The sequence below is a fragment of the Syzygium oleosum genome, unplaced genomic scaffold (assembly GCF_021117445.2).
Source record: "Syzygium oleosum isolate NSW1041296 unplaced genomic scaffold, Sole_v2.1 Sole_v2.18, whole genome shotgun sequence".
Lineage (NCBI taxonomy): Eukaryota > Viridiplantae > Streptophyta > Magnoliopsida > Myrtales > Myrtaceae > Syzygium > Syzygium oleosum.
Genome location: NW_026607502.1, coordinates 2,890,829 through 2,960,438, shown reverse-complemented (window position 1 = coordinate 2,960,438; position 69,610 = coordinate 2,890,829). Strand labels below are relative to the sequence as shown.

Below are 69,610 nucleotides of genomic sequence, written 5' to 3'. Positions count from 1 at the left end.
ACATAAATACGCGTCTTATGCACGTCGTTATCAGGTAAGTGAGATATCACCGCGGATTAGGCATTTCATCTAGGAACTGGCCAGATATCTCAGTCTGCAATTGTTTATAGGTTGACCCAAGATTGTTATTGCCTCTGTTCCAGTGAAAACAACATTTCGATTTGATTGATACAACGTCGGCTTCGTGTATCCATCGTACCTTCTTACGTTATTGAGCAATATTTTGCGATCAATCTTATGTAAGATCGAGGCACTCTTGTCTCCTTTCCTCTACCTTTCTTAGTCCGAGTCTCTGCCTCGTGAACGCATCTCTTTGATTGACAATCATAGGGATTTGTTTAAAGGGTCCATAGTCCTAAACATCTGACAATAGCTTCTTTCATCATTGAAAAATAAGTATACGAATTGCCAAATTTCACGATGATGATCTGCAAAATGCACTTAGAACTAGAATCAATATCATCAGAATTCAAACATTGAAGTTCTTTTCTAGTAAACCTTAAATGTTAGAATTTTCAGTATTCATTTAAAAAAACAGTCTTTCATGGTCGTCACCGCATTTAAACATAAAATATTTTCATTATCTAATGGCTCAAAATTTTGAATTACTTGATAATTTGTTCGTGATTTCTACATGGGTGGACTTTCATTAGCTTCATTTTCAGATTTGTGTACTGCATTAAGATGACGAAGAACGTCCCTAAAATATTAATACCAAATCCCAGTCGAGTGTGAGCCATGACGTTACATTGCCCAGTTGACTTTTGCTTGTCTGCAATTCTTCAGTTCTGGTGCATGCTCCATATTTACCTAACTTGTTTGTTTCACATGAGTCACACGAATAGTGACTAATATCTAATTACGAAAAAACGAAAAATATCTTACCGATCTAAATAAAATGGATAATGTCACTAGTAGCCCCTCTACTTTTGACGTATTTATTATTTTTGTCAAAATCGTCATTGAACTTTCTAAATAGCGCCGCTATTAGGCATCCAGATAAATTTGGCAGCCGGGGTGCTGAGTTGATAGTAGGAAAGCTAGGTGGCAATGTGAGAAGATACGTCGCATTTTTATTGAGAGAAGGACATTAGAAGTGTCAAAAGTTGTGTACGACGCTCACTTTAGTGTCAAAAGTTTTTGTCGACTTACTTAAGTGCAAAATCAGAGAAACAACGATAACTTAAGTGCTAATGACGAGAAATTTTAGCCAAATTGATTACATGGCATTTATAAATAAAAATTTTAAGTGACATGTTTTTTTAAAAACCGAGTCCACGTGGATGTGCGAAATGATGTCGCTCAATCCAACATGGCTGGGTAATGAAAAAAGCGACGCCGAATGCCGTCCATGGCAAAAGCGTCGGATCTCTTCCTGTCACTTGCTCGTTGTCGCTTGCTCGTCGTCGCACGCCCGCCCTCGCTCGTCGTTCGCTCGTTGTCGCTTGCTCATTGCCGCCGCCGCTTGCTTGTCGTCCATGGTCAAAAGGTGCGTTTCTCTCTTTATGTTGCTCAATTGGAGGGAAAAATTAGGGTTCATAAGGGGAAATTTAGGGTTCGTAACAGAAAATTAGGGCTTGTGTGGAGAAAAATTGGGGTTGTGAGTCGTTGCTGAGGCTCTTGCCCTCCATTTGCAAGATTGAGCAATTAATTTTGGGGGCAAACCGAAATAGGGTGTGAATTTCAATTCAATGGCCGGTTAGGGTTGAAATTGGGGTTCTTTTTCAATTTGGCGATTTAAGGTTCTTATATGGGGAAAGCTACTATACGATGTTGTTTATGGTTATAGATGCTGACTTGACCCTCTGGCGAGCCACATCTGCTTAAAAAATTAATAAAAAAAGGCCATATTGGACTTACGACCAAACAGATTGGAGTTGGCACTGAAAAGATTATTTTTCAAAAAATTTGGCACTTAAGTAATCCAAAAGAAACTTTTGACACTAAAATGAGCACTATATACAACTTTTGACATCTCTAGTGTCCTTCTCCCCATTTTTATTGCTACATTATTGCTAATGGAGTCATAAAATAAAAAGAACTAAAAGAGTTTGTGTACTATAAAAATAAACTAATAAAAATTAAAAGGCCCTTGCAATCCAAGTCGGTTTTTGTTTTAATTATAAAAAGGGATCCAGGTCGGAAAGTTTTAACCCACGTCAAGCCCATTTTAGCAAAATCCGTCATTTGAAACAATGCAAAGATCAACGGTAGCACCTTTTATAAAGTACAAGGATCATTTTGAGTTTGAAAGAAAGTAAAAGGACGATTTTGAATTTCCGGCAAAAATAGAGGAACCGTTGGCGATATTGGAAGGAACGAAAACTAGCATTCTAATTTTTAAATTATGGAGGCAATCAACGCGAATCTTAGAGCCGCCTTTGTCATCTTGCACCAATGTCTTCGTATGGTTGTATCATTTAAGAGTTTTGAATCACTAAAATATAAAAAATAGACATTGTTTACATACTCCTCCTTTGGTCTCTCTCTCTCTATATATTTCATTCTCCAACCAATAGATTCCACTTTGAAATTATGATTTTTCTCATGAGGGATCCGCCTTGATTCAATTCGATCTTCAAGTCACTTGTCAACCTTACCCTAGTCCCACGACACTAACTAATGTCTTCTTGTCACTTTTCAATTGGTCTTATATACATACTTTACACTCATTCAATAATTTATACGAAAATCGATATAGATCGCCCATTGTTTCTTTTTTTTTTTTCCTTTTTTTTCCGTTTTCGACCAACTAATTTCTTGCGGATGTCACTCAGTAGAGATCATAGTTGATGCTTAAGTACGCATGAGATGCTATTTGCTAGTAAATACAATTGTGATTTGAGCCCACGTTGATATTATAATAGCTCTCCTAAATAAAATACGTTCGGCCTGCAACATAGCCTAGGACAAGGGATTGCGTCATGGAGTTCAAGACATTGACCTTGTACTGATTTTACTAACACATAATTTCATCGACCATGCAAGGATGGAACGTGCATGGTCGCGTAGGGAGTGCACAATAATTAATCGAGATTCATTCTTTAATTAATTTTTTGGAAATTGCCTCTTGTCCTTGTGCGTTGAAAGTTATCAACAACTCTGCACAGGGGAAACTTCCGCGACCTCAGCATAATCATGCACCGAGGTTTTATAATTTTCTAAGACGGGTAATTGATCATGTTAGGTTTGGACATATTTTTTTTAGTAGCAAGAGGCGAAATGTGATTTGGATGCTCTCGCGTTTCAATTAGGTGCTTAATTGAAGTAAAAAGGAGCAGAGGAAAGAAGAAAAGGTTGTTGTACTTAAGGTGATATACATGCATTTCATCTGTCGAACCGTCGTTGCATACTTATTTTCTGGTTTTGGAGTCAGACGTAAATGAATGAGCATATGTAGTGACACAAAAGAATCCCGCATAAAAAGTGAGGAGTGGAGCAGTTAAATAAGTACAATCGGCTCATAAGGCATTTGGTTTGAATTTCTAAGTGAAGGAAGATTCGACCAGATATGTTGATCGATTTGGATTCAAGCTCTCTCTTCCCCAACGGGACTAGACATTGTCGATATTGAGAGAGAGTGCAAGCTACGTCCCACACAAGCTCAAAGCATCTCCTGTTAATCAAAGGCAATCAACAGCTCAAGCTATGCAGACTTTCTATCTACTGCAGAGACTTCTCACATCACCAGGAAGCAGCCCGAGAGCACTCCTTAAGCGATGAAGCAAAGCAAACTCTCATAGAGAACAAAATAGAAGCAGTGACTCTAGCAACTTGAGGATGTGAACTGAAAATGAGTAATGCTATGGGTGGTTCCTAAATTTTTCTTCAAGATTCAATGTAGTCCCAGCAACATTTTTTGTTTATTTAATCCTTGAACTTTTAAAATTCTGCTCAATGCAGTCCTTCCACTGAGTGCATCAGCACATCATGTGCGTTTTTTCCGACGTGGACAGCCACATTAACGTTTATAGTACCAAAATAATGATGTGAACTGTCACGTCGTTTTATTTTCCTTTGTTTTTTTCTCTCTTTAGGCGAATGGGTGCGTGTGTGTGTGACACGTGGAAACCACGTGTAAGTCATGTGGACTCTAGTACGACAATTCTAATATCAAGTTAATAGAAATTACGGTCGCATCTGACGGTGTTAGAACTTTAATGGAAGGACTGCTTTGAACAAAGAAAAAAACTTTAGAGATCATATTTAACATTGAAAACAAGTTAAGAGATTACACCCGTTCTCCCAATCGAAAAGTCTTTAGGCTCTCTACTTATAATTTACAGAAATGTCTGTTTAATATGAACAAAGTTAAATACATTACTCCATACCTGTTACTAGCATGAGTTCTGTTCAGGTCCATCTTTGGTACAAAAGATAAAGCTGAGATTCGTAATTTGCACTACACTTGCTTGACAAAGCTCTACCATCCTTCAAGGACGTGACATATTCATGCCTGTTATTCTCTTAAAAAAGAGTGATAAGAATATCTCGTTCAGAAATTTTCGAGTGAGACCCCAGCTATTGATTGTGTGAAATTTACATTTAGGGTTCACGTAGACCTTATATGATCAATGATTAGGATTGATCCAATTCATTCGGACACAAGTTTCGAGACGAGGTTAACAAGTATTATAACTCATGTAAGTATTACGGATGCAATCGCTGACTTTTATCTGCATGCATGAAAGTGGAAATGTCAGACGAGTTTGAAAACCGAAGTTAGACGAGATGAAACCCTCAGAAACTCAGAGGAAGAGAAGAATCGGCAACTGTCGGCATTTTACATGGTCAAAGCTAAGAAGAAGATGATAGTGTCGTGGATCATGTGTTCATAATGGCCCCCACGAACCATTCACCATTGTCCCAAGTTCAGGTGTCCACCTCCCAACAACTCCTTATCCAAAGATCTTGCCCCAGTAGCACTCTTAATTTGCTTTGTCTGATTGATGCATCATAAAGTTTCGGAATTACGGTTTTGAGATCGCATATGCTTTGGGACCGAATTACATGATATATATTTTTCCTTTTTGGTAACAGTATAATTTCATCTCGTATAGCTCAAACAAAAGCCCAAAGCAATGGCACTGTGTAATCTCGAAAAAAATGTAGCAATGGCCATTTGTCCGTTGCAGATTTCAAATCATAAGAAAATCCTACGCAAGGGTCGATGGCGTGAAAATCCGGCTACTTGGAAGCTCATCAAATATCTTAAGCCGCATGAACCGGTTAAATTCAGGGTTTGGCTAGTGTATTTCGGTCTCGCCTAGAGTAGTTTACATATAATTTATGAGATTTGAACTAGTGACCTCCAGTTCCGAACTGAAAATCCCCGAACGCTTCAACCAACTTCACCAACCGTGAAGCCCACATAGCATGTTATAAAAATTTGCTTTACGTTTGGTGCATAGACGTGCTTTTATCTAAAAAGTCTGAGATGTTATTGTTTTCGATTTTTCTTTTTTGGCCAATCTGCAACGCAATAGTGGATAATTGAGTAAACATGAAACTCTTAAGAACAACGAAAGCCACAGCAAAAAATACACTCGTCTATCTATCTATCTATCACTCGCGGAGCATTGAAAAATGTTTTACAAGCGAGGTGAATCCTCCATGGATCGAATTTGATAGAGCTGCATATTGCCTTTCTCTAGGAAAAGCACCAAAATTCCTGAACAAAAAGGAAGTTAAATGCGTCAAATAAATCGACATTTTACATTTGAATTCGCGGGCCAAAGAAGACTATATTTAAATCAACTAGGCCGATTAAGTGTACTCTTCACGTCTTATGAGAAGGCCTTACGAAAGAGAGCAATGCTAGACTTGCTCAGGAAAGAAAAGTCCGGCTGAAAATTATACCGTAAAACAAGCTTCGTTTCGTTTGTGGCGTTCTTCATCCATTTTTTTTTTTTTTGGTAACCCAGGGAACCCCCGCACGGCCGACAGCCGGGGAATAAACCCTGGGGGCGACACGTGCTAGCCACCACACACGTGCCACCGGTTAAGTCACCCTGCAGCGCCCGGGATTCGAACACTCAACCTTTTGCGAGAGGAAGAGTGCGCGCTCCAGCAGCGCCACCCAGGCGGGTGGTGTTCTTCATCCATTATGCTCCCTGCTTTCTCAAGAATTTCGTGATCGGTGATTATCTTCCCAGGTGAGCTGAAGAACGCATTTCTCTTAATCGGAGGAGACCACAACGCGCTTTGCTCATAATTGAAGCCGGGGAGCTCAGAGTCGTCGGAAAATTTGCGAAGAAGCTGATCGGATATAGACTTTGAGATCAATTGGATTCTGGGCACTGTAGGCAACGAAGGGTATGATGAGATTTGAGGGAGAGACATCAGGACCAGGATGTTACAGGAGTTATTATTAGTCAAGACATAATCTAGAGGGTTTTGAGGAAATTAAGGTAATGAGTCTTAAAGTCTTGAGAAATATAAAAGGGAGGTATCATGCAGACGTGCGTGGCTGTATCTGACAATTGTCAGGAGAGAGATCGTGGGGAGCAGTACATAGGATTTTGATCCATCTTACCCTATCCTTTCCTATAAGCTCCAGAAATGCGGACGATCAAATGCATATGTTTAAGGAAGGGCCGGGGAGCTGTGGATCTGCAAATGGTTCCTGATCAGAAGCATGCAACTTAGTCACCACTTTGCAATCTTTCATATTGGCGCGCTTCAACAGATGATAGCATATTGAGATTGTCTAAGATAGTCACCACCATGCAACTTACCCTTCTCCACAAATCTGGAGGTATTGGAAGTTTGTTGCGTCCGGGTAAGCTTGTGTATAGAAGAATCTATAAAAAAATAATCCACTGCAAATAGATTTTTGCCATCGTAGTCGGTTATAATACTCTATAAATAGAGCTAATCGGTAGAGCGTGTGCAGAACAAACCAGATAGCTATATTACCTGTCAAGCTTATGGACTCTTGGAAAACAAATTCACTCGGACGAACTTTTTTCCTGTGGCAAACCCGAATAATGGGTCTAATAGAGAGTCAACAGATGATCGGCTTTCAGAATGGTGAAACTCACATGCCAATGCAAATAAGGTTGCAGCATTGGTCTTGGAAAGAACCGATCGAATCGAATCGAACTGATCCGAACAAAAAGCTTATGATCTTTTCGGGTCGGGTTTTCTTTTGATTTGGGTAGTAAGTAAAATAACGGGCTGACGGTTTGATTTGGTTTCGGATAACAGCTCTGAACCAACCTGAAACATGCGAACTTGTCTCGTATTGAGCGGCCTTTCTTGCAAAATTGCCAATCCATATGCAGTTTTGGCCCAAAACCTTTGGGGCATCTACTGAATTCCTTTTCCTGTACGCAGAAAGCATTTAGATACTAGGATGCGTATGTTTCGCAGAAAACGTACCATTTTTGAAAAATACTTTTCAGGAAAATGAGTTCATTTTTCGGTATTTGGCTAAAACCTAAAAAAACTTGGAAAGTATTTTCAGCTGTATGATGACGAAAATCTGATGGTGAAAATTATAAAAGAAATTATATTTTTAAAATTATTTCCAATCACCGGCCTCGGAAAGAAAAGAAAAAGAAAAAAAAAGAAAGAAAAGATATTAGCAAATTCACGATGAGCGATTTTGGAAAATGATTTCACCTTTTTAGATTAAGGAATTTACTTTCCTAATTTTATACATGAATGTTTTCCTTGACCGGAAAGTGTTTTTAGTTGACTTAGGGTGCGCATGAATACCATTCTGTGCCCGGGAATTATTTCTGAACAGAAATGATTTTTTTTGATTCTGTGCCCGGAAACAATTTCTGAGTATTTCCTTACCAAAAAAAACAATTTCTGAGTATTTACCACCCGCCTGGGTGGCGCTGCTGGAGCGCGCATTCTTCCTCCCGCAAAAGGTTGAGTGTTCGAATCCCGGGTGCCGCAGGGTGACTTAACCGGTGCACGTGTGTGGTGGCTAGCACGTGTCGCCCCCAGGGTTTACCTCCCGGCTGTCGGCCGTGCGGGGGTTCCTTGGGTCACAAAAAAAAAAAATAATAATTTCTGAGTATTTGAAGGCGTTTGATAAACTGTCCAAAATTTCTATTCCTAGAGTAGAAAAGAACAGAAATGCATTTGGTAACTACACAAAATTTTTGTTCTCAAATAATGATGCCGAAGCGCGATAGAAATTAGGCTAAACAGAAGAATCGAAACGATAACGAGGAACAAACTGTTCTCTCAATCGATTAACAATCGATAAGTTTTCAAAACATCCAAAAACTACTGCCTCTCAAAACCCTAAAAACGAGTTTATAAAGGGTGTTAACCCTAATAACCAAAAAAAAAAATTACTAAAAAAATTAAAAAAAACTATTTAAACGACCCCGAATCGCGAAAATCCATCGTTAATCATAGCCTAAGGCTATGTGTATTGATTAGCACGCCGTTTCGCTTCAGCCGACCAAATTTGAACTCAATCCGACATCGTTGACTTCAAGCCCGCCGGTTCGTCCAATCGCATAACGGGTCCGCCAGTCCCCTAAGTGCATCATCCTCCCCTCGCTAGAGAAAGATTCGTCCTCGAATCAGCCGTCTTCATTGTCATCAATCTCTTCGGGGTCTTCTTCCTCTTCGGTGTAGTAAGGTGACAAATCTGCTACATTAAAAGTTCCAGAAACATTGTGCTCACCCAAGAACCCAGGTGGCAACTCTTCCGTACGACATCGCAAACTCCTCAAGCAAGGGCGTAACTTGGGTAGGAATTTCGGGACTGTCAGAATTCCGCTCCATCACCACAATGGCAAAAAGCTCAGGCGCGTTCACTGGCACTTCTTGAAATTTTGATTTGGAAAGCAGATTACTTTTCCCTTCTTTTCTCAAATCTGAAGGACCTAGGGTAATGGTTCGGCCATCCTTCTTGAAGGTATAAGTATTTCTGAAACCATCATACTGTGTCTTTCTGTCAAACTGCCACGGCCTCCCCAATAAAATATGGCAAGCATCCATTGGAACTACATCACACCACACCTCATCGATGTAATTTTTTCCAATCGAAAATTGCACAAGACACCTTTTGCTCACTTTCACCTCGTTCCCTTTTTTAAGCCATGACAGCTTGTATGGTTGAGGATGATCTTCTATTTTTAACCCCAACTTTTCCACCATAGTCGTGGACACCACATTCTCGCAACTCCCACCATCTATTATCATGCTGCATACTTTTCCTCTACTAGTGCACTTAGTATGAAAAATATTATGTCTAAGCCATGATTCATCATCCGCTACAGCAACATTTAATATTCTTCTAACGACTAGGGACTCACCAGAATCAGCATAGATAATCTCTTCCTATTCCGCATCCGCATCCTCTTCTTCGCCTTCAGATTTATCATAAACTGGGCCTTCATAAAACACTGGATTATCAACAAGCGTTACAATCTGTCGGTTCAGACAATCAGCAGCAAAATGCCCGAATCCCTGACACTTGAAACACCGCTTGGCATGCGGTTCCTCCCGCTAGTTCCAAGCACTACTCGCCCTCGTTGGATGCGGGTTTAGAACTCACATCCTTAACGTGACCGGTGTCGAATTTATCATGGAGATGTTGCCGCTTTTCCTTAGGGATTCTTTATCGACCACTTGGGCTACTTGCCGACCACTTAGAATTACTGCTCTTTCTTTTAAACTGCCCCTCTACCTTTAGGGCTAGTCTGCACACATCCTCATATGTCCAATACTGCTGTAATTGGACAACATCAGAGATCTCATATAGCAGCCCTGCCAGATATCGTGCTATCGTCTGCTCGTCTTCCTCCGCCACATCACAACGCATCCGCAAGCGATCAAATTCTTCTGTAAATTCCTCAACTGTTTTATCACCTTGCTTGACGTTATAATACTCGATAAACGCCTCTTGCCTATAATGGGTAGGCAAAAAAAATTTCTGCAATAACTTTTTCATCTTATCCCAGCGGTTTACTTTTGATTTCCCCTCTCTAGCACGCTGCCTTTTCACATGTTCCCACCATATCGAGGCATGTTTTCGTAGCCTAATAGCCACTAATTTAACTTTCTACTCTTCAGTCAAATCCTTAAGATCAAAAATCCGTTCTATCGTATGCAACCAATCAATAAACTCATCAGGATGAGCCTTACCATTAAACTCGGGAATCTCGATCTTCGTTCCGAAATTTTGAGAAGAGCGCTGATTTTCAGGTCGTACTACTCGATTCCGCCCCTGGTTCAGAACCTCGAAAGGGTTTACATCCTCCTCTTCATCATCGGATGGATCCTCAGATTCTGCTTCTTCTACGGATTGAACGCCCAACCTCGCCTCCGCAAGTTGTCGCTCCAAATCCTGGATTCGTCTTCTCTGTTCTTCAATTTCTACGTCTCGCAGTTCTCTTAGACGCGGTTGGTCGTCTGCTTCAGGAACGCCTCCACGCCCTCGGCCACCACGAGTCTGCCGTCCACGGCTGCAATTCTGTTCAGCCATTGATTCAAGCAACCTGTGCTCTGATACCAATTGATGCCGAAGCGCGATAGAAATTAGGTTAAACAGAAGAATCGAAACGATAACGAGGAGCAAACTGTTCTCTCAATCGATTAACAATCGATAAGTTTTTAAAACATCCAAAAACTACTGCCTCTCAAAACCCTAAAAACGAGTTTATAAAGAGCGTTAACCCTAATGACAAAAAAAAACACAAAAAATACAAAAATACCCTTAATTCGAAAATTACTAAAATAATCAAAAAAACTATTTAAACGACCCCGAATCGTGAAAATCCATCGTTTCGCTTCAGCCGACCAAATTTGAGCTCAATCCGACATCGTTGACTTCAAGCCCGCTGGTTCGTCCAATCGCATAACGGGTCCGCCAGTCCCCTAAGTGCATCATCAATAATATTTTAATAATATTTTGAATTGTTAATTTTTTTTTTCTTTCTACCATTTTCTTCTTTGGCCATGGCCGGTGGCCGGCGACCGGCCACACCCCCGGGCGAGGGCGTCACGGCCCTCGCCGGCCGCGGCGGAGCGGCGGCCTCGCCGGCATCGGGCGAGGCCGAGCCTCGCCGTTGCGACCCGGGGCGAGGTCGACCTCGCCCGATCTGGGCGAGGCCGAGCCTCGCCGTCTCTAGGCGAGGGCGCCTCGCCGGCCCTGGGCTGTGGCCGGTCGCCGGCGGCCAGCCCAGCCCAGGAAGAACAACACAAAAATAAGAAAAGAAAAAAAGAAAAAGAAGAAAAAAAAATGATTCTCAAAATTGTGCCGAGAAAAAAAAAGCAACTTTTTTTTACTTCTTGTTTCTCTTCTAAAACTGTTTCTCGGCACAAATTTTTGCAAAAATGTGCCCGGGAACAAAAAGTTTACCAAACGCATTTCTGTTCCCAAACTATTTCTGGGAACAAAAGAACAGAAATTTTCACTGTTTGGCACGTTACCAAACGGGCCCTTACTATTTTTGGCGAACCAAACGGGGGAAAGTCCGGAAAATGTATTCCCTGAAAACACTTTCTCTCGAACAAATGCTCCCTAACTTCTATTGAAACTTTCTGGTTTACTTCTCTCTTAAGTCAAAAGACCCTGTCCTCTCTCTCTCTCTCTCTCTCTCTCTCTCTCTCTCTCTCTCTCTCTCTCTCTCTCTCTCTCTCTCTCTCTCTCTCTCTCTCCGATGAGACTTCCATCTAATGCTGTCGTCGTTGACGGAGAGTCCTTGTCATTTGACGACGTCAACGCGACTTACACCTAATCCAACATCTCGCGGTCGAGATCGAATGAGGATTGCTTCTTCGCCGACATAATCGATCATACTCTAGAGAAGGAAATCATTGAAAAAACACCAGAGCGAAGGTTTACTTTACATCTGAGCTCTTAATTTTGCTATCCGATGGTCCTTGCTTTTATGATTGACATAGTTGAAACTAGGATTTAGGATTTGTGCGAGTACTCGGACTTTGTTTGGACTCGATGCTAGAGAGTGCCGTAAAGGATTTAGTTTTTACAGTTGTGGAATAATCAGTTTGAATTTCACATTCGATCAGTCTTGGTCCAGTTGAGTTCATTTCCCGCCAAGGTACAGATTTCCATTATAATAAATACCTCATTTAGCAGAAAAAATGGATAAAGCAAGCGGACCTGAAACTTTTTTACTTTGTTTCGGGCTCAGGTTCTATGTGGGTCGGTGTCCCGAATAGGGTCGCACAAAACGCTTACCCTTCATGTCCATATCGAATCGAGTATCAGTGGAGACTCGAACCGGCCCGATAGGCCAACTCCAGAAGTTTTAGCATGGCAGCGTTCAGATAGATTGCTATGAGGTGGTGATGCACTTAGGGGACCGGCGGACCCGTTATGCGACTGGACGAACCGGCGGGCTTGAAGTCAACGATGTCGGATTGAGCTCAAATTTGGTTGGCTGAAGCGAAACGGCATGCTGATCAATACTCGTAGCTTTTAGCTACGACTAACGATGGATTTTCGCGATTCGGGATCGTTTAGATGGGTTTTTCTATTTTTTTAGTATTTTTTATGGGTTAATTTAGTAAAGGGCAGTTTCGTAATTTTACGTTTTGATGTTTACTAATCCTAGTAGGGTTAGGTTTGAGGATATATAAACTTGTTTTAGGGTTTCGTTTTATCAGACTTTGGATATTTTGATTGTTAATCAATTGAGAGAACGGTTTGTTCCTCGTTATCTTTCGATTCTTCTATTTAGCCTAATTTCTATCGCGCTTCGGCATCAATTGGTATCAAAGCACAGGTTGCTTGAATCAATGGCTGAACAGAATCGCGGTCGTGGACGGCGGGCTCGTGGTGGCCGGGGGCGTGGAGGCGTTCCTGAAGCAGACGATCAACCGCGTCTAAGAGATCTGCGAGACGTAGAAATTGAAGAACAGAGAAGACGAATCCAGGATTTGGAGCGATAACTTGCGGAGGTGAGGTTGGGTGTTCAATCCGAAGAAGAAGCAGAATCTGAGGATCCATCCGATGATGAAGAGGAGGACGTAAATCCTTTCGGGGTTATGAACTAGGGGCGGAATCGAGGAGTACGACCTGGAAATCAACGCTCTTCTCAAAATTTCGGGATGAAGATCGAGATTCCCAAATTTAATGGTAAGGCTCATCTTAATGAGTTTATTGATTGGTTACATATAGTAGAGAGGATCTTTGATATTAAGGATCTGACTGAAGAGCAGAAAGTTAAATTAGTGGCTATTAGGCTACGAAAACATGCCTCGATATGGTGAGAGCATGTGAAAAGGCAGGGTGCTAGAGAGGGGAAATCAAAAGTAAACCGTTGAGAGAAGATGAAAAAGTTATTGCAGAAATTTTTTTTGCCTACCCATTATAGGCAAGAGGCGTTTATCGAGTATCATAACGTCAAGCAAGGTGATAAAACAGTTGAGGAATTTACAAAAGAATTTGATCGCTTGCAGATGCGTTGTGATGTGACAGAGGAAGACGAGCAGACGATTGCATGATATCTAGCAGGGCTGCGATATGAGATCTCTGATGTTGTCCAATTACAGCAGTATTGGACATATGAGGATGTGTGCGACTAGCCCTAAAGGTGGAGGGGCAGCTTTAAAAGAAAGAGCAAGAATTCTAAGTGGTCAGCAAAAGCTCCAAGTGGTCGATAAAGAATCCCAAGGAAAAGCAGAACATCCGCAGTATCGACACCGGTCACAGTTAAGGATGTGAGTTCTAAACCTGCATCCAACGAGGGGCAGAGTAGTGCTGGAACTAGCAGGGGAGGAACTGCAGCCAAGCGGTGTTTCAAGTGTCAAGGATTCGGGCATTTTGCTGCTGATTGTCCGAACTGACAGATTGTGATGCTTGTTGATAATCCAGTTTTTTATGAAGGCCCAGTTTATGATGAATCGTGGCTTAGACATAATATTTTTCATACTAAGTGTACTAGTAGAGGAAAAGTATGCAGCATGATAATAGATGGTGGGAGTTGCGAGAATGTGGTGTCCACGACTAAGGTGGAAAAGTTGGGGTTGAAAACAGAAGATCATCATCAACCATACAAGCTGTCGTGGCTTAGAAAAAGGGAACGAGGTGAAGGTGAGCAAAAGGTGTCTTGTGCAATTTTCGATTGGAAAAAATTGCATCGATGAGGTGTGGTGTGATGTAGTCCCAATGGATGCTTGCCATATTTTATTGGGGAGGCCGTGGCAGTTTGACAGAAAGACACAGCATGATAGTTTCAGAAATACTTATACCTTCAAGAAGGATGGCCGAACCATTACCCTAGGTCCTTCAGATTTGAGAAAAGAAGGGAAAAGTAATCTGCTTTCCAAATCAAAATTTCAAGAAGTGCCAGTGAACGCGCCTGAGCTTTTTGCCATTGTGGTGATGGAGCGGAATTCTGACAGTCCCGAAATTCCTACCCAAGTTCTGCCCTTGCTTGAGGAGTTTGCTGATGTCGTACCGGAAGAGTTGCCACCTGGGTTGCCGGGTGAGCACAATGTTTCTGGAACTTTTAATGTAGCAGATTTGTCACCTTACTACACTGAAGAGGAAGAAGACCCTGAAGAGATTGATGACAATGAAGACGAAGCAGATTCGAGGACGAATCTTTCTCTAGCAGGGGAGGATGATGCACTTAGGCGACCGGCGGACCCGTTATGCGACTGGACGAACTGGCGGGCTTGAAGTCAACGATGTCGGATTGAGCTCAAATTTGGTCGGCTGAAGCGAAACGGCGTGCTGATCAATACACGATTAACGATGGATTTTCGTGATTCGGGGTCGTTTAGATGGGTTTTTCTATTTTTTTAGTATTTTTTATGGGTTAATTTAGTAAAGGGCAGTTTCGTAATTTTACGTTTTGATGTTTACTAATCCTAGTAGGGTTAGGTTTGAGGATATATAAACTTGTTTTAGGGTTTTGTTTTATCAGACTTTGGATATTTTGATTGTTAATCAATTGAGAGAACAATTTAGTAGGGTTAGGTTTGAGGATATATAAACTTGTTTTAGGGTTTCGTTTTATCAGACTTTGGATATTTTGATTGTCAATCAATTGAGAGAACAGTTTGTTCATCGTTATCTTTCGATTCTTCTGTTTAACCTAATTTCTATCGCGCTTCGGTATCAATTGGACTTCCATTTTTGCATGATCAATTGCTGGAGTTCTGCTATTGTCAATTACACCGACTCCCTTGTGATGATAGCTAAAGGACTGCAACATAACTTGAAGTGTTGGTCTTTCATCCAAGACTCTTGAAACTTAGAGAGAGAAGCGACTGCATTGTCTGTCAAATTATGTCTCCAGTTTGAGCTCATATTTATAATTTGACCAGGTAGAAGTCTTGCCCGTATTTTGGATGTCTTCTGACTTGGACATAACTCCAGATAAATTCAGTGGAGTCCAAAATCTAATGAGGTCGGATCTTGGATTCAGGAAAAAAAAAAGGGAAGAAAATCTTGGTTCCTAGTTTGAACCGGCATGTCACATAAGAACATATAAGATAGGAACTCTGCTCGATTATCACATATTATAGCAAACAAGAATAGTGGTAGGTTTTCTCTCTGTAAGTTTTGTTGATGAGTTTATTGTGAGAGATTGTGAAATTACTGGATCTGTTTTTGGGTGCAATTTAAGGTTAGGAAACACTTGACTGATGGATATAAACTATGTAATTCTCGATATTCATTTTGGATTTTCTTGCGGTTGACTCTCCCTGTGAAATAGGTACCGACTCTCAAACTGAACGATGTAGATCTCTAGTGTTCTTTACTACTCCTCATTGATTTTTCTGTTAATTTCTACTTCTCGGGTTAGATATAAATTGCAAAGTCCCTTAGCTTTCTGCGTTATTTTTATAACACAGGTTGCAATTCCCAAATTCACAAACAGAGAGAGGGAGGGATCACTTCAAAAGGAGGAAGAACATACTTTCCACTTATTGTTGCGTTAAATAATTGTATTCCATAAAGAGTCGTTGGCACTTGCATAAAGATAGAGTTCTCATAGATGGAGTTCCTAAATCAGTGGATTCACTCTAAGGAGTTCTCAATGTCTATCACAAAGCGGTACTTCACGTCATTCTTTTGAAGCCTCTCAAGAGCTTCATTTGCGTACTGAATAGGAACTACTTCAATCTCTGGATGTATTTCATGTTCGGCGCAAAACTCGAGCATCTCCTGTGTTCGCTTCGTACCACCGACTCTGCTTCCGGAGATACTCCTCATTCCTGAACAAGATACATGTAATTTGAGAACGCAAAGAAAGTCATTGGTCCTAATCTGCCAGAAGAGGAAATGAATTCTAAGATCTGTCGAGAGAATATTTACCCATGAGAAGACTCAGTGGACTCAGTTTCAATTCCTCGCCCGGAAAGCCCAACAAAGCCAAAACTCCTCCTGTCTTGAGCAATGACATGTACAGATCCAACGGGTGCTCTCCTGATGCAGTGTCGATTATGAAGTCTAGAGATTTCGACAGAGCCTGTAGAAGAAACCGCAGAATCAGATCTATTTACGTCACCCGCCAATTGAGAAACCTCAAGATTTCAAGTGGGTTCTTATCACTGGACTCTTACGCTCATTTGTTCTGTGTCGGATGAGAGCACGAACTTGTCTGCTTTCAACAGATTCAAGGCATCATCTTTCTTGGAAATGTTTGTGCTGAAAACAGTGACATTCAATCCAAAAGCCTTGGCGAACTTCACAGCCATGTGACCGAGCCCACCAAGTCCAATCACTCCTAATGATTTTCCAGGCTGATTCATCTGGTGGCGGATCATTGGAGTGTAGACTGTAATGCCGGCACACAACAAGGGTGCTGCTTGAGCTAATGGATACTTGTCAGGTATCTTGTAGCAAAACCTATAATTCAACATTTTGTTACGAAGTGCAAAAAGTACACAATGTGAATGGATTTTGCATTGGTAGTGAAGATATGAAGACAGAAGATTGAGGATACTAGTAAATTGGTAAATCGGCACCATAAGTAGTCATGGAATTGTCGTCGAATGAGATTAGGGTAATCTTATGTATATTTAGTGATGTGTCTGACAATAATCGGGTGGATCTTTAAACAGAGGTTGGTAATTACACACCTCTCGTGAACAACTATGAACTGGGAGTATCCTCCCTTGCTAGTGCTGCCATCTTCACAAGTGCCACCGAATGTAGATACAACGCCTTTCGAACAATGCATTTCTAGTCCACCATGACAGTTCTCGCAATCTCTGCACGAGTCGACATAAGGTCCGACGCCCACATGGTCTCCGATCTTGAACTTCCCAACGTTACCACCCACTTCCGTCACGATCCCCACGATCTCATGCCTGAACATGCATAGCTCGTATGAGCATCACACCCTTGAAAAGAAATTCTCCACAAGCGACCCTCATCATCGTTGAAAGTATTAAGTCAGTGACGCAGTGGTAGTTACAAGCACTGGATCGACGGTGATGAACGGCGCATGTGGAGAATTTTTTCTTGGCCGGCAGTGTCCTTCAGAATAATCCCAAAGAAAGACAAAATATTTGAAGAAATAGACCATACAGCAATTACATTAGCAGCAAAGGTACATACCCTGGGACCAAGGGATATCCGGAGTGCTCTAATTTGTTGCGAGTGAACAACACATCCGCATAGCAAATGCCACAATGAGTAATTTTCAACGAGACGTCCTCGCTTCCAACTGCTCTGTCACGAGAATAATACGATAAACTCTATTCGTTATACAGCCAAAACAACTTATGAGTCAAGGCCACGAATTTATGCAGTGAGATCAGCGACTCCAATACGCAATTGGCTAGTTTACCTGCGATCGAACTCGTAAGGAGAGAGAAATCCGGAGTCGTCTCTTGCCGCCCATCCGTGGCAGTTCTTTCCCGTCGCTGTGCCGGAACTCATTTTCTGTGCTCTTTCCCTTTGAAGAGTTAATAGCACAGATGTGTGACCATCTGTTGTGTTCCGTGTAATATATACATCCCGGGTTCTTGGACTGTGCTCATAAACGTCATCGCATACAAGTTCTATGAAATAAACGAAGCCTTAAATAGTAACTATTAGTTCTCATAACGTTAGAAGTGTTATGAGATTATCATTTTATATTTTGGATTAGTCAAACCTAAGCTTATACGCAGATGGTTGTATTCTTTATTTTTCCAGCGTCACCCCATACGTCTTATCCTTCAAGAGAGAAACATACACGAAGTAGACACGACAAGAAAAGTCCACACAACCATCTGCGTATAAGCTTAGGTTTGACTAATCCAAAATATAAAATGATAATCTCATAACACTTCTAAACGTTACATAGAAAGAACTAATAGTTACTATTTAAGGCTTCGTTTATTTCATAGAAAATAAATGATTTGAAAAAATATTTTTCAGAAAATAATCACTTATATCGCTTGAAATAATTGATCAATGAAAAATATTTTCAATATCGATAACAATTTATGTCTAAACATTTTCGTGGACAATGAAAATATTTTCGTTCGTTCATTTTTGTAAGCGATATAAGCAATTATATTTATAAAAATATTTTTCAAATCATTTATTTTTCGTGAAACAAACGCGCTCTAACGCCATGTGTGTAATGTCATATTTCATCTTCTTTTGGACATTTTACAACAACCCTTAAATTCCACAAGACACCTTTTTAATCAGCGCAAAGGCTCATTGAAAATAAATGACAATGATTTGTGCAAAGAAAATAAGGAAAAGGTATGCTGGAAATTGCTAATGTCATGGATGGAATGCAATTGAATTCTAAATCTTTTAATTCGCATAATCAAGTCCTAAATGTTTTTCAATATCATCCTAAAGTGAATTGATTGATCATTTTGACAAGAGGCACCGTTTTACAAATATTGTTTTACAAATGTTAATACTAAAGTTTCTTTGATTTGCTATCAAGGAATAGAAGATTCATCCGTAAAAACTATCATACGACTGCCCAATGCCAGAATCAGATAAATTTACAGCACCATCAAAGAACATGGTCCATGTATCTTCCTCCACAGATAAAATGCGATCATTTGGGGAATTATCATTGTCAAACGCCTCTATAGGAGCTTCAGCCAACATGTTTGCAATGGCACGGCTTTTGATTGACTTTTGTGGTGTAGTCTGTATATCACACTCTAAAATTGGGATTTGCCATTTTGCCAACTTTCCTACCAAAGCCGGCTGATCAAGTAGATACTTAATGGGGTCATTTTTAGTCACTAGAAATGTTTGGTCGCACAACATATACTAGTGCAAGAACGTCCATGCGTTTTTTCTTTCCCTTCATGCGGCTACGGCTTCTTCACTTTACTGTGCGGCTCTATGGAAAAGGGATTTACGCATTGTTCGGCTACAAGAAAAGGAAACTCAAAAAAATACAAAACCTTTGCTTTTATTTTGGGTTCGCCCTTTTTCCACTCCCACTATGACTAAAAAACTCATTATCACAATGTTTTAACAATATCAACCTTTATGGGTCCTACTTTTTTGAAGCTGCTTTTCGTCTCTCTTTTTTTGCTATGCCACTTTTCTTCTTCTCATTTATTTCTCTTTGTTCTCTCTTTCTAAAACACCCCTCTCATGCCAATAATAGACAAGTTTTTGACACCCCAACATTCGTCACTGGCACAAAAAAGAAAACGTCTGTCACCTACACAAGCAACTCACGGAGTTGAAGCCCAAATTTGCAAAAACTTCCTTCTCAACTAACTAGTCCTCTTCCACCTACATTTCTTCAACTCAAATCTTATAACTGTAAGTAAAAAAATTATGTTATATTTCTTTACTCTTCACCCCCATTCCATCCCTCTTGCTCTCTATGTTATTCGTTTTTCATTTCGCATCAAACTCTTCGATTGATCGATCAAGAAGACAAGAAAAACCCCCATTAAAGATTCAAATATTAAAGAGGAGTTTTGAAGTCGAAACAACGACAAAAGCTCACCTCAAAACTCTCCAAAACAAAATTCCACGTATAACAATGAAAACCTCTATAAATAGTCAACAACTTGCTACAAGTTGGGCCTATCGGTCTATCAAAATCAATTTCCGAAAAATATGTCTGAACCGACCGAGACATAAATTCAAAACATATTTAACATCGTCAATTGCCCATCACCTTCCAACCTCAAGATCCATGGCTCAAATCCACCCTTGCTCTCACTAAGTTGTTTACGCAAACCGAAAATGCCAACTTCAAGAACGAAAATCCCATCCTTAAAACCGACGAGGATTTGCCCCCACCTCACCCTAGCAATTTCTCCTTCCACGCTGATGTCGGTCATCGAGCGGTCATCGCCGGTGATTGAGAGGGCTAAAGAGGTGATTGCGAACGTAATCCTCAAGTCTAAGTCCTTATGCGATAAGGCGGTCCTCAAAGTTCAAGCCCGTCAATTGTTCTGATCCCCATGTTCTTATCGCCGTTAAGAAGTTAAATGCGAGAGCCTTTAGGTCTATTGTGTTACTGGGTATCAATCTCTAGTAAAAGATTCAAAAGTTGATGAGTGTGAGGGCAGATTTGAGCCATGGATCTGAAGGCTGGTAGGCGATGGCCAATTGGTGATGACAATGACGATCAGGATGAACGCGGAGAAGCAGACATTGCCGATGATCTTGATGTGGATTTGGGTGAGGGCTTCAGATCCTGGATTTGAATCTTTAATGGGGTTTTTTCTTGTCTTCGTGATCGATCAATCGAAGAGTTTAATGCGAAATGGAAAACAAATAATACATATAGCAAGAGGGATGGAATAGGGGTGAAGAGTAATGAGATATATAACATGATTTTTTTACTTACAGTTATAAGCTTTGAGTTGAAGAAATGTAGGTGGAAGAGGATTAGTTGGGTGAGAAGGAGGTTTCTACAAATATGGGCTTCAACTCCGTTAGTTGCTTGTGTCGGCGATAGACCTTTTTTTTGTGCCTGTGATGGATGTTGGGGTGTCAAAAACTTGTCAATTGTTGGCATGAGAGAGGTGTTTTAGAAAGAGAGAGAAGCAAGAAAAATAAATGAGAAAAAGGAAAGTGGCACATGCCCAAAAAAGGAGAAAAGAAAAATAGCTTAATAAAGGCGGGACCCATAAAGGTTGATATTTTCATAACATTGTAATAGAGACTGTTTTAGTCACACTGGGACTGAAAAAAGCGCGAACTTATTTTAATTACAAAATCCGTTAGCTTTCGGCATTATTTCACAGAACACAGGAGGTTGCAATTCCCAAATTCACAAACAGAGAGAGAGAGATCACTTCAAAAGGAGGAAGAACGTACTTTCCACTTATTGTAGCGTTAATTTATTGTATTCCATAAAGAGAGTCGTTGACACTAACAATAAGTTGAAGTTCTTATAGAATAAACACGAAAATGTCTTCCTGGAATTCCTTCGTCAGTGGATTCACTCTAAGGAGCTCTCAATGTCTATCACAAAGCGGTACTTCACGTCATTCTTTTGAAGCCTCTCAAGAGCTTCATTCGCATACTGAATAGGAATTACTTCAATCTCTGGATATATCTCATGTTCAGCGCAAAACTCGAGCATCTCCTGTGTTCGCTTTGTACCGCCGACTGCACTTCCGGAGATACTCCTCATTCCTGAACAAGATACATGTAATTTGAGAACGCAAAGAAAGTCATTGGTCCTAATCTACCAGAAGAGGAAATGAATTCTAAGATCTTTCGAGAGAATATTTACCCATGAGAAGACTCAGTGGACTCAGTTTCAATTCCTCGCCCGGAAAGCCCAACAAAGCCAAAACTCCTCCTGTCTTGAGCAATGACATGTACAGATCCACTGGGTGCTCTCCTGATGCTGTGTCGATTATGAAGTCTAGAGATTTCGACAGAGCCTGTAGAAGAAACCGCAGAATCAGATCTATTTAATTCACCCGCCATTTGAGAAACCTCAAGATTTCAAGTGGGTTCTTATCAATGGACTCTTACGCTCATTTGTTCTGTGTCGGATGAGAGCACGAACTTGTCTGCTTTCAGCAGATTCAAGGCATCATCTTTCTTGGAAATGTTCGTGCTGAAAACAGTGACATTCAATCCAAAAGCCTTGGCGAACTTCACAGCCATGTGACCGAGCCCACCAAGTCCAATCACTCCTAATGATTTTCCAGGCTGATTCATCTGGTGGCGGATCATCGGGGTGTAGACTGTAATGCCAGCACACAACAAGGGTGCTGCTTGAGCTAATGGATACTTCTCAGGTATCTTGTAGCAATACCTATAGATTTAACATTTTGTTATGAAGTGCAAAATTACACAATGTGAATGGATTTGGCATTGGTAGTGAAGATATGAAGACAGAAGATTGAGGATACTAGCAAATTGGTAAATCGGGCACCATAAGTCGTCATGGAATTGTCGTTGAATGAGATTTGGGTAATCTTATGTATATTTAGTGATGTGTCTGACAATAATCGGGTGGATCTTTAAACGGAGGTTGGTAATTACACACCTCTCGTGAACAACTATGAACTGGGAGTATCCTCCCTTGCTAGTGCTGCCATCTTCATAAGTGCCACCGAATGTAGAAACAAAACCTTTCGAACAATGTATTTCAAGTCCACCATGACAGTTCTCGCAATCTCTGCATGAGTCGACATAAGTTCCGACACCCACATGGTCGCCGATCTTGAACTTGCCAACGTTACCACCCACTTCCGTTACGATCCCCACGATCTCATGCCTGAACATACATAGCTCGTATGAGCATCACACCCTTGAAAAGAAATTCTCCACAAGCGGCCCTCATCACCGTTGAAGTATTAAGTCAGTGACGCAGGGGTAGTTACAAGCACCGGACCGACGGTGATGAAAGGCGGATGTGGAGAATTTTTTCCTGGCCGGCAGCGTCCTTAAGAATAATCCCAAAAAAAGACAAAATATTTGAAGAAATAGACTATACTGCAATTACATTAGCAGCAAAGGTACATACCCTGGGACCAAGGGATATCCGGAGTGCTCTAATTTGTTGCTAGTGAACAACACATCCGCATAGCAAATGCCACAATGAGTAATTTTCAACGAGACGTCCTCGCTTCCAACCGCTCTGTGACGAGAATAATACGATAAACTCTATCCGTTAGAAAGGCAAAATAACTTCTGAGTCGAGGCCATGCATTTATGCAGTGAGATCGGCGACTCCAATACGCAATTGGCTAGTTTACCTGCGATCGAACTCGTAAGGAGAGAGAAATCCGGAGTCGTCTCTCGCCGCCCATCCATGGCAGTTCTTTCCCGTCGCTGTGCCGGAGCTCATTTTCTGTGGTCTTTCCCTTTGAAGAGTTAATAGCAGAGATGTGTGACAATCTGTTGTGTTCCGTGTAATATATACATCCCGGGTTCTTGCACCGTACTCATAAACGTCATCGCATACTCCCACGTGCATTACTTTTGTATTCTTTATTGTTCAACTCCCAATTGGGATAAAACGTATGGGGTGACGTCCACTTAAGCGTCACCCTAGACGTTTTTATCCTTCCAGAGAGAAACATACACAAAGTAGACCCGACAAGAAAAGTCCACACAACCATCGCTGTACAAGCTTGGGTTTGACTATTCCAAAATATAAAATGATAATCTCATAGCACTTCTTGATGTCACATAAAAAGACCTAATAGTCACAATTTAAGAATCCATCTGTTTCGCAAAAAATAAATAATTTAAAAAATATTTTCCTAAAAATAATCGCTTAAAATAATTAGATAATTAAAAATATTTTCATTATCGATAATAATTTATCTAAATATTTTCGTGAACGATGAATATATTTTCGTTCATTCATTTTTGTAAATGATATAATTGATTACTTCTAGGAAAATATTTTTCGAATTATTTATTTTCGCGAAATAAACATGCTCTAACGTCGGGTGTTTAATGTCATATTTCATCTTCTTTTGGACATTTTACAACCGCCCTTAAATTCCACACGCTTTCGCACGACACCTTTTTAATCAGCACAATTTTGATCAGCACAAAGGTTCAGTGAAAATAAATGACAATGATTTGTGCAAAGAAAGTAAGGAAAAGGTATGCTCGAAATTGTAAATGTCGTGGACGGAATACAATTGAATTCTAAATCTTTTAATTTCTATAATGAAGTCCTAAATGTTTTTCAATATCATCCTAAAGTGAATTGATTGACGATTTCGACAAGAGGCACCATTTTACAAATGTTATTTTACAAATATTAATACTAAAGTTTCATTGATTTACTATCAAGGAATAGAAGATTCATCCGCAAAAACTATCATATGACTGCCCCGATGCCAGAACAAGATAAAGTTACGGCACCATCAAAGAACATGGTCCATGTATCTTCCTCCACCGATAAAATGCAATCATCTGGAGAATTATCATCATCACATGCCTCTATAGCAGCTTCGGCCAGCATGTCTGCAATAGCACGGCCTTTGACTGACTTTTGTGGTGTAGTTTGTATATCACATTCTAAAATTAGGATTTGCCATTTTGCCAACTTTCCTACCAAAGCCGGCTAATCAAGTAGATACCGATGGGGTCATTTTTAGTCACCAAAAACGTTTGGTGGTCCAACATATACTAGCGCAAGAACGTACGTGAGTTTTTTCTTTCCCTTCATGTGGCTGCGGCTTCTTCACTTTACTATGTGGCTCTATGGAAAAGGTATGGACCTACTGTTTATCGGCTACCAGAAAAGGAAACCCAAAAAATACAAACTTGCTTTTATTTTAGGTTCGCGCTTTTTCCACGCCCACTATGACTCAAACACTCCTTATCACAATATTTTGACAATATCAACATTTATGGGTCCCACCTTTTTTAAGCTGTTTTTCTTCTCTCTCTCTTTTTGCTATGCCACTTTACTTCTTCTCAGTTGTTTCTCTCTTTTTCTAAAACACCTCTCTCATGTCAATAATTGACAAGTTTTTGACACCCCAACATCCGTCACCAGCACAAATAAAAACATCGGTCACCAACACCAGCAACTCACGGAGTTGAAGCCCAAATTTGCATAAACCTCCTTCTCACCCAGCTAGTCCTCTTCCACCTACATTTCTTTTACTCAAAGCTTATATCTGTAAGTAAACAAATCATGTTATATCTCTTTACTCTTCACCCCCATTTAGTCCCTCTCGCTCTCTGTGTTATTCGTTTTTCATTTTGCATCAAACTCTTCGATTGATTGATCAAGAAGACAAGAAAAACCCCCATTAGGGATTCAAATCCAAGAGATGAAGCCCTCACCCAAATTCATATCAAGCTCATCAACAATGTCTGCTTCTCCGTCTTCATTCTGATTGTCACAGTCATTGTCAATTGGCCATCACCTACCAGCCTCCAGATCTATGGCTCAAATCCGCCCTTGCTCTCAATAAGTTGTTTATGCAAACTGAAAATGCCACCTCCAAGAACGATAATCCCATCCTCAAAATCGACGAGGATTTTCCCCTCCTCACCCTCGCGGTCTCTTCTACTTCCACACCGATCTCGATCACCGAGCCGCCATCGCCTGTGATTGAGGGCTGAAGAGGTGATTGCGAACTTGATCCTAAAGTCTAAGCCCTTATGTGATAAGACGGCCCTCAAAGTTCGAGCCGTCAATTGCTGTTATCCCCGTGTTCTAATCGTCGTTAAGAAGTTAAATGTGAGAGCCTTCGGGTCTGTTGTGTTGTTGGGTATCAATCTCCGGTTGAAGATTCAAAAGTTGATGAGTGCATGGCCTAGACGAAGTGATAAAGGCCCTGTTTGGTTCAACTTTGAGGAAATGGCTTTGCATTTCCCCAGGTATCTTTGAATGAAGGGGCACTTGGTGAAAGCAACAGTGTTTGGATAACTCATTTTGGTGTATATTTTGTAAAGCAACTTTGAAGTGAAAAGAAAAAGAAAAAGAAAACAGATCTGGGCGAGCTTTGGTAGAGGCAAAGATTGAGCCAGCTTCGCCAGCGTCGACCACAGGCGAGCATCAATGGCGACCGGAGGTGACCGTTGGCCAACGTTGAGAGAACCTAGACGAGGCGACCCCTGGGGTCGCGCGTGACCTCGGCAAGGTGAAGAGGCTTCACTGGCAGTTTGCAACGTCGATTCTAGGGTTTTCTGATTTGGGGGTTTGCAACATCGGAGCTTCAACGGCGACCATCTCGCAGACCATCCAGGCTCTTCGACCGTCCGCAACCCAGGCGATGGTCGCCGAGGATGCTTGACGCCGAGGATGCGCGACGCGAGGTTGCATGCCCGCAATTGGCCAGATCTGGGTCGCCCTCGCATCGGCCAGATCTGGGTCGCTTGACCCTCGATCTTGACCTCGAACCATAGCAGCTTTGGTCAAGACATCGGCTCCAACAAAGACAGCTGCTCGATGGCATGCGCGACCCTCAACCTCGACGACAGGCGACCTGGATCTGGACCTCAATGACAAACTAGCAAGCTTGAGAAAGAAGATGAATAGTATTTTTTAAAGGCAAAAGTGGAATGCACAATTATCAGTGAGGACAATATTGGAAAGAAAAAAAAGTCATTAAACCCCCCACAATAGCATTCCCAATGCTAGCATGTGACCAATAGGGTCCTAAAAATACTTGCCAAACACCTCATATTTTCCCCAAAGGGCTTTAGGGGCTCAAAGCCCTTTGGGAAAGTTGAACCAAACACGGCCAAGGTAGACCAAAAGGGAGTCTCTTTTTTTATTTGTAGATACAAACCATGATTAGAATTAAGAGGCAACGAAGAAGTAAAAAAGGAGGAGAATGTGACCCATGAGAAAAGACAAAGAAAAAAACGAACCGGACACCACAACCAAACAAAAAAAGATGCTTAGAAAAAGTGTGACCTATAAAGTTTAATATTGTCAAAACACTGTGATAGGGAGTGTTTTAGCTACAGTGGGGGTGGAAAAAGCCCGACCGTTTAAATATAATCCGAGAAGAAAAAATTAACAGAAAAATCGACAATGAACAATCAAGAACATCAGAGATTTACGTGATTCAGTCCAAGTATCTATACCTATTTCACAGGAGAGTCATCCGCAAAAAATTCCAGTAAGAGTCCGGAGAATTACATAGTTATGACCACTCAATCGCTCGAGTGTTTCCCAACACTAAATTACACTCAAAAACTGATAAATTACATCTCGAATTTAAGTCGTGTACAAAACCTGACTTGTTTAAAGGATTTTGATAATCAAAATCCGATGCGCCCATAATCCATATTATGGATTTTTGGTGCGGTGGTTTTTGATAATTGAAGGTGATTCGGTCATCAAGATTGATTTCTTCTTTTATCCGAGTTTGACCAGTTGACCAAGAAGTGGACAGCATATATATTGCGGTACAAATGAATGCGCGAGCGATCAGAAAGCGGTTAGAGAAAAAGAAATAAAATAAAATAACGAGGACGCTTTTCCCACTCTCTAAAACACCTCCTATCACGGTGTTTTGATAATATTAACCTTTGTAACTCCCACTTTTTCTAAGCATAATTTTTTGTTTGGTTGTGATGTCCCGTTCGTTTTCTTTTTTGTCTTTTTTCATGGGTCCCATTTTCCTCCTTTTTTACTTCTTCGTTCCCTCTTAATTCTAGTCATGGTTAGTATCTATCAAAAAAAGAAAAAAGACTCCCTTTTTGGTCTTCTTTGTTACCTTGTCTAGGCCACACACTCATCAACTTTTGAATCTTTAATCGGAGATTGATACCCAGTAACACAATAGACCTAAAGGCTCTCGCATTTAACTTCTTAATGGCGATCAGAACACGGGGATCAAAACAATTGACGGGCTTGAACTTTGAGGACCACTTTATCGAATAAGGGCTCAGACTTGAGGATCGAGTTCACAATCACCTCTTTAACCCTCTCCATCACCGGCGATGGCGGCTCGGTGACTGAGATCGGCTTGGAAGTAGGAGAGACTGCAGGGGTGAGGAGGGGCAAATCCTTGTTGGTTTTGAGGATGGGATTATTGTTCTTGAAGGTGGCATTTTCGGTTTGAGTAAACAACTTAGTGAGAGCAAGGGCGGATTTGAGCCATGGATCTAGAGACTGGTAGGTGATGGCCAATTGACGATGACGGTGACGATCAGGACCAAGAAGATGAAGACCGAGAAGCAAACATTGCTGATGAGCTTGATGTGAATTTGGGTGGGGGCTTCAGCTCTTGGATTTGAATCTTTAATGGGGGTTTTTCTTGTCTTCGTGCTTGATTAATCGAAGAGTTTGATGCGAAATGGAAAACGAATAACACAAAGAGCGAGAGGGACAAAATGGGGGTGAAGAGTAAAGAGATATAACATGATTTGTTTACTTACAGTTATAATCTTTGAGTAAAAGAAATGTAGGTGGAAAGGGACTAGCCGGGTGAGAGGAAGGTTTCTGCAAATTTGGGCTTCAACTCTGTGAGTTGCTAGCGTTGGTGACAGACGTTTTTATTTGTGCCGGTGACGGATGTTGGGGTGTCAAAAACTTGTCAATTATTGGAATGAGAGGGGTGTTTTAGAAAGAGAGAGAACATAGAAAAAGGTGGGACCCATAAATGTTGATATTTTCAAAATATTGTGATAGGGAGTGTTTTAGTCATAGTGGAAGTGGAAAAAGTGCAAACCTATTTAAATTACAAAATCCGTTAACTTTCGCCTTTATTTCACAGCACACACAGGTTGCCATTCCCAAATTCACAAACAGAGAGAGATCACTTCAAAAGGAGGAAGAACATACCTTCCTCTTATTGTTGCGTTAATTTATTGTATTCCATAAAGAGAGTCGTTGACACTAACATAAAGTTGAAGTTCTTATAGAATAAACACGCAATATCTTCTAGGAGTTCCTTCGTCAGTGGATTCACTCTAAGGAGTTCTTTATGTCTATCACAAAACGGTACTTCACGTCATTCTTTTGAAGCCTCTCAAGAGCTTCATTCGCATACTGAATAGGAATTACTTCAATCTCTGGATGTATCTCATGTTCGGCGCAAAACTCGAGCATCTCCTGTGTTCGCTTTGTACCGCCGACTGCGCTTCCGGAAATACTCCTCATTCCTGAACAAGATACATGTAATTTGAGAACGCAAAGAAAGTTATTGGTATTGGTCCTAATCTACCAGAAGAGGAAATGAATTCTAAGATCTGTCGAGAGAATATTTACCCATGAGAAGACTCAGTGGACTAAGTTTCAATTCCTCGCCTGGAAAGCCCACCAAAGCCAAAACTCCTCCTGTCTTGAGCGATGACATGTACAGATCCAATGGGTGCTCTCCTGATGCTGTGTCGATTATGAAGTCTAGAGATTTCGACAGAGCCTGTAAAAGAAACCGCAGAATTAGATCTGCTTACGACACCCGCCATTTGAGAAACCTCAAGATTTCATGTGGGTTCTTATCACAGGACTCTTACGCTCATTTGTTCTGTGTCGGACGAGAGCACGAACTTGTCTGCTTTCAACAGATTCAAGGCATCGTCTTTCTTGGAAATGCTTGTGCTGAAAACAGTGACGTTCAATCCAAAAGCCTTGGCGAACTTCACAGCCATGTGACCGAGCCCACCAAGTCCAATCACTCCTAATGATTTTCCAGGCTGATTCATGTTGTGGCGGATCATCGGAGTGTAGACTGTGATTCCAGCACACAATAGCGGTGCTGCTTGAGCTAATGGATACTTGTCAGGTATCTTGTAGCAATACCTACAGATTCAATATATTGTTATGAAGTGCAGAAAGTGCACAATGTGAATGGATTTGGCATTGGCAGCGAAGATATGAAGACAAAAGATCGAGGATACTAGCAAATCGGTAAATCGGCACCATAAGTTGTTGTGTAATTGTCGTCGAATGAGATCTGAGTAATCTTATGAATATTAAGTGATGTGACTGACAATAATCGGGTGGATCATTAAACAGAGGTTAGTAGTTACACACCTCTCGTGAACAACTATGAACTGGGAGTATCCTCCCTTGCAAGTGCTGCCATCTTCATAAGTGCCACCGATTGTAGAAACAACACCTTTCGAACAATGTATTTCAAGTCCACCATGACAGTTCTCGCAATCTCTGCATGAGTCGACATAAGTTCCGACACCCACATGGTCTCCGATCTTGAACTTGCCAACGTTACCACCCACTTCCGTTACGATCCCCACGATCTCATGCCTGAACATATATCTCGTATGAGCATCAGCGTTGCAGTATTAAGTTAGTGACGTAGTGGTAGTTACAGGCAATGAACGGCGCATGCGGAGAAATTTTTCTTGGCCGGCAGTGTAACTAAGAATAACCCTAAAGAAAGACAAAATATTTGAAGAAATAGACCATACTGCAATTACAGTAGCAGCAAAGGTACATACCCTGGGACCAAGGGATATCCCGAGTGCTTTAATTTGTTGCGAGTGTACGCTACATCCGCATAGCAAATGCCACAATGAGTAATTTTCACCGAGACATCCTCGCTTCCAACCGCTCTGTCACGAGAATAATGCAATAAACTTTATTCATTGGAAATGGAAAAATAACTTATGGGTCGAGACTACACATTTACGCAACGAGATCGATGACTTAAGACGCGATTGGCTAGTTTACCTGCGATCGAACTCGTAAGGAGAGAGAAATCCGGAGTCGTCTCTCGCCGCCCATCCGTGGCAGTTCTTTCCCGTCGCTTCGCCTGAACTCATTTTCTCCGGTCTTTCCCTTTGAAGAGTTAATAGCAGAGATGTTTAACAATCTATTGCGTTCCGGGAAATATATACATCCCGGTTTCTTGCACTATACTCATAAATGCATCACCTACTGCATGTGTATTACTTTTGTATTCTTTATTGTTCGACTCCCGGTTGGGATAAAACGTATAGGGTGACGTCCACTTAAGCGTCACCCTAGACGTTTTATCCTTACAGAGAGAAACATACACAAAGTAGACAAGAAAAGTCCACACAACCATCGTTTGTACAAGCGTCACCCTGGACGTCACCCTATACGTTTTATCCTTCCCTCCCAGAGAGAAACATACACAAAATAGACAAGAAAAGTCCACACAACCATCGTTGTACAAGCTAGGTTTGACTAATCCAAATTATAAAATTGTAACCTCATATCACTTGTTCACGTTACATGAAACGATCTAATCGATGCAATTTTAAGCCTCCGTTTGCTTTACGAAAAATTAAAAATTTGAAAAACTTTTTTACTAAAAACAATCGATTATATCTCTTGAAATCATTAATTAATGAAAAATATTTTCATTATCGATAATTATTAAAATATGTCTCAAGTTTAAGCCCATTAAACGAAACCCAATCCAAGATTGATTAATGAAAAGTCCACGAAAGTTGAAGTTTTTTTTTATTTGTGGATGTTTGAAATCGAGGAAAACAGATTACAAATCGGATTGGGCGCAAGAACGAAAAATAGTAAAGGAAGGGCTCATATCCACTTGCCTATTCGAGGGTTTCTCTTGGGCGTGCCTTGCTTGCATGTACATATGGCAGTTAGTGCTTAAAAGAAGGAAGCGCCGTTGTTGATGATATAGCAAACGAGGGTCTTCGGGTCTTTCATGTGCAGTGAAAGTTAACTGTTCGTGAAATTAGCATTTGTATCCGGTTAAATATTGTGGTAAAATTTGTTAAGTTTTTCGTGAGATTAAGAGATTGTGAGGAATTATTTCCCGCCCGTTTACCTTGCTCTCGGCCGTGCGGGGTTCCTCTGGTTACCAAAAAAAAAAAAAAAATCTTGTGGTAAAATTTATTAAGTTTTTGTGAGATTAAAAGATTATTCTCGTGAGGAATTATTTGGGCTAAACACCAAGTAAGTAATTGGGTATAATTGGGAGCTAGGAAAAACTGAGAGTGCTTGAGTGACTCGAGTGTGGTTGTAATCTTTATTGAATCGGTTAATCTATAGTGGAATTGTTTATTGTTCTCCCCGTGGATGTAAGTCACATCGACCGAACCACGTAAATCTGGTGTCCGATTTATTTCCTTGTTTTGTCTATTATATTGTTCGATCACTTGCTTTCGCAACAATAACAATTTTATTTCTAAATATTTTCGTGCACGATGAAAATATTTTTGTTCATTAATTTTTGTAAATGATGTAAACGATCGTTTTTAGAAAATATTTTTCAAATCATTTATTTTCTGCAAAACAAACGCACCTAATTAGCACAAAGGCTCAATGACAATAAATAACGATGATATTGTGCAAAAGAAACTCAGCAAAAGGTATGCTAGGAATTTCAAATGTCATGGACGGAATGCAATTGAATTCTAAATCTTTTTATTCATGTAATCAAGTCCTAAATGTTTTTCAATATGATTGACGATTTTGACAAGAGGCACCGTTTTATAAATGTTATTCCATGAATGTTAATATTAAAGTTTCATTGATTTGCTATCAAGGAATAGAAGATTCATCTGCAAAAACTATCTTACGGTAATAAAATTTACATTCAAGGTCATGTTTTCCTTCATTTGTAGTTAGAGGAAATTTCCTCCAATCACACCTTTGATCAGTGGATTACGAGTTATGAACATCACTCACGTTTAAGTTTAGTTAAACATAAGCTACGCTTTCCTCCAGCCCGAGACTTGATTATTGTTTATTCATTACCTTAACATTGGAAATTTTGATTTAGATTTAGCAGGGGAGAGAGAGAGAGAGAGAGAGAGAGAGAGAGAGAGAGAGAGAGAGAGAGAGAGAGAGAGAGGATTTCAATTTGTTAGGTTGGGTTGGGTTAGCTAAGGGTCACATGTTTGGGAGTAAACTCACCAATCAGGAGCTGGTATGTGGAAATTTACAAGGCATATCTGTAATTCACAAATCTAAGGACTTGTTGGAATAAGTTTCTCGAATAAGGGATGAAGGGAAAACACACTCTACATTCATCTGGATGTGAAGTGATTAGTCATTCAAATATATGGATTAGATAGATGTAATAACTAAACTTTTATCTAATATATCGGGTCATGTTAGTTGTGGTCTAATGTAGTAATTCTGCTGAATATTATATCAATCTTGTGTAAATTGTAGAAGCTATAGAGGGACCGGACAACTTATACTAATAATAAACATCATTGATGTGATATATGCTAGTCAAGGGGGCAAAAGTTGACTGTGTCATTGGTCTAATAAATATTGCATAAGAATAATTTATTATTTGGAGAGGGGGCTAGTCGTTCGTAAGCACTACTGACTCTCTCCTTCCATCGACACTGCTGACGATGAATTTGCAGATTATCGCGCCGAACACTGATGATGAAATAAACAAAGATTTCATCTTTGACACCGTGTTGTGTCTAACTATGTCAATGTACTATGAGTTCACTTAAAGTAGAAATCACAATCATTTAGGTCTTTTTATTGAAAACAAGATGAATACATTTGATTTCAGGAAAGAGTAGTCCCTGCTTTTATTGCCTCACACGTTTTTTTGCCACTGAAAACAGCAAGAGAATTCAGTCTCAAACAGATAAATGCATTACGATTTCTTCAGAGAGTCACTTGACAGGCCAAGTCACTCCAAGGAGTTCTCGATGTCTATGACAAAGCGGTACTTCACGTCGCTCTTCTGGAGTCTATCAAGTGCTTCGTTTGCATATTGGATAGGAATCACTTCAATCTCCGGATATATCTCATGTTTAGTGCAAAACTCGATCATCTCCTCTGTTCGTTTCGTGCCGCCCACTGCACTTCCAGAGATACTTCTTGTACCTGAATCAGATACGCAATTTATGAAATATGATGCAATGCAAGTCATGGTTTCTAATTTACACCAGGTGAGGAATGCTTACCCATGAGAAGGCTGAGTGGGCTGAGTTCTATTTTCTCACTTGGAAAGCCCACCAAAGCTAAGACTCCTTCTGGTTTAAGTAATGACATGTATAGATCAAATGAGTGACCTCCTGATGCTGCGTCAACTATGAAGTCCAGAGAATGAGACAGTGCCTGCGAAAAGAGATCCAAATCTACTTTTAAGACACCGAACTTGAGAAACCCCTAGATTTCAAATGACGACGATATGGAATTCTTACAGCCATTTGTTCTTTGTCCGACGAAAGCACGAACTTGTCTGCTTTTAGCATATTCAAGGCATCATCTTTCTTGGAAATGCTTGTGCTGAATACAGTGACATTTAGTCCAAAAGCTTTACCAAACTTCACAGCCATATGACCGAGCCCACCAAGTCCAACCACTCCTAGCGATTTACCAGGCTGATTCATCTTGTGGTGGATCATCGGATTGTATACTGTTATTCCCGCACATAGCAAAGGTGCTGCTAGCGCTAGAGGATACTCGTCAGGTATCTTGTAGCAATACCTGTAAAATAGGCGTTTTTTTTGCTGTAAATTAGGCATTTAATATATAAGTCCATCATAAAATCACATGGATCGGATGGAAATGAATTTTAGTGGCGAAGATATTGACAAGTTAAAAGATGGAAAACCCTTAAAAGCTAGTGTATTGCCACTGTAAATCCCTTTGAAATGTCGTCACTGTAAATCCCTCTACTTCGCGGAGTGATGTTTGCTTATGTGATCTCATAGAAAGCCAAATAAGTCACGACAAAGCTGTCAGGGACAAATCACGGCAAATTGTGGAGAATATTCTATGATAATGATATCCGAGACTAATTATTTGGTACACTGACGATGCAAAACATTATCTCCACAAGCAGTGTTGGGTTGATAAGAATAGTCCTACGTAATAAGCATCCTAGTTTCTGCACATGAACACCGCCCGCTAATCAGACATTATCTTTCCCATAGTTACACCATTGTGAATTGTTCCAATAGGGCAACAAGTACACATAGAAATGTTACCTCTCATGGACAACTATGAAACTAGAATATCCCCCCTTGCTGATGGTACCATCCTTACAAGTGCCATTGATTGTTAGAGTTGCTTTGGAACAATGCTCTTCATGGCGAACATCACAGTACTCACAATCTCTGCATGAGTCCACGAAGGGTCCAACACCCACATGGTCTCCGATCTTGAACTCACTAACCTTATCACCCACTTCTTGTACAATCCCCACGATCTCATGCCTATTCATAAATATACAAGCTTAATTTAGAGGATATTAGTGAAACTCGAAGTGTTGTTTACATGGCTAACGTTTTTGCAAACTCTAACGAACCGCACGCTAGTAAATGAAATGGAGAAGAACAAACGTACCCCGGAACCACAGGATACACGGTATTCTTTCTCTTGTTGCGAGTGTAAGCTACATCAGCGTAGCAAACACCGCAATGAGTGATTTTCACTGAAACGTCATTGCCTCCAACCAATCTGTACAAGAATAATTTCTTAGTTCAGACATTTGGAAATGGAGAGAGCATCATCTTCGGCTATTATCAATTAACAGATTCATGCGTGGATTCCCCTATAAATGTCGGAAGAAATATTGGTCAATGCCTAAAAAAGGACTATATCCTTGGGATATTTCAAAATGATTCCTCAAAATTTTTTAAACTTTCAAAAATATTCACAAACTTCATGTACCCACCCAAGAAACTATGAAACCATGTGTGGTTAGAAAGCCAAAAGTTGTGGATACCTTTTAAGACTTTCCATAGCAAACGTGATCGTAATCATCTCAAACTACAAATTTCGGGAGACTGGTTCTACTGACAATATTGCCGACATAACCATTCACAGCGCACGAAACATAGGCTCGTTGCTTCCTGATGGATGAGTTTCAAGCAACGACTTCGATAAAACACATCACGAAAGCACAAATCTACCTGCGTTCGAATTCATAAGGAGCGAGCAGTCCTGAGTCGTCTCTTGCAGCCCATCCACGGCAGTTCTTGCTCATCATCATCGTCACTTCGTCTGATGCCATTTCTCACCCCCTTTCTTCTGAATGGTGATGTGCGAGAGCTCTTCTAATGAGTATATATCGTAGGTATTCGAGGATTCCTAATGGGAGGCAATGAAAAAACCTCCGCGAGCCGATGCAATATATAGTCCATGCGGCCGTCCTCCTTAGCGTCATCGCCAACTTCACCTGTCTACCAGTTTTGACTTTTTTCGCTTTTTCCCCAAGCAAAGGAGGAAAGGAATATGTAATAGGATAATACATAGTTTACAACATAGACCCCACATTTTCTAAATTTCCTTAGTGTCTACAAAATTAATATTTCTCTGATCAGTAGTCAATGTCGCGAATTGAGGGCGAGAAAGGCTACAGATCCTAAATAGAACTTTATCAAGAGTAATAATACCAAATCATATGGTAGCTTATACGATATGTGCCATGTCATCAATTGAATGTACTATAAACAAGATACATGCGTTGGAAAGAAGAAAAAGAAAAAAACACAAAAACTTGAAAGATGAGAAGCGAAGGAGACATTATCTTGTTTAGAGCGTTTAAGTTTGGATGCTCTATGAAAATTTGATTTCCTTTAAGTTCCATGCTTATCCTACATTGAAAGAACATGACCCTTGATATGGTCCCGGCCGGGGCGAGGTTCGTCGCGTCGGTCACGATTAGATTGGGGCAGGGTCACTACGCGGCCGCCAGATCGGGGGCCGTGGCCGCAGCTGTGACACCTTACGACCCTAGTCCTCACTGCTGTTCCACTATCAATTATGTATTTTTAATTGATAGAAGTGTATCTGGTTTTATATTTAAATATATATGATTAATGATTAAAATTTTAATAATTTTAGTTTGTGGCTTTTGTTGCAGCCGAGTACCAACATCAGTGTGTAATCGACGCGTGGAGAAGCTTATAAAGAAACCTGGATGCACTAAGCAAGCAAAAGCAAAGCTTCACTATCACCCAACGCAATCCAATGCAACAAGGATTCTGCAATATGTAAACTGGGGAGCAAACTAAGCGGGACTATCAATGCAGGGACTATTCATTAGTCATGGACCTAATATGCATATTAATCTAATCTCTTTTAATCTTTTCTTTTTATTTTTTTGGTAAATCTTTTCTTTTTACTTTAAGATGATGATGATTGTAAATTAAAACCTACATGCAATGCCAATTAATTCTTTTTAGTTTTTCTTTTCTTATTTATAATTCATAAACTATATATGACATGAACAATGCAATTATTAAGTAAATCTATTAACATGATGCGAATATTAAAACATTAACCTTAAAGCATGTGACTCACTAAACGACGGTGTGCAATTCATGACATACATATTATGAGACTAACTAAATATATATTTAAATGCAATTTATAAGAGAAGATTGAAACTTAGCTTCATCCAAGTGTCGGCGGGGTCGGCCGACGACCCTCACCGGATTTCATAGAAAAAAAAGAAGAAAGAAAAAGAAAAGAAAATTAAAATTTTAAAAAAAGCAGAAAATTTAAAAAAATTAAAAAAATCAGAAAATTAAAAAAATTAAAAATGACATGTTTATGATTCACCTAAGCTTGTTAGGAAACCCATTTAAAGCCCATTTAAGACCCATTAAGTTGTTATGTAACTCATTTATAACCCACTTAAGCTTGTTTTTAAAACTTAAGGCGACCCATTTATGATCCACACTAGTCATGGCCACGGGCCGGTTTTGGCCCGGAACCGACCCGTTGACCGGTCCTGCGGTTCGGAACCGGAATCGGCCCGTGGCCTACGGGCCCGGTTCCGGTTCCAATAATTTTGGAACCGGCCCGGAACCGCCGGTTTCAGGGCCGGTTCCAAAAAAAAAAAAAAAAAAGTAAAACTTTGCCTGCAGCCTGCATTGATATCTCTCTCTCTCTCTCTCTCTCTCTCTCTCTCTCTCTCTCTCTCTCTCTCTCTCTCTTCTCTCTCTCACGTGCTCTGCATCTTCTTCTTCTCCTTCTCCTTCTCCTTCTCCTTCTTCTCCTTCTCCTCCGAGGCTCCGCCCCGCCCCGTCTTCCCTGTGATCTCGACCCCCGCCGCCGGCCGCCGCCGCCGTCGCCTCCGCCCATGGCCGCAGCTCGCCGACGCCAACGCCCCCTCCTCCTTCCCCCTCGCTACCTTGCGCCTCCTCCCCTTTTCTCCTCCGCCGGGTCCGCCCACCCCCGTCTCCCGATCAGACGCCCCCCCCGCCGCCGCGCCCATGGCCGCAGCCTGCCGACGCCGACGCCGATGCCCCTCCTCCTCCCTCCTCTCGACCCAAGGAGGAGGACCCCCACTCCTCCTCCCCGTCCCCGTCCCTCCCGGCCCCCCTCCTTCTCCCCCTCGCCGCCGCCCCCGTCTCCCGCTTCATCTCCTCGCCGCATTGAACCCCGCCTCCGCCATCGTGGCCAAGGCCGCGAAGCCCGAGCGACGACCGACGGAGACCAGGCCTGTAATTTTTTTTTTATAATTTATTTTATTAATTTTTAAATTACGAACCGGAACCGGCCCGGAACCGCCGGTTTCGGTTCATACGTGGCCACGAACTGGAACCGGCGGTTCCTGAACCGTGGCCATGACTAATCCACACCGTTACATATGAGTTAAAATATGGGTTCTAGATCCATTTTGCCACCTCTACTAATGTGGTACTTGGTAGGCCCCGCCTCAGAAATATGGGTCTTAAGAAAATGATAAAAAAGCCAAGTTAGTATTTTCTGTTAGGCAAATTTGACTGAGTTAATGGAGATTCTTGATTGCACAAATTTGATAAGTTCTAAAACTTTTCTAAAAGTTTTAAAACTTAATTGCACTTTTGCTACAAGTTTTAGTAGTTGTGGTGTACTTATCCTTTATTTTTATCTTTGGTTTTTTTTTTTGCTTGACAGAACTACTAATGATATGTGTGTATTGCATGTAGTTATTCGCTACTTCCAGTTGCAGTAATGTTCTTCTCTAATTCATTCCTGTTTTTGTCATCGGGAAATTGGTTAATTACTTTCTAAATTTCTTTTTGCTGGTGAGTTGTCATTAAGTATGGTTCTCACGTTCGTACTCAACTTCATTTCTTATTGGGATAATGACACAAATGGTCCATAAACTTTGGTCTAATGTTCAATATGGTTCCTGAACTTTACCCAATGTTCAATATGGCTCCTGAGCGGGACCCCTGTGCTGTCCAGTCTTCAAGGGGCCTTTCGGAACCGCCTCATAATCTCTTGGATAACAGAATACAAGACATCAACCTCAACACAATATAGTCCCTAGACTATATGAAAATACTTAATGTTGTCCTTTTATTAATTTAAGATCAGAGATGATATTGAACATTTTCATATAGTCTAGGAATTAAATTGAGCATGCACCAAAGTACAGAGACCATATTGGATAAATTAAAAGTTCAGGGACTGCACTGTATATTAAGTTAAAGTTCAGGGACCACACTGAATAAATAAAAGTTTAGAGACCACATTGCACATTGAGCCAAAATTCAAGAACCATTAAAGTCATTTTCACTTTTTTATTTGACAGGAGGGAAGCAAAAGTAACAAGGGCGATCGTTGAGAAGGTAGATCACGACTTTAAAGGAAATCGGAAAACTCACCATTGACATTAGCCACAAGCTTGCAAGCGAGACAATGAGTGAATATGAGGAAGAAACGACACGGTTTCCTGTAACAAATCCTAGTGCGAAGGAGGGAGTGAAATTGCACCGAGCATTTTCAAGCTATTTCAAAGAGTGCATGTGTTGAAGCAAATGAGGAATATTTCATCGTCCATTCCATACAGAGGTTCATTGGCTTCTTGTTATACAACGAGTTTTACTCAGAATACCACTCAAAACAAAAATATTCATCAATCAGTCACCTTTTATTGTCACGAAAATGAAACACACTTGTAATGGAGAAGGATTACTTCCTAGTTATTCATACACTCAAACCATAGAGATAGAGATGGAGTTCCTTTAGATTATAAAGTTAATCTCGAGCATGGTATTCCTTGACAAGATGAGTTACTTTAAGGAGTTCTCGATGTCTATCACGAAACGGTACTTCACATCACTCTTTTGGAGCCTCTCAAGAGCTTCGTTTGCATATTGGATTGGAATTACTTCGATCTCTGGATAAATTTCATGCTCAGCACAAAAATCGATCATCTCTTGCGTTCGCTTTACACCACCTACTACACTTCCAGAAATGCTCCTCATACCTAAACCAAAAATGCAATTAAAGATGTTACAAAGTGGGTTTTAAACTGAGATAGTAAGATTAATTTGATAGTTCTTGTGGAGAGAATGCTTACCCATGAGAAGGCTAAGTGGATTGAGTTTTGTTTCCTCGCACGGAACGCCTACCAAAGCTAAAACTCCTCCTGTCTTAAGTAATGACATGTACAGATCAAGTGGATGGTCTCCGGATGCCGCGTCAATGATAAAGTCCAGTGATTTAGCCATAGCCTAGAAAACAGAAAGAGTCTTAGGATTGCCAAACCAACTCTACGAAACCTGACGATGTCAAGTGGGTCGTAGGATTCTCACAGCCATTTGTTCCTTGTCAGATGAGAGCACAAATTTATCTGCTTTTAACAAGTTGAGGGCGTCATTTTTCTTGGACATACTTGTGCTGAAAACGGTGACATTCAGTCCGAAAGCCTTAGCGAGCTTCACAGCCATATGACCGAGGCCACCAAGTCCAATCACGCCTACTGATTTCCCGGGTTGATTCATTTTGTGTTTGATCATCGGACTGTAGACTGTGATTCCAGCACACAGTAAAGGTGCTGCCAGAGCTAATGGATACTTTTCAGGTAACTTGTAGCAATACCTGTTGATTCGACAGTTATTAACATATTTAGCAAAAACTAACATGATTGTATAAGGACGACGTGAATCATATTAAAAACTTCCACGAAGAGTATTTAAAAGATTACCTCTCGTTGACAACTATGAAGCTCGAATATCCTCCCCGTGTGCGGGTACCATCCTCATAAGTGCCGTTAATTGTCACTGTAATTCCCTTTGAGCAATAAACTTCTTGTCCATCATCACAGTACTCACAATGTCTACATGAGTCAAGATAGGTTCCGACACCCGCATGGTCTCCAACCTTGAAACTGCTAACGTTGTCACCCACTTCTTGCACAATCCCCACAATCTCATGCCTATACATATGTAAATCCAATATACCATCACACCAAATATGTACCTACATATATATGTAGGAGAAACTAGAAAGTAAAAAGATTGAAGGGTTCATTTTCTTTCTCAGTTTGAACGAGATTTTCTAGAGAAGTTGTGAAATCTTGAGTATGTGCGATCATTCATTTGTGATAACATTATGGGTTCTGATTACTGGCTAAGTTTTGGTGATTACACTGATCGAATGTAAATGAAAAATGACGAAAACATATTTCGATGACCCTTTCCCTTGCAACGAATATTACTAAATTACACAAATGAGTACATACCCGGGAACCAAAGGGTAAACAGAGTTCTTTCGCTTGTTGCGGGTATAAGCCACGTCCGCATAGCAAACGCCACAATGAGTAATTTTCACTGACACGTCGTTGCTTCCGACCACTCTGTTGGAGGATAAGTTGCCCATTCAGTCATTTGAAAATGGAGTCGGAAGAGATATCGGTTCAGTCGATATGCATCACACGGTCATCAATCAGCTCGACACACGAGTTGAACAAAAAAACGTGTTATTTACAACCCAGAAAATTTACCTGCGTTCAAATTCATAAGGAGAGAGAAGCCCTGAATCGTCTCTTGCTGCCCATGCATGGCAGTTCTTGCTCATCACTTGGTCTGAACTCATTTTCTGCCTCTTTGCCTTGAGATGAATCGTAACAAGATAGGAGTTTTAAGGAGAGATCACTAAGTGGGTTGCAGTGAAAACACCATTGAGTTTCATGCACTACATATAGGCTTATGAGCCATCGTCAAGAGCGTCATCACATACATCACGTGAAATTGGAGTTTTGACTTTTTTTCGCCAACTGTAGCCTTTGGAAGGAACAATCACTTTTACTTAATACTACAGTTATATTCATTATATGTTATGCACGTTTAGCTCACGTGAGCCTAACATATGTGAGCCGTCAGATAAATAAGAATCACGCAAAAGTTTTTGGGTGCCTTGTGTTGGCCCTAGCACACTCGAGCACCCCGGGAATAAAACCACTAGTAGTGGTAGTGGTTTTAAACTATATACTGAAGAAAGAAAACTACTAGTGGTTGCTTGTGTGATTATTTATCACAGGGGAAATTATCCTATCAATCCTAAATTATTATAGGGTGCCAATTCAGTTATAAACTTTTCAATTTTACCAATTTAATTATATATCTTTGCGATAAATTCCAATTTAGTCCTTCTTGTGAACTTTCATAAGAAATCGCTGACGCAGCGGTTCAGTTATTGCTAGTCGTCCTACGTGCCACACCATCACGTCAGCGATTTCGGGTAAAAATTGACAGGAAGGATTACATTAGAATTTCGCTAAAAAATTTAACACTAAATTGGCACAATTAAAAAGTTTAGAACTTAATTGGCATCCGTATAATAAGTCTAAGACTAATTTGGGTAATTTTTCCTATATCCTCTACATGATAGATTGTCTATCATGTGATGTGAAACTATTCAATGGATGTTATATATTTACTAAACTCCATCTGTCAAGTATAGTAGGATCTGCCATACTTACAGGGAGGCCGTTATATTTAACGGTTCGTATAGATTTTTAGCGTATCCATCAGACTCGCTCTAAAACGCCTCATCATTTTCTTTTTTTCGATACTACCTGGTTCTCGATTCAACAAATTATGTACAGAAATGTTGAAGTTTTTCTCAGGAGTTCTCTGTTCTCGACACAGTGTTCAAGTTTATAGACGCTTTGGAAGTTCAGAAAATTTATGGTCTGAGCCTCTAAGTGGACCAGATGACGCATGCAAATACGCAAAGGGGGTTCGTTTGCGAAAATATTAATATATTATCCTACTTCTTCCTCTGGCCAATCAAAGCAAAGGAGTAGGAATGGTCAAAGTTGCTAAACCTGTGAAGTATTCGATGACGTGATTAAGTGAGGTCGCATCTGTATTTTTGCAAGAACTGACAAGGCTTTTCATTGCCACAGTGGAGATCGTCAAACATTTGCATCTATATCTCATGAAAAATCCCACAAAACGTCATCCCCATTTCAGTAAAATTAAACGAGTCCGTCGTCGCACAAAGAGATGAGCAAGAACTGCCATGCATGGGCAGCAAGAGACGATTCTTGGCTTCTCTCTACTTACGAATTTGAGCGGAGGTGATAATTAGTAATACATTTTTTATAGACGAGTTTAATTACATTTGAGCTTGCCGCGGTCTTCCTCACCATAGCCCTTGCTCTTGGATCAAGAGCAGACCTGTCAAAATGGGTTAAGACCCGTTTTTTAACTCATATTTGATGGGCTAGAGTTGTACTGTTGGTTAGTTATATTCAGTAAATGGATTATAAATGAGTTTCGAATGATAAACCTCAAAATAATACATGTTAAATGGGTTCATAATTTATTAGACTCAATCCATCTCTATGACTCTTTCTCGCTTGCGCTTGCTCACTCTGTGTTCTCACCTCAAGTTTTTTTAGAATAGGATAAATATATAAGTATTTTAGCAATATGAGTTGGGTCGGGTATGGGTCACTAGATTTGTATTACACGAAAAATGGATCGAAACGGGTTAAATGGGTCAATTTGGATCGGACTATTTTTTACCCAACCTACCTATTTGACAGGTCTAATCAAGAGTCTGACTTATTCCCCGAAATTTTTTAGAACTCGATAAGCGACTCAGTCATGGACATGGCTTTTTACAGCTCCTGCATGCCACACAGTTAGAGACCATTCATGAACTAGAAAGAGGCTTCCCTCTTGCTCATGGAAGAGATATGTAGTAGCAGATCTGAGAAAGTCTTGACATACTCTCGGACTTCACCCTTTTGCTCCGACCGACAAAGTTCAGCCCGATCTTCGTCCTCCACATCCCTCCCAACCAAGTTTAAATGGCCTCGCCGCGGTTTCTATCATTGCACCTGCATTGCCAGCAAAACAATGCTACATCACTTAAGTAAGTTGATGCAGTGCTAACCTGAACGGCGCCACTGGCAATCCCTGTCGCTCAAAAATACTATTCCATGCATCATGAGATATTGTCTATGCCTTTGGCCACAGTCGTGCCTTTAAACTCCTTCAGCTTGGGGATTTCCATAAGTGGATTAGTTTGCACGGTGATCACCCCACTTCCGCATGTCGTCTTTATCTTGGCAAGCTCCACCTTCAGCTCCATCATTTCCGCGCGCATGGCCTCTATTAAGGTTTCTATGTTGTCACTACACTAGTAGAGTTCATGGGATGTAGGGATGTCAAAAATCAAACCGAAAACAGAACCAAAATGAGCCGAAATTTTGTCCATTTTCGGTATGGTTTGGGTTTCAGTTTGGGGTTCGGATTATTAAACCGAACCGAACCAAACCAAAAAAGTTAAAAACCCATCTCGCCGCTCCTGTCATTCTGAGGCTCAACCAAAACCAGAACCATCACTGGATAGCAAAAAGCCAAACCGTGACGTTTATTTGATTTGTGCAGGGGGGCCCTCCTCATGGACGATTGGTGGTATTTATAATGGTTCTAAAGTAACTGCTTTCTGATAGTTTCCGTTGGTTGCATTTCCTTGAGTAACTTTTGTTGATTGCCTCCTTGTTTCTATATCTCCACAAGTCTCGCACCCAAGTTATGAAACAGTTTCCCTTGCTGTATGTGAACTGCTTCACAATTTTCTTTTCATGTAACGATGGTTGTCTCACGATCCTGCTATCAGGCGATAACTGTTCCCTCAAAAAATGTGTGCCCTTGACGTCAATTGTCTTGCCGATTTTAAGTTTCAAATCAGCATTTCAATGTCCTTCCAATAATCATTCATTGCCGATACTCACATAAGCGGCTATTGACTATCCATCATCGTATTTTGATAGCTAGATACATTGCATCAATGATGATTGGCTTCTTAGTATACAATGAGTTCACTCAGAATATCACTCAAACAGAAATATTCATCAAGTAATCACCTTTTTATTGTCAAGAAGATGAAACACAGTTGTAATGGAGAAGGATTACTTCCTACTTATTCGTCTTCGTACACTCAAACCATAGAGATAGAGATAGAGTTCGTTTAGATTACAAAGTTAATCTCGAGCATGGTATTCCTTGACAAGCCGAGTTACTTTAAGGAGTTCTCGATGTCTATCACGAAACGGTATTTCACGTCGCTCTTCTGGAGCCTCTCAAGAGCTTCATTTGCATATTGGATTGGAACTACTTCAACCTCTCGATAAATCTCATGCTCAGCACAAAAATCGATCATCTCCTGCGTTCGCTTTACACCGCCTAGAACACTTCCGGGAATGCTCCTCGTACCTATATCAAATATGCAATTAAAGGTGTCACTAAGTGGATTTTAAACTGAGAAAAATGAGATTAATGTGATAGGTCTTGTGGAGAGAATGCTTATCCATGAGAAGGCTAAGTGGATTGAGTTTTATTTCCTCGCCTGGAAGGCCTACCAACGCTAAAACTCCTCCTGTCTTAAGTAATGACATGTATAGATCAAGTGGGTGGTCTCCCGATGCTGCGTCAACGATAAAGTCCAGAGATTTAGCCATAGCCTGAAAAAACAAAAGAGTTTTAGGATCCCCAAAACCAAATCTATGAAACCTCAAGAGATCAAGCGGGCAGTAGGATTCTTACAGCCATTTGTTCCTTGTCAGATGAGAGCACAAATTTATCTGCTTTTAGCAAATTCAAAGCGTCATTTTTCTTGGACAAGCTCGTGCTGAAAACAGTGACATTCAGTCCAAAAGCCTTAGCATACTTCACAGCCATATGACCGAGCCCACCAAGTCCAATCACGTCTACGGATTTCCCGGGTTGATTCATTTTGTGTTGGATCATCGGACTGTAGACTGTGATTCCAGCGCACAGCAAAGGTGCCGCCAGAGCTAATGGATACTTTTCAGGTATCTTATAGCAAAACCTGTTGATTCGGCAGTCTTTAACGTATGTAGCAAAAACCGACATGGATGTACCAGGACAATGTGAACCATATAAAGAACTTCCACCCAAGAATATTTTACAGATTACCTCTCATCAACAACTATGAAGCTCGAATATCCGCCCTGTGTGGTGGTACCATCCTTGCGGGTGCCATTGATTGTACTTGAAAAGAAGAATTACGTTTTAGAGAAGAAAATTTTATTGCTCTTTTTTCTGTACATCATTGTGTTGCAAATACAATGTATATAAAGGACTCTAAGAGATAAGATACTTAAGATAATATCATAACAAATATTCCCTAAATATTTTCTTCCCTTAACAGATAATATACAAAAGGTAACAGAATAACAAATATTCCCTAAATATTTGCTGAGTATTTTCTTCCTTTAACATCCCCCCGCAAACTAATGGTGAGGGTGAACCATTAGCTTGGACAGCAATTGAAGAAACCGGCGGGTAGGCAAGCCTTTAGTGAAGATATCAGCATTTTGTTCTTCGGTAGAAATGTAGCGGACTACCAATTGTTTCCGAGTACTGCGTTCCCGAATGAAATGATAATCAATTTCCACATGTTTGGTTCGAGCATGAAACACAGGATTTGCAGATAAGTAGATGGCGGATAAGTTATCGCACCAAAGAGTGGGTGGCTCGGGTGGTTGCACATGAAGATCCCGAAGAAGATATTCAAGCCACATTAACTCCGTCGTTGTATTTGCAAGACATTTGTATTCTGCTTCGGTGCTGGAACGAGCCACGGTCCGTTGCTTGCGAGATGACCAAGAGATGAGATTGGGTCCGTGATAGACACAGAACCCACCAACAGAGCGACGGTCCGTCCGATCGCCCGCCCAACTGGCGTCAGAAAATGCATGGAGCTTAGTGGCTACCGCTTGAGTAAAAAGAAGACCATGCGAGACCGTACCAGCCAAGTAACGCAGTAGGCGTTTCACGGCCTGCCAATCGGCCATAGTGGGGGCATGAAGATGTTGACAAGCCGAATTCACCGCATATGCAATATCGGGCTGCGTAAGAGTGAGATATTGAAGTGCTCCCACAATGCTTCGAACTGAAATGGATCCGCAAGCGGCTCATGAGAAGCAACCGTGTCTGGTTCCATGGAATTGGTAGGAGCAGCAGTTTTTGGAATTGGTTAGAACCGGTCCGGTTTCCGGTTCCGAGTAAAAACCGACCCGGACCGGTTTTAGAACCGGTTTTAAGATAATATAAAAAAAAACAAAAAAACCCTAGATCTAGATCACGATCACTGTCTCGGTTCTCTCTTCGCCTCTCCTCTGTCTCGATTCTCTCTTTGTCTCAGTTCTCTCTTCGTCGATCGCCGCAAGAACGCAATTACGCAACCGAGGAGGCTCCTCGTTCACTTCACCCATTCGGCTCTCGCTGATCCGTGAGTCCTCCGTTCCCTCAGTCTCTCTTCTTCGTCTTTGTTGCAAGGTCAGATGGTTTCGAGCTCGAGCTTCAAATCTGTTCTAGTGTTGGGGAAGTGTTCGAGTTCGAGTTTGAAGTTTTGCGTTCGAGTTTTAGGGTTCTAGTGTTGGGGAAGTGTTCGAGTTCGAGTTTTAGGGGTTTTTCGCCGCGGGCTTGGGTTGGTGTAGAAGATTCTCTAAGTTTTGATGATTAGTGAAGGACTTGAAGGAATAGACGCCATCTGATTTTGCGGAATTCGGCTTGTCTGAGTTTTTTTTTTTTGAAACTTTTATCTCTTGCTTCTTGGACTTCTGAGTTTGTTTAATGGAAGAATGTAAGCATTGGTTGCGTACCTGACTTTAGTGGTTGGCCTCAACTCGAAACTCTATATGTTGCAAGCTCATTATACTCGAAACTGGTTATTATGATCTTGTCGTCATCCTTTGGATCATTCATGCAAGATCGCCCGCTTTAGAGTTTAGATCAGTGAAAGCTTCTCTCAAATTTTTGGAATTGTCATAGTTGGTTTGTGGGATTAGCTTCGTGGTGTCAGTGCGCGTGCGTCTCTGTGTGCTCATGTTGGCATTTGTGTTCCCTCTTTTCCTTCAATTTGGTCAATTCTTGATTTGCTGCGGTTGGTTTACTGATTGTGACATGGAATTCTAGTGCTTGTTGTTGCTTCTTGCTCGATTAGTTCGACTGAGCTCTACAGTTTCTTTTTTGTGGTAAAGATTAGGTCCAAGAACTGGGTGTGTTCACATAGTAATGACTTTCAGTGAGATGGTTAATTCTGGCAAGAAATATTTTGTCTCTACATTTTGTTCTTTGTATGCTCAAAAGCTCACAGATCGACCATGTGATGCTGACCCAAACCTGATTGGTTGTTGAAATCAACCCCCTTTGTTGTGTTGTGTTTGATTATATTAGGTTCTGATCTCTAATGCATGGATTGAATTTGTTGTGGCTAGGTCTGAAACTCTATGGAATTCATATATGTAGTTAAAAGCGCATGAAAAGCTTCAAATATGTTGGTACAAGTATCAAGTTCATGTTTGGTTAGCTTGGTCGCATTCCTCTCCCTGTTAGTTTGGTGAGTGTTTGGTGTGCAACAAGTGTGACCTTTAGGCTTTCAGTTTACAAGTTCTTTTGTTTGGTTGTGCAACAATCTTTTGGCTCTTACTTAAATTTGTTTTCGGTAAAATCCTGACATTGTTGTATAATTTGATTTTAGTTGATGGATCAAGACAAAGACACATCAATTGAAGTGGATGGATATAATGAAATGAGTCCGCTCATGAAATTGCCATTCGAAGGAGCTGCTGAAGTGGACTTTATGACCGTGATTGCGACAAACAAGGTGGGTGTATCTAACTCCCATCCTCCTCTTAGTAAAAAGCGAGCTAATCAATCGGAGACCTGGGATAATTTTTCGAGAATTATAGACGAGAAAACACAAAAAACAAATAGGGTAAAGTGCATTCACTGTGGGACTGAGTATAATTATTCTGTTGATCATGGAACGTCTACTATGCGGAAGTACTTGACAAAGTGCAAAAAGTATCCTCATGCAAATAAGAAGCAAATGTTCTTTGCACCACGTAACAAAGATGTGGTTGGCGAGGTAGGGGAAAGTACTGATGGTGGTAGTGTCTTAACAACGTGGAAGTTTGATCATGAACGTTCTAGGCACATGCTTGCTCGGATGATTATTATTGATGAACAACCTTTTTCCACGGTTGAGCGTGTCGATTTTCGTGATTTTGTCGCTCAATTACAGTCTCTTTTCCAACATTTATCACGATTTACAGTAGCTAGAGATTGTATGAAGTTGTATCTGAGTGAAAAAAAAACTTGTTTGAAAGCTTACTTTGGTAAGCTTAATTCTAGGATTGCACTTACGACTGATATGTGGAGTTCCATCCAAAACTTGAACTATTTATGTCTCACTGCACATTTTATTGATGAAAACTGGAAGTTGCATAAAAGAATCATCAATTTTGCGGTGATACGTAGTCACAAGGGTAGAGAGATTGGGAAAATGATGGAGAAATGCATTTACGAGTGGGGAATAGAAAATAAGGTGTCCACAATAACTGTGGATAATGCTAGTTCCAATGATGTGGCCGTTGATTATTTGAAGGAAAAATTTTCAAGGGAAAGACTTTTGATCTTGAATGGTGATGTTTTACTTATGCGGTGCACAGCTCATATATTAAACTTGATTGTCCGAGATGGATTGAATGAGGTGCGTGATTCTATTGCACGTATCCGAACTATAGTTAGGTATGTGAGGAGTTCTCCCATGAGAGCCAAAACATTTCAATCTTGTATTGAGAATGAGAGGATCACATACAAGGGTTCAGTTTGTCTTGATGTTGCCACTAGATGGAATTCCACTTACCTAATGTTAGACACCGCCATAAAGTTCAGGAAAGCTTTTGAAAGGATGGAAGAAGATGATTCATCTTTCTTAAGGGAGATTGACTATGATTCTCCTCGAAATGAAGATTGGGAAAATGCTATCATTCTTTCTAAATTTCTAAAATAGTTTTATAATGCGACCAAACGGATGTCGGGGAGTTCATATGTTACTTCAAATGATTACTTTGAGAATATAGCCTTTTTGTATAAATATTTGAATCATGCGGCGAATTCTTTGGACCCTAAGCTTCAAGCTATGGGTTTAAAAATGAAGGAGAAGTTTGACAAATATTATGGGAGTTTGGATAAAGTAAACATGATGGTGTTAATTGCGGTTGCGTTGGATCCCACAAAAAAGTTAAATTATGTGAAATTCTATTACGGACAAATTTATGATGATGAAGCAAAAATTGATGAGATGCATGATAAGGTGAAGCTTGCCTTGGAGTGTTTGTATAAATTTTATGAGCAATCCCTTGTTGGTTCTAGTAAACAAAATTTTGGTGCTTCAAGTGTGAGTTCTAGTAGTAGTGGTTCCAATGTCAATAATGATAACAATGAAGGTGACAATGAGGATGACATCCAAGCTTGGCGACAAAGCTTTCTTCACGCGAAAAAAACAGTGCTTGATGAAAACAAATCTGAGCTTGATCAGTATCTTGAAGCCGAAAGTGAAGATGTCATTACTTTTGACCTTTTGATGTGGTGGAAGAGTACTGGGTCAAAGTATAAAATCTTATCTTTGATGGCTCAGGATGTTTTGTCAATTCCCATGACTACCGTTGCTTCGGAGTCGACTTTTAGTACATCGGGACGTGTGCTTGACGGCTTTCGAATTTCTTTGACTCTTAGAGTGGTGAAAGGTTTGATTTGCACTCAAGATTGGTTGAGAGCCGTTCGCGTGCCAATTAATGTTGAAGAGTGCATTGAGAATGCGGAAAAGTTTGAGTCAGGTAAGTCGTTTAAATTTCTTTCTATTTTGTAATTCATTCACATATTATCTATTAAGTGAATACTTTATTTAGTCTTTTTTTTGGTTTTTAGATTTGGATTGTCTTACTGAGGACATTATCATTGGTAAATAGACTTCCTTTTGAAAACGTTCATTTCTTTTGATACTGTCAATATTGATGTTCTGCTTTCTGTATTTATATAGGGCATATTAGGAACATGGCTATCAAACCTGTGACTTTGATCTCTTCTTTTCTTTGCTTATTTATCCTATGTGGCACAAATGGTTCTTGTTTCTTGGGAAGTGTGGATTATTGATGATGACTTTTTCTTCTGTAGGTGGATTGCGGGCCATTTTGACAGATCAAAATAAGTTGGTAGTAGCAGTTGGGGGAGTCATAGCTCTTGCAGCAGGGATCTATATGACAAGGTGTGTAAAGAATATCTCCTTGGCCTTTTCTCATCTTGATTTTAGGGTATGGTCATTACTTCTGTTCTTGGCTAGACCATGAGGTTTCTATCCATTGGTAACACAGCTGGATTCAGGCCACCTCCAAAAGGTCAGTGTATATATTTAGATATATGTCCTGGTGTTAGTCCCATTTTAATCAAAAAGAAAAGGACAGCAAACCTATAACTCTCCCTCAAGTGGGCAATCACCAAGATCCCAAATCCTAATCACTACTTTGTATATTCATTACTTTTCAGTTGGAGCTTTTTGTCCTCTCGTAAGGCAGGGAAGGATGCTGGAGCTTTTTGGCATGGGACGATTGTTTATCAGATTCTGATGTGTGGATCGGAGCCTTCGGATTTTTGGAAACAGAAGTGAGGAGCTCTCATCATGGCGCAAAATAAAGAGCTAAACATGTTGAACAGATTCCTAGAAATGTGACTCTTAAAGATTTATGCGATTGGACTATGTCTTGCCACATAGTGCTTTTGGATTGTAATTTCAATTGCCCATTTTAGGGATTGTTACTTTTGGCAGATAGTGATTTTATTATTAATCTTTTATTTTGAATCGTTTCATTGCTACATATATTATTTTGCTAGAAAAAAATGAAACCAGAAAAAGGAACAAAAAAAAAAAACAGGTTCTTGGGTAGACCCTGAAATCGGACCGAAAAAACAGGGTCGGTTTCAGGTTCCAAAAATTAGGAACCGGTTATAACAGGGTTGATTTCAGGTTCCAGGTTTGGACCCAATCTACCCTGGAACCGATCACCCCTAGTATTTTCCTCACAAATTGACCCTAGTGAAGATGTAACCCATCGTTGGTATGAAGCACTTCAATCCCCAAAAAATATTGAATGTCCCCTAAATCCTTGATAGCAAATTCCAACTGAAGGGATTGCATGAGATCATGTAATGGAGCATTCGGGGAACCGGTTAAAATAATGTCGTCAACGTACACCAATAAGTAAATGGTGAAATCGGCCGTGTGTTTGACAAACAAGGTGGTGTCGGCCTTGGATATGACAAATCCCAAGTCGCACAAATAGAAACTCAAGCGGGTGTACCAAGCGCGAGGCGCTTGTTTAAGACCATATAACGAGCGTCGAAGACGACAAACATAGTCGGGCTTACTCGCATCAACGAAACCTTGCGGTTGAGTCATATAAACTTCCTCCTCAAGTAATCTGTGTAGGAACGCATTAGAGACATCCAATTATCGAATGGACCAATGTTGAGAATATGCCAAAGATAAGACCGTGCTTATAGTAACGGGCTTGGCCACTGGACTAAACGTCTCGGTGTAATCGATACCCTCTTGTTGATGAAAACCCTTGGCGACCAATCTTGCTTTATATCGTTCAATAGTTCCGTCGGAGCGGATTTTAATTTTATACACCCATTTGCATCCGATGGGTTGAGCATGAGCGGGAAGCGGAACAAGATCCTATGTGCCATTCTCCATTAGTGCTTTGTATTCGGACTGCATTGCGAGCTGCCATTTCTCATCCTTTGCAGCCTTGGAAAAACAAGTGGGTTCTTCAGGAATACTAGATTGAACCACAAGAGCCGAGGTGTGATTTCTTTTAAAAGTGCGACGAGTTATGGTCCCATCTTGAAGGCGGGTCGTCATAGGATGTGAAAATGATGCTGGTACCGTGGTAGGAGTTTCTTGTGGTACCTCAACAGGTTTAGTTGCAGTGTCGGTGGTGTCAACAAGCGAAACATCCAGATTTGATGGGGAAACCCTTGGAAACTCGGGTGGTCCAGCAGCTGTCGAGGATGATAGGGATAAATTAGCAGGCAAAAAATAGTTCCCCACTGATTGGTGTTGAGACATTTTGAGAGGAGTTTGGCATGGTAGCAAGAGGATAGATGGCCTCATCAAAAATGGCATCCGCAACAACATAAAAACGCTTATCCTTGGGGCAATAGCAGCGATATCCTTTATATCCCGGAGGATAGCCCATAAAGATGCAAACCTTGGATCTTGGTGCAAGCTTATGGGGCGAGTAAGGGCAAAGAAATGGATATACCGCACAACCAAAAACACGTAAATGCGTAATATCGGGTTTAGTGTGAAATAAAGCCTCCCAAGGTGAAATATTATCAATGACTGGTGTTGGCGTGCGGTTAATCAAATAAACCGCCGTTTCAAAAGCAAACTCCTAAAATACTGGTGGAACAGAAGCTTGATGAAGAAGAGTCAATCCAGTTTCGACTATATGTCGATGTTTTCGTTCCGCAGTCCCGTTTTGATATGGTGCATAAGGACAAGAAATCCATTGGTGAATGCCATGCTCTCTAATGTATTGGAAAAATTCGGTAGATGTGACAAATTCAAGTGTTCCGTCGCTCTGTATAGACTTAATTTTGCAGTTAAGTTGATTTTCAACAAGTTTGTGAAAGGCTTTAAAAATGGAATAAAATTGACTGCGAGATGAGAATGAATAGAACCAAGTAAAACGCGAGAAATCGTCAATAAAACAAATATAATGTTTATTGCCGTTGAATGAAATAAAAGGAGAGGGACCCCAAATATCAAAATGAATTAATTCCAAAGGATGTTTTGACCTAGACAAAGTAGGATAATGACTATGGCGGTGATTTTTATTCATAGTACACACTGTACAAACTGAAGATAAAGGACGACTAAAGCTAATGTTGGATGAATTGAGAAGATGCACAAGCCGGTCGGTGGTGGCATGTCCAAAGTGGTTATGCCATAGAGTGAGGGAAGCAACTGACGCAGAAGGTGTGGAAGAGTGGCAGGACGGAAGGGTGATGCGGTAAAGCCCATTGTCAAGTACTCCGCGGAGGATTTCTTGACCATTTTTAATAGACGTGGCAATAAAAGAGTTAGAATTGAATTGGAAAACACAATAGTTATCAAGTGCAAATCGAGACACGGAAAGTAAGTTTTTAGTGATTCCAGGTATGACTAAAATTTGACAAAGTATAAATGATGGAGAAGAGGACACGAGTGTACCTGTGTGGGTGATCGGTAACGAGACGCCGTCACCCACAACAAGCTGAGTTTGACCTAAATATGGATTGACGCTTGTAAGTCCTGTAGAATTGTCCATAACATGATGTGTAGCACCTGAATCAACAAACCACGCCGAAGATGTGAGAGCAGAGGGCGGACTTGATGGCGGTAAATACTGTGGCAGTGAGTCCGGACCCGTCAAGTGGGCTTGTGCGGGCTGAACTGATCCAACAAAACGATAACATGTATTGGCCCTATGGCCATGCTTGCCACAAAGCTGACAAAATGAGCCTCCTCCGTTGCGGCGTCTCCTGCGATTTCCAGTTCCATAATGTGAGCCACGGCCATGGGATATTCCAGAAAAATTCCCAGATTGATTAAAATCTGCATGGTAGTTGTTGGAACCGTGATGGGTCTGTCGAGAAGAAGGCGGTCCTTGGCTGGTCTGAAAAGCTGCCGGTGGGGGCTGATTATTTGTTACCAACGCTAGCTCTAGCCTTCCCTCGTGATTAAGAATTAAGGCATGAAGTTGGTCCTTTGTCAAAGACCCGGTTTGAGTTAAAACGGAAATTGCGGTGTCGAGACCCTAAAATTCGGCACCAAACCATGAAACAATTGAGTATGACATTCATTAATAGATAAAGGCTCACCAATAGCAGCTAACTGATCCGTGAGACTGGTAGCTTCTTGTAGGAATTCTGTGACGGATCGTTGGCCTTTTGAGAGTGATTGAAGCTGGAGCTGTAAAGAAGACGCGGGCGCAGTTGATTGAGCGGCATACGAGTCCGCAAGATACTTCCAAACACTTGCTGCGGATGTGTGACTCATCAATTGGGCAACTATCGGAGCGGTCGACGAACTAAGGATCCAAGCCAAGGCAATGGACTCTCGAAATTTCCAGTTTTCAAACGCTGGATTGGTCATCTGCGTAACAGCCCCTCCTAGTGCAATCTCCTTGACAGTCTCCTCCGACTGAGGTTCGGTGCCGTCCAAAATGGACAGCAAGCGGGCAGCGCATAAATACGGTGAGATCTGTGTTTTCCGGATCGGAAAGTTCGTCCTGGTTAGCTTCTCCCCAATACTTGGTGGTGACATGAGAGTGGGATTATTCGAGGCTGTTGATGACAACGTCGGTGCAGAAGATGATGTTTCTTTAGACATGGATCGGTGAGGCTTTCACCAAAGATGCTCTGATACCAACTTGAAAAGAAGAATTACGTTTTAGAGAAGAAAATTTTATTGCTCTTTTTTTCTGTACATCATTGTGTTGCAAATACAATGTATATAAAGGACTCTAAGAGATAAGATACTTAAGGTAATATCATAATAAATATTCCCTAAATATTTTCTTCCCTCAACAGATAAGATACAAAAGGTAACAGAATAACAAATATTCCCTAAATATTTGCTGAGTATTTTCTTCCTTTAACAATTGTCTCAGTAATTCCCTTTGAGCAATGAACTTCTTGTCCACCCTTACAATACTTGCAATGTCTGCATGAATCAAGATAGGTTCCGACACCGATGTGATCTCCAACCTTGAAATTGGTAACGATGTCACCCACTTCTTGCACAATCCCCACGATCTCATGCCCATAGATATACATTCTGGTGGGCAAAAGTACACCACAAGTGCTATAACTTGTGTACGGCGATCACTTTGGTGCCATAACTTTTTTTCGGATCACTTTGGTGCCAAGTCGGAGGAAAAGATATCACTTTAGTGCCAATTTGGCCGGAAATTCGACGTAGCATTTTTTATTAATTTTTTATGCCGACGTGGCTCATTGGAGGTGAGTAAGCGTGTCTGATCGGCATTTTTATTTTAAGTAATTTTTTTAGCGTGTACAGTCAGCATTTTTAATTTTAAATATTTTTTTTTTTTTTCTTCTTTCCTTTTTCTTTTCTTTTCTTTTTTTTCTATTTTCTCCTCGCTGGCCGGTCACCGGCAAAGCCCGGGAAGGGCTAGGCGAGGGCGGCCTTGCCCATGGCCGGCGAGGGGCGGCCGACCCTCGCCGGCGACAGGTGAGGCCGCCCCTCGCTGGCCCAGGCGAGGGTCGCCCTCGCCTGATGCCGGCGAGGGTCGCCCTCGCCAGATCCGGCGAGGGCAACCCTCGCCGACTTCGGGCGAGGAAGCCCTCACCGGATCTGCGAGGGTCGCCCTCGCCTGAGTCGGGCGTGGGCGACCCTCGCCCGCCCAGGCGAGGGCTTCCCTCGCCCGACGCCGGCGAGGGTCGCCCTCGCCGCATCTAGCGAGGGTAGCCCTCACCTGGGTCGGCCGCCCCTCGCCGGCCATGGGCAAGGAGGCCCTTGCCCAGCCCTTCCCGGGCTTCGCCGGTGGCCAGCCGGCCACCGACAACCAGCCGGCGAGGAGAAAATAGAAAAAAAAGAAAAGAAAAAGGAAAGAAGAAAAAAAAAAGGAAAAAAAATTTAAAATTAAAAATGCTAACTGTACACGTTGAAAAAAATTATTTAAAATAAAAAATGCTGACTGTACACGCTGACTCAGCCTCCGGCGAGCCACGTCGGCGTAAAAAATTAATAAAAAATGCCACGTCGGATTTCCGGCCAAATTGGCACTAAAGTAATCTCTTTTCCTCCGACTTGGCACCAAAGTGATCCGAAAAAAGTTATGGCACCAAAGTGATCGCCGTATACAAGTTATGGCACTTGTGGTGTACTTTTGCCCATTCTGGTGACCATCTCTATTGGAGCGAATGTTAGTAAATTAAACAAATGAGAACATACCTGGGAACCAGGGGGTAAATAGAGTTCTTTAGCTTGTTGCAGGTATAAACTACGTCCGCGTAGCAAATGCCACAATGAGTGATTTTCACTGACACGTCGTCGGTTCCAACCCCTCTGTTGGAAGGTAAGTTTCTCATTTAGTCATTTTAAAATGGAATTGAAAGAGATATCAGTTAAGTCGATAGACATCACATGTAATGAATCAGTTCCATGGAGGTATTGCATATAGGACGTGCTATTTACAACCCAGAATATTAACCTGCGTTCAAATTCATAAGGAGAGGGAAGCCCCGAATCGTCTCTTCCTGCCCATGCATGGCTGTTCTTGCTCATCACTTGGCCTGAACTCATTCTCTGCGCGTTTGCCTTGAAAAGATGAACCGTGAAAAGACACCAATTTTTTAGGAGAGATCACCGAGGGTGTGTTGCGGTGAAAACACCATGGAGTTCAATGCACTATGTCGCGACCTCACCTCCTGCGGTGCACCACCTTCGGGCTCGGCTAGTGGATTACTAAGCCTAAACCTAGCTCGGGCTTTCCCAAGCCTATTTTCTGAGTGGGTCGATTAGAAACTCAAGTAAAATATTGAGAGAATTAGTTCACTCCTACGAACCAGAGATTATGGATTCGGGGACTTGTTTACACTAGATTACTCTAATACTCTTTTGGTACCTTTTCTCTTTCATTTCAAAAATATTTGCAGTTAGCTTGGATTGATTTTAAACCTATCTACTAATATGCGAGGTGATCATGCGGATGCACAATCAATAATATAACACTCAATAATGCAAAGCAATAAATAAATTGCAAGATACGGACTTACCTCAAAGCAACGAAAGCATCCGCAACATTAGTTAGAAAATCACATTGACAATCCTAATATGATTTCTAATTAACATGCAATTTCATTCAAATCTTTTTTAGGGTTTTCTCTTATTTAAATGAAAACTAACCTATATGCAATGCATGCAATGCGATTCCTAATTAAATGACCTGAACATGCGGTTTCTAATAAAGGGCCAAAATTAATACGCAATTATTCTAGCATGACAAGCACATGTTTATTTTTGGTATTTTTTCATGAAATTCGGAATTAGAAAATAATGAAAATTTATTATTTAGTGCAAGATATTGTCCAATTCATTTTAGGAATTAAACTAGGCCAAATCCTAATTTAAATCAGAATGTTATCCTAACTAGATAAACCCTATAAAAGCATGCAATCTATTAAAAAAAAACTTACCTTGATCCTATCTAATCTTTTTGGGAGATTCAAATCAAATCAAAACAAAGATTCAAACCAAAATCAAAGATAGCATCCAATCAACCAAGATATCATCCATATCCATTCAAATTTGGAAAATAAATTGACAAATCACATCTCGGGCATGAGGATCGGATTGGCCAATTTTCAATGCAATCGCGAATTATATCTCGGGCGGGAGATCAGATTGACGATTTTCCGTGCAATCGCGAATCCTACCTCGGGCATGAGATCGGATTGGCGACCATAATTCCTAATTCATGGATTTCAAAAATATTTATGAATATGAGAATATCGACACGACATCTAATTGAGATCACAATACATTCAAATTAGGCAACTTAATATATTGAAATTTAATCAGATAACATATTACCTAATTCGAAATGTTTCATGGATGACATTTCCGAATTTGAACGACAACAGATCGGGATTGCGGATCTCGGGCCTCAACGGATGATGGCTCTCGGTGGGGAGCAACTCGTGATGAAGGATGACTCAACACACTGGACTCACGGTGAGAAGGATGTGGAGACAACGAACACCAATGGAAATCACGGAGCGAGACCGTGCACAGCAACAATCTGCAAAGGAAAGATTGGCCGAATGTCTTCTCTTTGCTCGTGTGGTGAAGAAAACTGGTCATGCAATTCTTGGCCTGCCAACGTGGCAGAGTATAGTGTGTTCCCCACCACTTGACTTTCTCAATTTCCACTTCCCGTTTGGTTCTTTCTTTTTCCTTGTCTTTTCTCTGTACGGTGAAAGACCCCTTTTGGCGACTTCTCTAATATGATGAACGTGTGTCCAGTGTCTCACCTGCAAGAAAACAAAACAGAACTCCTTGGGTGTGTTATGCTCCTCCACTATCTATTCTCTCTATGCTCTCTCAATTGCTGGGCCGATTCTCTCAATGTAGTCGCCGTGTCCTCTCAATATGTGCCTGTACGCGTGTATCTCTGTATGAACGAAGCCCCTCCGTGAACCTTTTGGGCAGACGCTCCCTTCTCTTCTCTCTCGCTTTCTTGTGGCTGTGTATTCAATATGTGTGGCCTTCTCAATTGTGAACCCTAACATATCTATTTATAAGAGTTAGCCAGAGTTATTTTGCAAGAGCCAAGATATATTATTTCCTAATTCTGATACTCAACTTAGGTAATTTTCCAATTATTTCCTCTAGCTGAATATTCATAGAATAATATGAATTATCTTCCAAGTATATTATTTAATAATTTGATAATTCAATTATTCCAACTTGCTCTATAATGCAAATTTCGGCCATATATGTATTCAATGGGCTTCGACAAACATTTAATCTTTGGGCTAAATCCAATCAATTAAGCTCAAAACCATTCACTGAAGTCCATCCGCCGCCGGTCCAATGCAAATGTAGCTATATGAGCCTAAATACTAACTCAAATGCTCCTAATCTATATGCAATTTAACTAATTTTTTTTTCTAGGGATCGGGATCGATCTCTAATTTTTATGTAACGAACAACTAACTAGGTCATCAAAATTTAGGTGTCAACACACTATATATAGGCGCATTAGCCTTCCTCAAGAACGTCAGCACCTACATCACGTGAAATAGGAGTTTTTTACTTTCTTTGGGACAACCTTAACCTTTGGAAGGAACGATCATTTCTATTTAATACTACAGTTAGTATAATTATACATTACTCACGTTTAGCCCACGTGAGCCCAACATATGTGAGCCGTCAGATAATGCGAATCACACGACAATTTTCGCGTGCCTTGTGTTTACATAAACCGGGTGTGCCCAAAATATTGCTTTCATACGGTAATATCTCGTGTCTTGTTGATGACATATTAAACCGATCCAGTAGTTTTGTTCTTTCGGCAGGAGGCAAACAACGAGATTGGCGCCAGCACACCCAAGCACGAGACATGAGGCACCAGATCCTGGGATCTAGGGAATAAAACCTGTTTGTTTTCCATTTTATACCTATGTACCGAAAAAAGAAAGCCGCTCATGGTTGCTTGTGTGATTGTATTTGCGACGTTCATGTGATGCTACCTCTGTATGACAGATCGTCTGTTATTTGATGTGAAACTATTCAATGGACGTAATATGCACTAAACTCTATCTGGACCACCACGTATAGCAGGATTCGCCATACTTACATGGGCTCCATTATATTTAACGATTCAAATGTATTTTTAGTGCATCCACTGTACTCGCCCCACAATGCCTCTTCATTTGAGAGCATTACATACGAAATGCTTGTAGAGAGTGCCTGACTACCAAATTATTGATTCAACAGCACAGAAACGTTGAAGATTATTTCCGGAGCGACTTGTTCTCTACACAACGTTGAGGTTTCTAGACACTTTGCAAAGTTCAGAAAGTTTATGGTCTGAGACTCTAAGTGGACCTGATGACGCATGCTCATATCCAAAGGGGGTTCTTTTGCCAATGGATTAATATATAATTCTACTTCTTCCTCAGGTCAATTAAAGCAAAAGAAATAGGAATAGTCAAAGTTGCTGCACATTTGAGGTAGGCGATGACGTAATTTTAGCGAGGGCGTCGCATATAAATTTGCATGAAAACTCACAAGGCTTTTCATTGCCACACTGGAGATCTTCAAACATTTGCATCTGATCTCATAAAAATCTCACAAGATTTCAGTATTTCGTCTCTTTAGAGGTAAAGTTAGGCAGAGAGAGAAAATGAGTCCATCATCGGACAAAGAGATGAGCAAGAACTGCCATGCATGGGCAGCAAGAGACGACTCAGGGCTTCTCTCTTCTTACGAATTTGAGCGGAGGTGATAAGTTTAATTAGTGTTGCAACAATAGTAACACACTCTTTACACGCGCCCAGTTTAATTACAATAAATGTATGTCTGATGAAATCTCTCTATATCTTCAAATGACCGAACGTATCCTTTGACAGAGCTGCGGGAAGCGATGACGTATCGGTGAAAATCATTCACTGCGGCATCTGCTACGCCGACGTGGTGTATACCCGCAACAAGATAAAGAACTCCGTGTATCCTTTGGTTCCCGGGTAAGTATTAATGACTGTCTAGTCTCTATTCGCTTCGCAAATAGCATTGTCACGACAATATGTTCATATCACATGTGGTTCTTCACTACTTCAACTTTTAAAATTCCTTTTCTTCCTGATGCTTATCTGTGTCCGTAGACATGAGATCGTGGGGATTGTACAAGAAGTGGGTGGCAACGTTGGCAAGTTCAAGATCGGAGACCATGTGGGCGTCGGAACCTATCTCGACTCGTGTAGAGCTTGCGAGAATTGCGAGGATGCGCAAGAAATTTATTGCTTAAGGGGAGTCACGATGACAATCAATGGCACTTATGAGGATGGTTCGATTACGCAAGGAGGATATTCTAGTTTCATAGTCGTCCACGAGAGGTAATTGACCTTTTGTTACTTGATAGAAAAGTTTCTGAAATGGTGGGATCAATTTAATTATCTAATTGGAGGACGACAATGGAAGGAGACTTTGAATTATTGGACTTTCAAACATGGTATCAGAGCTAGTGCTATCTTGTTCGTGTATATGCATCCATCCTCATCGGTCAAATTCCATGTGCCACTCCTAAACCGTCATGCACGTGAGAGAGGGAGTTGAAAGATTGTCCCACGTCGCTTGACAACGAGTCATGTGGTCTCCTTCCATCTATTAATTTAAATTTTTAGGTAGGGCTTTCTAACAATGTTCACCATCGTGCCAAGTTTGCTGAAGATTAGAGAAATTAATTAGCACATATGGTTAGCAATTCCACGGACGCTTGTCCAAATAACACTTCTTCATGTCAGTTAATGGGATAATTAGTCATTGGAACAACCCTAGGGTTGGCGCAATTGGTTAGACATTAGGAGATTTTCAATTTAGGAATTGGAGGTTACATGTTCAAATCTCATTATTTGCGTGCAAAGTGCTCCGAATTAGGGGACCCCCTCAACTTAAAGGTGTGGATTTAACTAGTTTATGGGACTTGCAAGGTGTTTTATGGACTTTCAGGTAGTTCGGTTTTCACGGCTGTGCCCTTGGATTGTAAGAAAATATAACAATCGAAACATTTTCTTCCAAATGATTTTTTATGTTTGTTAGCGCTAGCGCTACTTTTCTTTGAATATTTTTTAAAAAATCTCATTGGAGCAGTTCGTCTATACTTTACTTGCTGATCATGAATCAACATCGCCTTAATCTAAAAAAGATTAATGGTTTGAAGATAAAATTTCAGAGGATACGGTGCCAATGCACTATTTTCCTAAGTTGTCCATTGTTTTTGTCTTGATGCCCTCCTTTCAGCATTCATTTCTATGAAACATAAGTTAGTGTTTGCTTGATTCAGTACTCATTGTGGACCTTACAGGTATTGCTACAAAATACCTGAAAAGTATCCACTTGCTCTAGCAGCACCTTTGTTGTGTGCCGGAATCACGGTCTACACTCCAATGATTCACCACAAGATGAATGAACCGGGAAAATCAATAGGAGTAATCGGATTTGGTGGGCTTGGTCATCTGGCCGTGAAGTTCGCTAAGGCCTTTGGATTGACTGTAACTATTTTCAGCACAAGCATCTCCAAGAAAGATGATGCCTTGAATCTGCTAAAAGCAGACAATTTTGTGATCTCATCTGACAAGGATCAAATGGCAATAAGATTAACCGCGATTGAGTCTTTAAGTTTCTCAAGTTGGGTATTATACCAGATACATACCATTTCAGGGTTTCTAAAATCTTCTGTTTTTTGTACAGGCTTTGTCGAAAACTCTGGACTTCATAGTCGACACAGCATCTGGAGACAACCCATTTGATCTATACCTACCATTGCTTAAGACAGGAGGAGTCTTAGCTTTGGTTGGCTATCCGGGTTAAGAGATAAAAGTCAGCCCACTCAGCCTTCTCATGGGTAAGCATTCTCTCACTAAGTACAGTTCATCTCTGCCTTATCTTCCAATTCACTCCCTCTTTTGGAACATTAGAAATTATGACTACTTTACTTCTTGAAATGCATAGCTTCGGTTCAGGCATGAGGACGGTTTCTGGAAGTTCAGTCGGCGGTACAAAGCGAACCCAACAGATGCTTGAATTCTGCGGCCAGCACGAGATATATCCTGATGTCGAAGTCATTCCCATTCAATATGCGAATGAAGCTCTTGAAAGACTTCAAAAGGGCGATGTGAAGTACCGCTTTGTTATAGACATCGAGAACTCATTAGAGTGATTTGATTCAGCTCACTAAATCACTTTATGTTGAGTGGAAGCAATTATGTAGGGAATAAGAGTACAATGACAGCAGTAAGTAGGCAGTGGTCCTTCATAATAAGTGTTTCCCTCCACCTTTCCAAGAAAAAGTCCAATGTTGTTTACATTTCAAGCGAATTACCCTTACGTTTTGTCGAAAAAGCCAGATCTTCATTTCCCCGACAAAATCGATCTCTTCAAGATAAAGATTAGTCCTGAAGTTTTACCATAGTGCTGAGAAGTTACAGTGTTTGGATAGAGGAAGAAGATTCGTTTGGCAGTTAATGTAAATTCTTAACTTGCATACAAAGATGTTATCTTGGATTTGTAGAAGGGTGTGACCCTCTTGTTGTTGTGGCTTGAAATTTTTTGAGGAGTCCATTGATGGCGGGAAAAGACATAATTATAATTACAACCAAAAAAAAAGAAAGGAAATGACACTTGGAAAAAGTACCAATGTGAAAACTCGAGCATAATGCTCGTAATGAAAAATCTCACAGTCCAAAATCCGGTCGCGATCTTCATTTTCGAGATTTTTAGCCTCATGCATTTAACCGGTAACCACAACAGCACAAGAATCTTCTCACTTAAGACTCTTTCAAGCTTTAATCGATGCGTCAATTCAAACTAATGCCGAAGGGGACTTAATTGGAAAAATTACGCCAATTCTCCGGGCTCAATTTGATTAATTAAAAGTTCGACTGCTTGATTGAGAAAAATTCGCAAACTAAAGGATCAAAACTAGGATTTTCACATGTTCATGTTTGGATCCCAGCCAAGCACAAGCACAAACACAATGGGGTCTTCACTTTTTCTTTGCCCAGACAATAAAACGTCAAAACTGGAGAAAAGTACACACGCTTACGCTTTGATTAGACCAAAGGCTCTTGTTCCTTAACGGGGAAAGAACAGAGTACGTCGTGCAACTTGCCGTGTTGCTCTCGAAAACGCCCTTCTGTCTCTCTTCTCTCTCTCTCTCTCTCTCTCTCTCTTGGGTTTGAGCAAGATGGCAGGGTACAGAGCAGAGGATGACTACGACTACCTCTTCAAGGTTGTTCTGATTGGCGACTCTGGCGTGGGCAAGTCCAACCTGCTCTCCAGATTCACCAGGAACGAGTTCAGCCTCGAGTCGAAGTCCACCATTGGTGTCGAGTTCGCCACCCGGAGCTTGAACGTCGATGGCAAGGTCATCAAGGCCCAGATTTGGGACACCGCCGGTCAAGAAAGGTGAGAAAAGCCTTTCTGGGTCTTGTCGTCTTTCATATTAGCTTTGCTGTCCTCCCGCAGTTTTGTCATCATTGCTCTGTGATTGTGCTTCTGGGTGATCTGGGTCTTGTGTTGCTAAATGATTATGATGGTTGGAGGTAAATACTATGCAGTTGGATCTTGTTTTAGTTAGGGATTTTCTTTGGGAATGGTTGATCTGCTTTTGTTAGGAAGTATGTTTCAAATTGGACAAGTTTCAGGTTTGGTTGTTTTTTAGTTGTGCTGGTTTTGGTAGATCTGAAGTCATTAGGCAGGGTAATCTCCCCATGTAGTTCAAATTACAGGGGACTGCTGTGGAATTAAGCTCAGTTGCTGTGTGGTAATGGCCCTTGTTTTCTCTTTGTGTCGCTTGGGATTTTTTTTTCCTTTCCTGGGCGAGACAAGATTGGTTTGTATGGGTGATGGCGATTTATATCTTCATAATTCATCCGCTGACATATATGGCTCTTTCCATTCCCCCCGACTGGCGAACATGAGTAAGATGCACGAATAAGCTAGCATCTTGCTCTGTTGCCTCCATTTCTCTTTATTTTTAGATTGTTAGGCATTTTGAACTTGACTGCGTAATGGGTGTGAATGATTGGGATCTTTGTGGAAGAAGAACATCTAGTGTGGTGCTTTGTCTTGCAGAGACTTACTGTTTATGGAGCCAATAGGCTTTATGAGTCTTTCAGGATTTTGAGATAATGTTTGTCATCGTTTTGGAAACGATGCAGAAGAACGAAGCTTTGGACTTGATAGTGCGTGGATGTTCTTTTCTTCACCATGTTTGTCCCATGGAATAACTGATGCGTGATGAGATTGGGTGAGCTTGCTGAATGTGTTTAACAGAACGAAAGTGTTTGATTTGTTTGCGAGAAAAGAACTTTGGGATAGAAGAGTTCACCACCAAGGCACAAAGGATCATTCCACCAGCCAAGGATAAAGAAAGTTCACCACCCAAGGCATAAAGGATTACTCCATCAGTCAAGGATAAAGAACTTGAAGGCTCACCACCAACGAAATGGATAAAGAACCGAAAGAATCACTCAATTGAGAGAATTATTAACTTACAACTCTGCCACTTGCAATTGAGAAGCACCTCCTATTTATAGAGGGACTAGGACACTTAACTAGGAAACATCAAACTAGGAAACTTTAAACTAGGGAATATCAAACTAGGAAATATCAAATTAGGAAACAACTTAAATTAGGAAACATCCTTTCAACCTTTGATTCAGCTGGAGGAACCTTTATTCTTCAACTTATAAAAACTCCATCTTCAATGCCTTCTTCTTATTGGACCCATTGGATCATGTTGTGGCCGAAATTTCCCTTTGCTTGCATAAACATCAAATGGTCTCTTGATTGTAGTCACCCTTATTTTGGCTCTTCAACAGTGAAATTGATTACGTACTGTGGTATCAGTATTATGGATGGTTTTAGTACATAACAGATCTAGTGGAACAGGCAACTGGGGTAGGTTGCGTTGTTTGAGGATGAGTTTATACCCACATTGAGAACATGTGAATACATCTTACTTTTCATCCATATCGTAGAGATCGCTTATCTTTAAGGTGCGGTTCCTGTTGTAGTCATCAAAGTATGGTATAGAACTTTGTCGTTCGCCAGATTATAGTAAATATCCATGAACTGCTGTACTTCATCTTTAGTTTGGTTAGATTGCTTTACAAGAAATCTGGATTAGTCAAGGAAGACTCCAATCATCTGCTTTATAAGATACTCAAGAAAATATCTCTCTGACTCCCACCTATAGGGTTCAGATAGATTAAGCATGCCCTTGGGTGGTTGAAAATTTTGAGGAAATTTAGAAAGCAGGATATTGACACATAATAAGTTCAAAGCAAAGTTTGTAAACTTATGAGGATATGCATTGGTGCAAGACACTACTAACTAAAGAAGCAGGTATATTTCCCTCAGCCATGTTAGATCGATCCTTCCATGAGTTAGAGCCTGCAGGGACTTAAGGAAATTCGAGAATTTCATGATGACATTGTACATTTTGCAAGTTCTAGCAAATTGTGTTGCTGTACGTGCGAAATTGACCTTGTTTGCGAACAAATTCTTGTTGAGTGTAGAACTCTCTCTCTCTCTCTCTCTCTCTCTCTCTCTCTCTCTCTCTCTCTCTCTCTCTCTCTCTCTCCAACTTAGCTTTGTAGTCCTATGACTAAATCATGTCTTGACTTTCTTGACCCCCCTATACATCATGTCATTTTTTAAGAAATCCCTTTTCGATGCATTTTGGTGGGATAGCCCCACCCCCCTTGTACTTTCAGAATTGATTCTCTCTCTCTCTCTCTCTCTCTCCCCAACTTAGCTTTGTAGTCCTATGACTAAATCATGTCTTGACTTTCTTGACCCCCCTATACATCATGTCATTTTTTAAGAAATCCCTTTTCGATGCATTTTGGTGGGATAGCCCCACCCCCCTTGTACTTTCAGAATTGATAAATGAGGTTTCTCTGCTTTGCTTTTGTCCATTTTCTCTCAAGATTAATAATTACAAGATTGTGACTCCATAATTTGACACAATATATGCAATACTCTACGAGTATTTTGTGATATAGATAAGGTCAAAATCCTAAAATGGCAAGTGCTAAATGTAAAAGAGTGACCAAAATATACTTTTCTTTTTACAATTGAAAACTTTAGTTGACCATTCTGTAAAAAGTTTAATGCCAAAATAAGTGATGACAGTATTGTAAATGTTGATTTTAACAGAATACAGACGAATATTTATGCAGTACTCTCTTAGTCTTGCTGAGTCTGAAAGTATGGGGGCTATCTTGCCAAAAGAAGATGTACGATAGGCTCATTTTTCAAATGGCTCAGTTTACGATATTGCATATTCTTCTCAGTATAAGCCATATGTTGTGAGTTCATAGCACCCCTTTAATGTGATCTTTCATCAGATGGATTGCCTTCATAGTTTTTTCATCATAATGAGGAACTATGATGCCACACACAGGCATTGAAACCGATGGCACTTCACTTTCACCTTTTGTTCCTCAGAAGTTGGGTTTGCAATTGCAAAAAATTGCTTCAGCATTTATTATCCCTTGAAGAGGTTTAATGGCTGGTAGATTTACTAGTCACTCAGGAAACATCTATACAAGCAATTTCCACAAGCCAGAATAAATATTGATGACATCAAAATTCAATTTTTTCTCTATCAAGATTTAACATCCATGATAGATTATATAGTTGAGCTAATGATGGTATTTACTCCTTGTTGAAAAAGAGACAATTGATATATGCTTAACAATAATTGTTGGTGTACTGCGAGATTTTTCCCCTGAACTTTTGCTTCTGCTTCTGTTTTTCTGTTTTTCTGTTTTTTTTCCTTTGTCGAGTTTTTACCAGAAGTAAATGTAGAAGGGACACAAAAGACAAGAAGCTTTGTGAGCGCTCAAACCAAAAGCTGTGGGGATTGTGGTCTTATGGTGGTGTTTGCCCTTTGTCCATGAGTTTACCAGCCAAAGTTCATGAGTTTAGTTGTGTTGTGACTTGTGATTATGACTGTTCGGACTGTTCGGACTGTCATATTGTTAATTTAAAGTTGTGTTGTGATAGTAACTGTTGGAACTTTCAGTGTTGTTAATTTAAAGACATCTTGCGATGACCTCATACCACTGTTAGATTGCATTTTGCCAATACTTCCTTCTCTTCCGCTATATTACATTTCCCTAAATTTCCACAGGTACCGTGCCATCACAAGCGCTTATTACCGGGGAGCTGTAGGCGCATTACTTGTGTACGACGTTACTCGTCACTCCACATTTGAAAATGTGGAGAGATGGTTGAGGGAGTTGAGGGATCACACGGACCCCAACATTGTGGTCATGCTCGTCGGTAACAAATCTGATCTCCGGCACCTCCTGGCAGTCTCAACAGAGGACGGGAAATCATTTGCAGAGAGAGAGGCCCTCTTCTTCATGGAAACTTCCGCGCTCGAGGCGACCAATGTGGAGAATGCTTTCGCCGAAGTCTTGACTCAGATCTACAACATTGTGAGCAAGAAGGCCTTGGAAACAAGTGAGCAAGCGAACGGCTCGGCTGTGCCGTCTAAGGGAGAGAAGATCGATGTCGGTAAGGATGTGTCGGCTATCAAGAGAGGTGGATGCTGCTCAAGCTAGTCAGATTCTTGGAACGTTCGAGAGTTTTGGATTACTGGGCAGTCGCCGTTTTCTTGTCATCATATTTTGCCATATATATTGCGTGAAATATTTTTCAGCGCGATGCCGGCCGATCCGGTCTAGATTGCAGGTACGAATTTGTATCATTTATGTCAGCGATTTGTTGTGATGGGTACAGAGCTTAATTTAGGAACTGCTTGTTAATTTTACATCTATTGGTTCATTACTATGTCGTCTTCTTTGTTTTTTGGACTCAACATATTAGGTGCTTGATGCTAGCACGCACACATTGTATTATTGCCTGACGGAATCTGTACGTTGAAGGAATTGTATTGTATGCATTGAGTTTCTTCTCTCTTTCATTCTTTGCTAATTGCTCTGAAAAATACAAAGTAAATTCTCTAATCTGTTCGACTCGCAAGGTAATAAATCAATATTTTGCTTGGTTAGAACGATTTCAAAAAATTCCCAATGGTATAGATATATTCAATCATATCTTTTAACATGAATATGATTATTTATTATGCGAATCTCTTGAGTTAATTAGAATTCTTTTCTTGCAATTAGCATTTTTTTTCTAGCGGAGCGTTGATAAGAAAAACACAGAATGTAATATCGTGATATAGACTATATTGATAGATGATAGATGTGGTTTTAATTGATCAGTTGACTCCGAACACGTGTTCTGTACATACCGACTGGTTATGTGACACGACCTGATGAGAAGACCCATCGAAATATAATTTTAGGGCCTAAGTTACCCTGATAATAATTTTTGACAATACACCACTTTAAAATCACTTCATTTGAGGAGAAAACAATGCAACCACCGTTCGAAAGGCCAAACTTGCATTGATTCCTAATGGTGGTATGAACATG

The 69,610-nt window shown here is 40.7% G+C and overlaps 8 protein-coding genes across 9 annotated transcripts; 2 read left to right on the top strand and 6 right to left on the bottom strand.

Moving 5' to 3' along the window:
* Nucleotides 1–15,962: 15,962 nt before the first annotated feature.
* On the bottom strand, nt 15,963–17,866 carry LOC115666766 (probable cinnamyl alcohol dehydrogenase 1). Its single transcript, XM_030588427.2, has 6 exons — nt 17,754–17,866; nt 17,522–17,635; nt 17,041–17,271; nt 16,522–16,807; nt 16,274–16,427; nt 15,963–16,173 (listed from the first exon to the last, which is right to left on the bottom strand). The coding sequence occupies exons 1-6, from the start codon at nt 17,843–17,845 to the stop codon at nt 15,977–15,979; spliced, it is 1,074 nt and encodes a 357-aa protein (XP_030444287.1). The 5' UTR covers nt 17,846–17,866; the 3' UTR covers nt 15,963–15,976.
* Nucleotides 17,867–21,203: 3,337 nt separating this feature from the next.
* LOC115682129 (probable cinnamyl alcohol dehydrogenase 1) lies at nt 21,204–23,435 on the bottom strand. The gene is made up of 6 exons (XM_030606273.2): nt 23,119–23,435; nt 22,887–23,000; nt 22,407–22,637; nt 21,887–22,172; nt 21,639–21,792; nt 21,204–21,538 (listed from the first exon to the last, which is right to left on the bottom strand). Exons 1-6 carry the CDS (start codon nt 23,337–23,339, stop codon nt 21,342–21,344), a joined length of 1,203 nt encoding a protein of 400 aa, XP_030462133.2. The 5' UTR covers nt 23,340–23,435; the 3' UTR covers nt 21,204–21,341.
* A 5,180-nt stretch (nt 23,436–28,615) lies between these two features.
* LOC115682131 (probable cinnamyl alcohol dehydrogenase 1) lies at nt 28,616–30,844 on the bottom strand. 2 transcript variants are annotated; one of them, XM_056319693.1, is made up of 6 exons: nt 30,489–30,844; nt 30,257–30,370; nt 29,832–30,074; nt 29,312–29,597; nt 29,064–29,217; nt 28,616–28,957 (listed from the first exon to the last, which is right to left on the bottom strand). In XM_056319693.1, exons 1-6 carry the CDS (start codon nt 30,578–30,580, stop codon nt 28,761–28,763), a joined length of 1,086 nt encoding a protein of 361 aa, XP_056175668.1. In that variant the 5' UTR covers nt 30,581–30,844; the 3' UTR covers nt 28,616–28,760. The 2 variants fall into 2 exon arrangements, with proteins under 2 accessions (XP_056175668.1, XP_030462135.1); XM_030606275.2 differs by having other exon boundaries at nt 29,832–30,062.
* A 2,384-nt stretch (nt 30,845–33,228) lies between these two features.
* LOC115682130 (probable cinnamyl alcohol dehydrogenase 1) lies at nt 33,229–35,827 on the bottom strand. The gene is made up of 6 exons (XM_030606274.2): nt 35,651–35,827; nt 35,082–35,195; nt 34,724–34,951; nt 33,935–34,220; nt 33,695–33,848; nt 33,229–33,614 (listed from the first exon to the last, which is right to left on the bottom strand). Exons 1-6 carry the CDS (start codon nt 35,749–35,751, stop codon nt 33,418–33,420), a joined length of 1,080 nt encoding a protein of 359 aa, XP_030462134.1. The 5' UTR covers nt 35,752–35,827; the 3' UTR covers nt 33,229–33,417.
* Nucleotides 35,828–39,751: 3,924 nt separating this feature from the next.
* LOC115682089 (probable cinnamyl alcohol dehydrogenase 1) lies at nt 39,752–41,558 on the bottom strand. The gene is made up of 6 exons (XM_056319761.1): nt 41,467–41,558; nt 41,206–41,319; nt 40,669–40,899; nt 40,277–40,562; nt 40,042–40,195; nt 39,752–39,948 (listed from the first exon to the last, which is right to left on the bottom strand). The coding sequence occupies exons 1-6, from the start codon at nt 41,556–41,558 to the stop codon at nt 39,752–39,754; spliced, it is 1,074 nt and encodes a 357-aa protein (XP_056175736.1).
* A 3,265-nt stretch (nt 41,559–44,823) lies between these two features.
* On the bottom strand, nt 44,824–57,170 carry LOC115682133 (probable cinnamyl alcohol dehydrogenase 1). The gene is made up of 7 exons (XM_056319740.1): nt 57,079–57,170; nt 56,820–56,933; nt 55,516–55,679; nt 45,920–46,001; nt 45,527–45,812; nt 45,292–45,444; nt 44,824–45,197 (listed from the first exon to the last, which is right to left on the bottom strand). Exons 1-7 carry the CDS (start codon nt 57,168–57,170, stop codon nt 45,000–45,002), a joined length of 1,089 nt encoding a protein of 362 aa, XP_056175715.1. The 3' UTR covers nt 44,824–44,999.
* A 3,825-nt stretch (nt 57,171–60,995) lies between these two features.
* LOC115682132 (probable cinnamyl alcohol dehydrogenase 1) lies at nt 60,996–63,309 on the top strand (the record flags this gene model as incomplete). The annotated part of the gene is made up of 5 exons (XM_056319805.1): nt 60,996–61,117; nt 61,256–61,486; nt 62,455–62,737; nt 62,841–62,955; nt 63,113–63,309. Coding segments are annotated over 5 exons (948 nt in total), but the record flags the coding sequence as incomplete, so codon positions are not given.
* Nucleotides 63,310–64,182: 873 nt separating this feature from the next.
* LOC115682110 (ras-related protein RABA1c) lies at nt 64,183–69,093 on the top strand. The gene is made up of 2 exons (XM_030606246.2): nt 64,183–64,556; nt 68,296–69,093. The coding sequence occupies exons 1-2, from the start codon at nt 64,336–64,338 to the stop codon at nt 68,729–68,731; spliced, it is 657 nt and encodes a 218-aa protein (XP_030462106.1). The 5' UTR covers nt 64,183–64,335; the 3' UTR covers nt 68,732–69,093.
* The last annotated feature ends 517 nt before the right edge of the window (nt 69,094–69,610 follow it).

Coding starts and splice junctions, on each gene's coding strand:
- LOC115682133 (XM_056319740.1), bottom strand. CDS start 57,170: ATGAGTTCAGGCCAAGTGATGAGCAAGAACAGCCATGCATGGGCAGGA. Junction 55,680..56,819: donor ATTTACCCCCTGGTTCCCAG/GTATGTTCTCAT, acceptor TTTGCCCACCAG/AATGTATATCTATGGGCATG. Junction 45,445..45,526: donor CTGACAAGGAACAAATGGCT/GTAAGAATCCTA, acceptor TTGTTTTTTCAG/GCTATGGCTAAATCTCTGGA.
- LOC115682129 (XM_030606273.2), bottom strand. CDS start 23,339: ATGCACGTGGGAGTATGCGATGACGTTTATGAGTACGGTGCAAGAACC. Junction 23,001..23,118: donor CCTTACGAGTTCGATCGCAG/GTAAACTAGCCA, acceptor TTCTCGTCACAG/AGCGGTTGGAAGCGAGGACG. Junction 22,638..22,886: donor GGATATCCCTTGGTCCCAGG/GTATGTACCTTT, acceptor ATGTATGTTCAG/GCATGAGATCGTGGGGATCG.
- LOC115666766 (XM_030588427.2), bottom strand. CDS start 17,845: ATGAGTTCCGGCACAGCGACGGGAAAGAACTGCCACGGATGGGCGGCA. Junction 17,272..17,521: donor GGATATCCCTTGGTCCCAGG/GTATGTACCTTT, acceptor ATGCATGTTCAG/GCATGAGATCGTGGGGATCG. Junction 16,808..17,040: donor TTCATAGTTGTTCACGAGAG/GTGTGTAATTAC, acceptor GTTGAATTATAG/GTTTTGCTACAAGATACCTG.
- LOC115682131 (XM_056319693.1), bottom strand. CDS start 30,580: ATGAGTTCAGGCGAAGCGACGGGAAAGAACTGCCACGGATGGGCGGCG. Junction 30,075..30,256: donor GGATATCCCTTGGTCCCAGG/GTATGTACCTTT, acceptor TGCTCATACGAG/ATATATGTTCAGGCATGAGA. Junction 29,598..29,831: donor TTCATAGTTGTTCACGAGAG/GTGTGTAACTAC, acceptor TTGAATCTGTAG/GTATTGCTACAAGATACCTG.
- LOC115682089 (XM_056319761.1), bottom strand. CDS start 41,558: ATGAGTTCAGACCAAGTGATGAGCAAGAACTGCCATGCATGGGCAGCA. Junction 40,196..40,276: donor CTGACAAGGAACAAATGGCT/GTGAGAATCCTA, acceptor TCTGTTTTCTAG/GCTATGGCTAAATCACTGGA. Junction 39,949..40,041: donor TCCACTTAGCCTTCTCATGG/GTAAGCATTCTC, acceptor TTTTTGGTTTAG/GTATGAGGAGCATTTCTGGA.
- LOC115682130 (XM_030606274.2), bottom strand. CDS start 35,751: ATGGCATCAGACGAAGTGACGATGATGATGAGCAAGAACTGCCGTGGA. Junction 33,849..33,934: donor CGGACAAAGAACAAATGGCT/GTAAGAATTCCA, acceptor CTCTTTTCGCAG/GCACTGTCTCATTCTCTGGA. Junction 33,615..33,694: donor CCCACTCAGCCTTCTCATGG/GTAAGCATTCCT, acceptor TATCTGATTCAG/GTACAAGAAGTATCTCTGGA.
- LOC115682110 (XM_030606246.2), top strand. CDS start 64,336: ATGGCAGGGTACAGAGCAGAGGATGACTACGACTACCTCTTCAAGGTT. Junction 64,557..68,295: donor GACACCGCCGGTCAAGAAAG/GTGAGAAAAGCC, acceptor AAATTTCCACAG/GTACCGTGCCATCACAAGCG.